This window comes from Brachypodium distachyon, chromosome 5 (genome assembly GCF_000005505.3).
Source record: "Brachypodium distachyon strain Bd21 chromosome 5, Brachypodium_distachyon_v3.0, whole genome shotgun sequence".
Taxonomy (NCBI): Eukaryota; Viridiplantae; Streptophyta; class Magnoliopsida; order Poales; family Poaceae; genus Brachypodium; species Brachypodium distachyon.
The window spans coordinates 10743927-10809935 of NC_016135.3; the positions used below are offsets into that span (position 1 = coordinate 10743927).

At 49.3% G+C, this 66009-nt stretch overlaps 4 protein-coding genes, 1 long non-coding RNA gene, 1 other non-coding gene and 1 pseudogene across 6 annotated transcripts in view; 3 read left to right on the top strand and 4 right to left on the bottom strand.

The window, feature by feature from the left end:
• The window catches only part of LOC100826411 (MADS-box transcription factor 51), a 16430-nt gene extending 14608 nt beyond the window's left edge, over window positions 1–1822 (top strand). Inside the window, exons 4-6 of the mRNA XM_014896206.2 lie at window positions 1–31; window positions 1146–1202; window positions 1284–1822. The exon at window positions 1–31 is cut by the window's left edge and continues 69 nt beyond it. Coding sequence (XP_014751692.1) covers window positions 1–31; window positions 1146–1202; window positions 1284–1427 — 232 coding nt within the window. The 3' untranslated portion in view covers window positions 1428–1822. The remainder of the gene's footprint in view (window positions 32–1145; window positions 1203–1283) is intronic.
• Window positions 1823–9839: 8017 nt separating this feature from the next.
• Window positions 9840–10679, bottom strand: LOC100827034 (annotated as a pseudogene).
• Window positions 10680–21166: 10487 nt separating this feature from the next.
• TRNAV-CAC lies at window positions 21167–21240 on the bottom strand. The gene has a single exon. It is a non-coding gene; the product is annotated as a tRNA-Val (tRNA).
• A 108-nt stretch (window positions 21241–21348) lies between these two features.
• LOC100836824 lies at window positions 21349–21882 on the bottom strand. The gene has a single exon (XM_003579567.4). It carries the CDS (start codon window positions 21771–21773, stop codon window positions 21564–21566), a length of 210 nt encoding a protein of 69 aa, XP_003579615.1. The 5' UTR covers window positions 21774–21882; the 3' UTR covers window positions 21349–21563.
• A 14878-nt stretch (window positions 21883–36760) lies between these two features.
• On the top strand, window positions 36761–48876 carry LOC104585557 (neurofilament heavy polypeptide-like). Its single transcript, XM_010242481.1, has 4 exons — window positions 36761–37412; window positions 37780–38006; window positions 38553–38873; window positions 48871–48876. The coding sequence occupies exons 1-4, from the start codon at window positions 36761–36763 to the stop codon at window positions 48874–48876; spliced, it is 1206 nt and encodes a 401-aa protein (XP_010240783.1).
• Window positions 48877–52460: 3584 nt separating this feature from the next.
• LOC112269534 lies at window positions 52461–53496 on the bottom strand. Its single transcript, XR_002961407.1, has 2 exons — window positions 53350–53496; window positions 52461–53266 (listed from the first exon to the last, which is right to left on the bottom strand). It is a non-coding gene; the product is annotated as an uncharacterized LOC112269534 (long non-coding RNA).
• Window positions 53497–54834: 1338 nt separating this feature from the next.
• Window positions 54835–59354, top strand: LOC112269419. The gene is made up of 3 exons (XM_024456136.1): window positions 54835–58155; window positions 58231–58346; window positions 58416–59354. Exons 1-3 carry the CDS (start codon window positions 57729–57731, stop codon window positions 59172–59174), a joined length of 1302 nt encoding a protein of 433 aa, XP_024311904.1. The 5' UTR covers window positions 54835–57728; the 3' UTR covers window positions 59175–59354.
• Window positions 59355–66009: the final 6655 nt, after the last annotated feature.

A 66009-nucleotide genomic window follows, 5' to 3' on the forward strand; every position in this document is an offset into this window, starting at 1 on the left:
AGATGCACTAAGGAGTACGAAGGCAAGAAAGGTATATTCCAGTGTGGCATAATTCTTACAGCAGTAAGACAAGAAAGAATGAAACATAGATAGATATATCTATGGAGCGTTATTCTTTTTTTATATGTAGATTATCTTTATATGATGGTAGCTTATTACTAAATAAAACAAATTTCCAAGTTGTATAGACATCCCAGGTCTTTTCTAGTAAAGTCTGAACCTTACTTGAATAGGCATTCATAACAAAGTCATGAAACTAAGTATTTTCTAAATACGTTCGGTATCAGCAAGCTAATATTTATTTACGTACCAAACATGTCAAGCTTTCTCAAAAATAAACCCAAAGTAATTCTTGACGTTTCTGATCAGTACCTTTTTTCAGTTGGACTCGTACTTATATTCCACAAGCAGCTATAATACTCCAGTACAATATGTAACGTTGACATATCTGCACCAAGCGAGATTCTACTAATTATTACAGTATCAAAATATAATGGTCACTTGTAAGATTAACACAACCTGTGCCTTAGGTTTGCTCTTATAAAAAAATCACTCTAAAAGTCTACAATAACTGTACTTTCATCAGCCGAAAAGCTCTTCACTGCACATTTTAAGATGTTGTTTCAGCAGTCCAAGTGATCTCACAACATGTTAAAAAAATTAATAATGGCCATAGAGAATTACAAAGAAATCCAAAATCGGTCAGATGGTTTTTAGAAATTTGACAGCAGCCAATCTCTGTCATTGGTCCAAGAAGAATTTCTTGTCATATGGTGATATTGAATGATTTGGGCCAAAGTAAGTTTCTGTCCTTATCCGATGGCATAGATAACGATGTGTTGTTAGGAAGAAAAGTCAATTGAGGCTCACCATCTGAATTTCTAGTTAGGTCTATTAAAAAAAAGCCCGTGAAAACCAACAATTAGTGAGTCAATTCATTTTTCTTCATTCAATGCAACATCAGCAACCAAATTAGTATAAATTTTAAACTGAAGCTTCGAATCCAAACCTGTTTTGAACATTAATTTAAAACTAGTAGATGAAGCATGCATCAATTTACAAAACAGATAGAACAACTAATTGTGTGCCTTGATTGCATCTTGCTACCAGTGCTCGCTTCTGACAGTCCTGATACAAGCCTGCAGGGTAAAGCACTGCTTGAGGAGAGGGACTTGATAAAGAGGATCTCCGAGAAGGAGAAGGCAAGTGAACTGATCCGTTCCAATTAATCATAACACTCAGTTTCACTACGAACTGATCACTGATGTCATGCATGTACACAGAAGCAGGAGGGAGGAATGTATGGAGCTGGATGCCAGCAGAGTGACGAGCAGGTGGATGTGACGCTCAGGCTTGGCTTCGGCATAGGCTATGACATTGGTTGCTCGCATGGGCACCAAAAGCCAATTAACCTCAACATGCCGTGAGAGAAGCTCTCGGTGACAAGCCCCGTCATGAGCTCAGTTGTTGCGGGTGACGCTGCATCTGAAGCATCTCCCCGTTAATTTTCTGTAGTAGATACTGTGCTGGATGAAACAGAGAAGGATATACGGATCTTCTCCAGACTTTACCATAGCCAATATTTAGTTGGCTGAAGTTAAATATGCAACTATCCAAAATTACAAAACACGTGCACAGCACTTCACTCAAATGTTTTTAGGGGTGGTTTAAAAACTTGTTCAGCCTATGTGGATTCTGTTGTGCTCATTGGAGTGACTTCACAAAGAGTGCAAGTTGAGCACCAAATTCATGTTCTTATCCATGACTATCATAAATAAAGACTCGACCAATCAGGGACTAGCCCCTGGTGGCATTTTCCCGATCCTGTGCTTCGAAAGCGGGTGGGCTGGCTCAGCTAACAATTCAAGCAAACACTCTGTCCCTATCCATGACTATCATGTATATTTTCTGAAACGATGAGATTTGTATTCTACTGCTGTTCTCTGTTAAACTCAAGTTAAATGAGAGATATGCAGAGTTCTGACAAACTCAAGTTCCTCTCTGCCATGAAGATATTTTCTTTAGCAACTTTGATAATAGGTTGATTGAAAACTAGCAACGGACGAAATGGATTTACAGAAGTTCAAAAAAAAAATTATGTGCCTAGGAAGAAATGTGACTACGACGTGGATTTATGTAAGAATCTATACAAATTCACGTCTATACAAATTCACGTCATTTATTTTGGGACGGAGGGAGTAGAAGAATTCAGATCATCTTAGGACTTCTTAGCACGTGACATCTCGATCAATCATGTTCTCTATTCCTATATTTCTAATTCCGGAGGTCCAAAGATGCCGTATACTCCCTCCGTTCCATAATTCTTCTCTCAAATTTGCTCAAAAGTGGATGTATCTATTACTAAAATATGTTTAGATACATGTAATATTTCGACATACATGTAATATTTTGACAAGAATTATGAAACAGAGGAAGTACATTGTTGTTCTCCGTTCAATTACAAAATCGTCCTTTCCCCCAAAAACCGCAAAACATGCAATTCAGGCGAGGGGGATCCATCAAATTTCGAAACCTGTTGTTTTTCATTGTCAAAATTTCCAAACCTATGTTTGAATCGGCATGTTGGGGAAATGTCCCAAATCCTTCTCTCCAATCCTTTTGTCCCTAACCGTGCAAGTTCTCAAAGAAATCAATGCTTCTTTCCAAAAATTGCTCTTTATCAGTATTCAGCAGCACCAAAAAAATTGAACCAAGATGGGAACCAAGAAGCCATTGCAAAGAAACTCGATGGTACCTGATCGACGGACGAAGGAGCTTCCGATGTGCATCGCCGGCACTCTTGTGTGCGCCTCGGGGGGCGCCGGCATTGCCACCGTCTGCCCTTGGAGCGAGAAAAGATTGGGTGGGGGGGCTGGACAAGAGCGGGGACGGGTTTACCCAGCCGCGTGTCCAAAAGCTTGGGCGGCAGGTGCCAGATGCCCAACAACAGCAACCGAGCCGTCGCGTCCCACGCGCCACGTGCGCACGGCCGTCACGTCCCACGAGGCGACCCTGGTGCGGACGATCCTTCCGGAGGGTGAAATCGGAATAAACATACGTGAGCATAGAGTTACGTGCAGCCCGCGTACACCGCTCTCCGAGGTTGAACCGGGATAAATTTTGAGGTGGAGGAGTTCACACAGCAAAAAATACTCCGTTCTTTTGACCGCACGTTTTCTAAGAAGGACCACTAATATGTACATCATATATTATAAATTTTATACTGTTACAAACGTTTCTAAATATGAATCAAATGATATAATTTTTGTTACACATAATTTTCATATATTAGTCTAACTGTTGGTCAAACCAAATTTTTGGAATGTGTGCGTGCACTTCTTTGTGAAAAAGAGGAAGTATTATTATGTAAAAAAATCCAAAAGTTTTGTTTTCTTCGCAGACATACAGGCTGCATCCTTCACGGCAGTGCCCGCTCCATTGATGGTGCCAAAGACCGAATAGTGTAGTGCATGTGTGGGACGGTGGAAGACCCAAGAAAAATAGTCATGGTGCGTAGGTGCCTGTCGATGGGAATAGGAATACGTGGAATTGGGAAATACGGAAAGCAGATAGACTGCGAATAGGGATAGGTGGAATTGGGAACATTGGGAAGCAGAGAGACTAGGAATAGGAATAGGTGGAGTCGAGGACGTTGGGAAGCAGAGAGGCGAGATCGATCCAGAACGAGTGAGACAGACACGTTGGGAGTGAAGACCAAATAGTTATCTAGACGGACTATACTACACGTATATTGGACTTTCGGATGGTATTTTAGGTGTGTCAGCCGCCGAACCTCATCATATTGGTGCATCCGCCCTGAAGGTTGCAGAACAATAAGAACTTATGTAAGCAAGCTATAAGGTTTTAAATATTATATTATTGTTTAGTTGGCGGGGAGAAAAAAAGAAGGAATAGAGCTGAGCTACTAGCTAATAGCCAGCAACAGCACGTGCTCCTAGAAACTACTCCCTCCATTCCAGAATACAATGTGTATAGATTTTTCTACTTTGTTCCACAATACACCTCATTTATTTTGGTACCCGCATCCGGCCAATAACTACTCACATCCATTTATTATTAACCCAATATGAGTGGTCAGGCACTACAAACGAGAGTTGCCTTAGTCCAAGTGCATAAATCTATATGTGGTGTATTTTGGAATAGAGAAAGTATGTGAGAATGCAACACGGGTCAAATACTAATAAAGTAGTACTACATGTTTATAACCAACTATTATACATGTTACCTCTTGCATTAGCTATAGACAATTTGGCAAGGGCTTATAGCTAACAACAATAGGCTCTTTCATTAAACGTGCTCTGAGGGTTTGGAGGATTTATAATTCACAGAGATAGAAAAGGTATAGAAATAGGATCCCTAATTTTTAAAAAAAAAATAGAAATAGGATGCCCCGACCATTCTAATCTTATGAAAAATAAAATCTTACAAATTCTGAAAAGAGCATCCGGTTGTATCATTTTGCAACATAGGAAACGTACATGAATTTACTTGCCGTTAGCACTTTCAATTACTAGCCTCAACTAGCCGTTAGCTTTGAACTAGTACGCAAATAGCCTGGTTTTCTTCACTTCTTTCCTATTCCAATTGATCTGAATCGCACCACTCTGTGCTCTTTTTTCTTCTCTTCAATCTGATTATTTTCTGGAGAAACTTTTCTGTATTTTAGTATGTATTACTTTCGGTTTTTTAAGATGTTCTAGTTTTCTGTATTTTAGTATGTATTACTTTCGGTTTTTTAAGATGTTCTAGTTTTGTGTTAAGTACACTAAATTCTTTAATATCAAATAGTATCTTGTAAAGATGTAGTACATATCATGACAGATTTTAGAACACATTTAAAATTGTAAATATTGGTAGATTCTTTAATGAACTTGATCAAACTTGGAGAAATTTGTGGTTTATATTAGAACAAAGCTAAAATATCTTTTTTTTAGATCCATAGGCTTTTCACCTTGTTCCATTTCATAATGAAACGAAACCACATAACTAGCAAACATGAGTTGTTCCAGCTTATTACAGATCTAATCCTAATGGTATCAAACTACAAAATTATGTAAAACGCACTAGAGAGCATTATAGACACTGAGGAACAACACAAAAAAAACAAGAGAGCGTTATACGGAGATTGTCACCTTGGCCTGCTGGAGCATCTGGAAGATCAGGAATGATGTCATATTTAACGGGGTGTCACCCTCGCTTTATAATTGCAGAAGAACTTTCAGAGAGGAGATGAATTTGGTTTTTCATAGAGCCAGAAGAAAGCGTTGTGAGAACATGCAGGCTTGGATCGCAGCTTTTCGTTGATTTTCTTCTTTTGTTTTTGTCTCTCTTTTCAGGCCGTTAACCGCCTTGGTTAGGGTGTTGTATATCTCTCTTTTTCTTTAATAAAATTTGCAATAGGTCGAATGACCTAAGGCTTTCCCTCAAAAAGGAACAATACCGCGAACTGAGCGTAGCTCAGGTGGGTTGGTTCCTTATGGTGGAACAAGGAACCAACCCGCCCAGATTCAAGTCTCCGACTTGACATGGGATTTATTTCAGGACCTAACCGGAGTTGTGTTTTCAGTGAGAGTGACGTACCAGTCAACTACGAGACGTCTGTGGTGATTTTATTAATCTCAAGATGATGTGCCGGACCAGTCTCTTAGAGGTGCTCGTAGTGGTAGGGTGTGCGTGCGTGCGTCATAGGGATGAGCATCTGCGTCTGCACTGTGTTTTCTAAAAAACAACAACAACACCAAAAAAACAGATCTACCGGGAAGTGCGGTGCGTGACTTTAGCTTTGCAGCTTGAGAAGTTCCGGCCCGGTCCCTGGTATAGCACGACACGGTGTTTCTTCAGAAACACTAGGGAGCCTTCCTCACCTTGGAATCGATCAGCACGAGGCAGCGGTCTAGGATCTGCATGTCTTTTTTTGGCAAAGAGGTTGCTAGCGCTTTAACACTTCTGCCAGAGCCCAGAGGAGCTGTAGATTCAGCCAATTAAGTATTTCTCGAGCATAAGATATCGTTCATGAATTTTCAGGTATTCCATAAGATAGACGAAGCAATCGTAATTAGTAACAGCATGCTTCTTGTTACACAACGAGTAAGTAAAAATTGATTCAATAGAGTTCATAAGAAGTTTCCGAAGAACTACAGATGTTTCTGTCCATATGACATTCATAATTATGTTGGAAATATGCGCTAGAGGTAATAATAAATTTGTTATTATCATATTTCCTTATTTTTGATAAATGTTTATTATCCATGCTATAATTGTATTGACAGAAAACTAAATACATGTGTGGATAAATAAGCAAATACCGTGTTCCTAATACGCCTCTACTAGATTAGCTCGTTGATAAAAAGATGGTTAAGATTTCCTAACCATAGACAACCTCACTTAACCTAAATTGTAAAAAATACAAGAAGTAGGAGGGGTTTAATCATGAATCCATTGGTTCTTCTCTTTAATTAAAACTTATTACTTATTACTTACCGCTTTTTTTATTTGGATATGGGGATTAGGGTAGGGGATTTAGTCTTTATTTCAAAAGCGGGTATAGCGGATCTTCTATCCATGTATACAGTATACAGAAATATGTCGAAAAAGGATTTGCATCTGAGATGTTTCTAGAGGTTAGTAGATCCTTTTATATGGTTGTGTTCTATTTCTAGGAGTAAAATAGGGATTAACCTGTGGAGAGATGGCTGAGTGGTTGATAGCTCCGGTCTTGAAAACCGGTATAGTTCTAGTAACTATCGAGGGTTCGAATCCCTCTCTCTCCTTTTGCTTATTGTACATGTGTTGTCATTTATTAACGAGGTCATATCATTACGAGAATGACGTGATGGACAGATCCAACCTAAGCATAGCTTTTGATCGTGTCACTTAAGTTTAAATTGCTAATGCTTTCATTATGTCACGTATCATTTTCTTAGACCATGAGATCATGCCACTTCCTAATACTGGAAGAATACTTTGTGGACATCAACCGTCATCTCGTAACTGGGTGATCATAAAGGTGTTCTTCAGGTATCTCGGAAGATGCTTGTTGGGTTGTATGGATCAAGACTGCGGTTTGTCACTCCATGTGACGGAGAGATATCTCTGGGCCCTCTCGGTAATATAACATCCTAATGAGCTTGCAAGCATTTGACTAATGTGTTTAGACACGGGGATATTATATTGTGGCACGAGTAAAGAGAACTTGCCAGTAACGAGATTGAACTAGGTATGTTGATACCGACGATCAAATCTCGGGCAAGTAATATATCGCGAGACAAAGGGAATTGGATACCAGATTAATTGAATCCTTGATATCGTGGTTCACCGATGAGATCTTCGTGGAATATGTGGAAACCATTATGGACATCCAGGTCCTGCTGTTGATTATTGATATGATTATGTCCACATGTTCTCGAACCCGTAGGGTCACACACTTAACGCTTAATGTCACTAGGATTTGATGAGATAATAGATGGTGATATCGAATATTGATTCGGAGTCTCGGATGGGATCCAGGACATCACGAGGAGCTTCGGAATGGTACGGAGATAAAGATTTATATATGGAAAAGCTGCTTCAGGGTTCCGGAAAAGTTCGGGGTATTTTCGGTATTGACCGAGAATATTCTAGAAGTTTTTGGAAGTTCTCAGAAGGTTCTAAAATGTTCCGAAATATTCCTGAGAATTTAATTGGGCCTCTATATGAATTAATTGGAGCAATCTAATTAATTATCCCCTAATGGGCCTTGACCCGTTAGGGGAGAGGAAACGTGGAGGACTCCACCATGTGGTGGAGAACCACGTGCGTGGGGAGGCCGGGCAGAAGGAGGAATCCTTCCGGGACTCCCCTAGCCGGCCCTAGCCTCTTCTTGGAGGAGGGACAAACCCTGACCACCACCCCTATATAAATAGAGGGGAGGGGCAGGGGGAGAGAACAAATCAAGCTCTCAGCTGGATCTCTCTTCCCTGAGCCCCTCTCCTTCTCTCCCGTGCGCAGCGAAGTCCTACCCGCGGAGCTCTCCACCATATCCTACACCACGCCGTCGTGCTGCCGGGATCTCGTCAACCTCTCCCCCTCATCTTGCTGGATCAAGAAGGAGGAGACAACATCAAGCCGTACGTGTGGATACCAAGGAGGGGCCGTACGTTCGGCATTGAGATCGATCTCATCGAAAGTACCACTACGCCAACAACGATCCCGTGATCGTAACGCTTTGTGGTCTACGAGGGTATGATGCTCATAATCCCTCTCGTTACTTACATCTAGTAGATATGATTTTGGGTTTCTTCCGCACTTCTCGTAGGAATTTTTTTGTTTTCCATGCAACGGACCCATCAAATTAGACAATCGAAGAACAAATATGCCACAGAAACATGGCATATTCCATCTGATTCACAGTCGTGTCCGGTATAGTACCATGGCACACGTGTAGTCCCAGGACACCTCATCGCACATGGTTGTTTTCACTGCCTCATGTCATGCATTTTGTTAACAATGTGCATTTTTTATCTGCTATGATAGGTAAACGGAAGTTATCACTAGCCCGTGGATGCGAGTTGTTGGAGAAACTTTTAGGAGGAAATTGCAATTCCACCGCATATTGAGGATGTTGTTGCGCAAAACACTACCTCTATGAATTGTTTGTAAATTTCACCATATATTGGTTTAATGAGTTGCAGTTAGGTCCTTATAGAGTGTTAGGTGAGTTAACCACGTTTCTCACCTATGGCCCTCGCATGTCAATGCCCACGTGGACCGGATCAGGTCTGGAGCCAACCGATTAAAGGAAAATCATGCCTGGTGCAACCAGAGCCACTCCTGTTTGTGGAACGGCGGCGACGAGGTGCTCCGGAATGAGATGGCTTGGTTCGACGCCGACGCCAACGCCAGCCGCGACTGGCCGCGGGGTTCGTGCTCCAGTGGCGGCTGGCGCTCGTGCTGCTCTCCCTGTTCTCGCTCGTGGTCGGAGCCATCGTGCTGCAGAAGATGTTCATGAAGGGGTTCTCGGGGGACCTGGAGGGCGCGCACGCCTGGGCGACACAGATCGCTGGGGAGGCCATGGCGGCGTCCAACTTGGAGGAGACAGATATCGAGGCGGCGCAGGCCAACGCGCACAAGTTCTTGTCGGCGATGCCGGACAGGTACAAGACGAAGGTCGAGGAACGCGGCGTGCAGCTCTCGAGCGGGTTGCCAGGGTGCTCGTGAAGCAGGCGGCCATCATGCTGCTGACGAGGCCACGAGCGCGCTGGCCGCCGAGTCAGAGAGATGCGTGCAAGAGGTGCTCAGCAGGGCGTCCAGCAGGAGGCGCTTGGCAGGCCGAGTTGGAGAGACGCGACCCGCACCTCGCCGCCGCCGGCACATGAACACGAGTGGCTTTGCCTGCCTCCACCGAATCGAGCGTGATTTTCCTTTAATCGTTGGCTCCAAACCTGACCCGGTCCACGTAGGCAGTGACATGTAGGGCCCATAGGTCAGAAACGTGGTTAACTCACCTAACATTTTATGAGAACCTATCTGCAACTCACTAGACCAATATGCGGTGAAATCTGCAAAAAAATCATAAAGGTGTTGTTTTACGCAACATCCCCAATATGTGGTAGAATGTGCAATCTTTTATATCTAAGTAAACCAACTACTTAATTTTTCTAAACATGCAAACATGTCACGTCATCACATAATTAATCCATTCACACTTATTTAGTGCAAAACTCATACTTTTGTACATGCATGCATGTTACATCCATCAAGCTATTCTCACTAAGTGAAAAATGTGCAATTTTATTATATTTTTCAATTTTGAATACTCTATGTTAATTAAAAATTTCGGCAACAACACGGGGGCATCATCTGGTTTCCTCAACTTTTAGTGCCTCATTTGGACGACCCGCAGTGAAAATCAGTGAGAAATGGGTTCGGTAGCAAATGCTCCACCAGCCAGCTCAAGAGCCATAAAAGTTTTTCTGATAAAACCAAATGAACGACACATACCCAGGTCACTCAAAATCAAAGGTAAAACGACTCAGAAACAAGTGACCCATCCATCTCTAGCTGCACCCGGACGCGTGCACGTCAAGCTCCAGCACGGCGTGCACCTTGGACTCGATTCTGGCCGTCTTCCAGAGCACGTGCCCGGCGGCGCGGCGGAGCATCCCGGTCCCGCCGACCACGGCGAGCTCCCTGACTTCCTCGGAGGTGTCGTCGCGGCCGGCCACCACGAGCGTGCTGCCGTTGTAGGGCCCCTCCGTGAGCACACGACCGTCATGGCGACCACGAACACGGGCCTCTCCAGCGAGCCCAGCATGTATGTCCCCTGCGCCCGGCCCACGGCCCGGGAGGACGAGGAGGAAACCAGGCTCGGCCCATCCGTCAGCACGTCGTCTATCGCCACCGTGTCGCCGAAGTGATTGCCGGGCGCCATGGACGGGTTCGCTGGGCCTGGGCCCTTCACGATCACCATGGACGTCTGTCCCGGCCCGCCCACGATGTCGTGCATGTAGAGGCGCAGGTGCACCGGGCGCCGCCGGGCTTACGCGGTCGGGAGGACGAGGAATATCACAGCCACGGCCACGAGGAGGAGGAGGAACTGCTGCTTTGCAGTTGCAGTGGAGCTTGCCATTTCTACCTTCTGTTTGTGGCTGGGCTCGTCTCTGATTGATGGAGTACGTGGATTGTGGAAGGAGTCGAACCATTTGCCGGACTAATTATTTTAAATTGAATCGTGGGTGTAGGCGATAAGTCCTTGTCCACAAAAGGGCACAAAATAATCTCGAAGGGCCGAAGGCTGAAATTTTATTAAGTAAGAAAAGGCATAGTACAAGAAAAAGAGTAGGCAAAAGGCCTACAAGGAGCAGAGGTATCTGCACCCACACGGCACCACTGAAGCAAAGCTAGCAACCTGGGCAGCTAAATAATCATTCAATTTCTCTAAAAAAACATTCAAGGCAGGTAAATGCAAGATAGGAATATCTTTTTGCTTTTTCAAACAAGCAATTAACACTGATAGTATCAACTGTATCGAGTTCACTGCACGCCGACATTTGAGATTGGGGAAGAACTAGGTAATTTTGGTTCATAACAGCCTTTTTGTTTCCTCTTGTCACAATGTATACAACGTATGGTGATGTTAGTTTATGAGTTATTCATGTTCAGTGGAGTTACGCGGAGGGTCAAAGCTAGGTGTCAAGGTTGACTCATCAGCTGTCCCTCAAGCCTGAACTCTTACAAATGAAATGATATGATTAGTAATATCGAGTTGCATCCTTGTGTTGCAGTGTTCTTATTTTAGCACCAATTCCGATTTGGCTGAATTTTACAACTGAGACGTTCTGAAAGGCTTTCCTAATAAGTATATAGACTGGGTTATGAGTTTTGTAACCAGTGGTAAGGTAGGTATCATTGTTAATGACACTTTAGGGCCGTTTTTTAGAACCAAGAAAGGCTTGAGGCAAGGAGACCATTTTTCCCCTATGTTATTCAATATAGTAGTGGATGCTTTAAATGATTTAGTTAAAAGGGATCAAGAACAAGGGCTCCGGGGTTGTAGACAATTTGATAGAAGGAGGAATTAATATGTTACAATATGCAGATGATACGATTTTTTTGTTTAATGGAACTTGGAGGGGTCTAGGAATCTTAAATTCTTGTTATGCATTTTTGAACACTTAACTGGCTTAAAGATTAATTGCCATAAAAGTAAAATCTTCTGTTTTGGAGAAGCAGCCGGTAGACAGTTAGATTATGCAGAGATTTTTACTTGTAAGGTTGGTGCCATTCCTTTTAAATACCTTGGAATGCCACTGCACTATAGAACGCTAGGCAGTGCAGATTGGAAACCAACCGAGGAGAAGATAGAAAATAAACTAGGCATCTGGAAAGGTAAATTTCATTCCATAGGAGGTAGATTGGTTTTAATTAATTCCTGCTTAACTAATGTCCCTTCTTACATGATGTTAATGTTTAGAATACCTAGAGGGGCGATTAAAAGAATAGATTTCTTTCGGACTAGACTATTATGGCAAGAAGATGAACATAATAAGAAGTATCACTTGGTGGGTTGGCCTGTCATTTGTCAACCTAAGGACCAAGGTGGTCTAGAAGTGGTAGATATTAATGTTAAAAATATTTGCTTATTATGTAAGTGGCTTTGGAAGCTTGAAAATAGTAAGGCCATCTAGCAGACTCTAATTAGGAATAAGTACCTTAAGGATATTTCTATACACTAAGTTAATGTTAAATCTGCTAAGTCTCAGTTTTGGGCTGGGATGATAAAGGTGAATGATTTATTTTACCATTTCTGTACTAAGCAAGTTGGTAATGGACAGAGAACATGTTTTTGGGAAGAAATATGGCTAGGTAATGTTGCCTTTAAATTCAAATTTGCTACACTATATAATCTCAGGGAAAGGAAGTTTATTTCAGTCTCTACTGTTTTTACTGAAGGCTGGGGGTGTTTTAAATTTAGGAGACACCTTACTGGAGATTTGCTTAGTATGTTTAAGGAGATGATCAGCTGATGTGAACAGGTAGTTATAAATGGAGAACCTGATAGATGTATTTGGACACTTGATAAGAAAGGTTTTTTTTCCAGTAAAGTCCCTGTGCACTGTCTTGATTACCAAGCAAATTAGGTTCCCTTTTAAGCATTTTTAGAAAGTTAGGCTTCCCTTAAAAATTAAGGTCTTTATGTGGCTGATTGTTAGAAGAAGTATACTTACTAGAGACGTTTTACTACGAGGGTGGAAGGGCCCAAAATCATGTGTCTTCTGCCCTGTAGATGAAACCATAGATCACATTTTTTTTACAGTGCTCTGTTGCTAAATTTTTATGGAGTGTAGTTGGTTGCGCTTTTGGTATTAGCAGAGTTCCTGTTACCATGGAGAATATTTGTGATTGGATGATTAATTTTCCTATACATATGAGAAAGATTATTGCTATTGGTGTCTCAACACTCTGCTGGACAATTTGGAAAACAAGAAATGAGGCTTGTTTCCAATGTAAATTCTCTAAAGATCATTCTAATCTTGTGTTTCTTATGTGCTATTGGATTAAGTACTTGGCGAATCTTCGGAACGCTAGGACCAAGGAGAAGCTGGAGTTGGGGGCTGATCTGTTGCAATTGGTGGCATCAGACGTGTTGAGCAAAAGACACGGCTGGGGGCTTTTCAACAGGCGGATAGCTGAGCATTAAGTTTCATTGCCTTTGTTTTGAGATTCTGCATTATCTTTCCGGTTGCAATGAGGACCTCCATAGTTTCTGGCTTGAGCTGGAAGCTATTCTACTTTCATGCATTTTTTCTTTTGTTGAAGCAAGACTTCTCAAACTCAGACCTTGTAGTGATTTCATTAATGAAATCCGGGGGGGCCTTCTTCTAAAAACAAACTGTGAAAGCAACAAAATATGCCCCACATTTACATTTTACCGCTGCTACGATTGCACTGTAAATCTTATTTAATTGTGACAGACTGTCAGCTATTCTACTTTCATGCATTTTTTCTTTTGTTGAAGCAAGACTTCTGAAACTCAGACCTTGCAGTGATTTCATTAATGAAATCCGGGGAGGCCTTCTTCTAAAAACAAACTGTGGAAGCGACAAAATATGCCCCACATTTACATTTTACTACTGCTACGATTGCACTGTAAATCTTATTTAATTGTGCCAGACTGTCATTTGTGTTACTCTCTCCGATCCATATTAATTGTCGAAATATTACATGTATTTAGACGCTTTTTAGGCATAGATACATCCATATATGGACAAATTTGAGACAATTAATATGGATCAGAGGGAGTATCTCATTTTACTTGATTTGTGACACACCATCCATCTCGAATATGGCGCATTGTTCCTCCGAACAAAAAGAAAGCACTTTGTCATATGTGACACACCTTCCATTTCGAATATGGCGCATTGTTCCTCAGACTGTCATTTGTGCTATCTCATTTTACTTGCTTTGTGACACACCTTTCACGTATCTACATCGACACGTCCAGAGGTGGTCGGTGCCTGCGGCGAGGTAACGTAGGGCTGCGGCTGAGGCATCATGGCGGCACGATGGTCGGCGCCTGTTGCGGGTGTCAGGGTAAAGTCGGGAGGCGGCTGGAGCATCATGGCGGTGGCGCGAGCGGGGCTTCGGGCGAACTCTAGGAGCGGGCGTGTGGGGGGGAGACGAACATAAGACAAACGGAGAAGAAAGGAAACTCCAGGAGGGAAAAAGTCAGGGCCGCAGCGAGATATACAGAACTTGGGGCTAGGTGGCTTTGGCAGAATGTGGGCTAGCTGGGCTCTTTATGCAGGCTTTAGGCTGCCCCATGTGAACGACGGAACAAAACGATCGATCGAGGGAAGCTGTGTGCACAGGAAAGGAGGTGACGTGGCTTCACCATACTCCAGGAAAATCAATTAGTGGGGATCCCTGTTTAGGTACAGAAGATGATTAGGTGCAATTATATCATTTAAGCTCTAATTTTTTATTCCCGTCTCTCTGACCAACATGCTAGATATCTGCAGAGTATTTGCTAATGTGCAAGATTTGTTCTTACTGATTATGTTATGTGCATATATTCCAAATGAGAGATACAATCGAAGCTGGGTACAATATCAAAAGCTGGAGAACATGATACGGTCAAGTATAAATATGGTTCAAGAACTGACGAGGAAAAAGACGAATGCTGGGTGAATGGCTCAATGGGAACACAAGTTGGGGCAAGGTTTGATGGACAAGATGCAGGCCACATGCATTTTCAGTCGGCCCCGTGGAAAAAGAAAAAGTAAAATGCATTGGAGATTCTAATTTTTTCGTAAAAATTCCAAATTAGTTCTAATTCTTTGAAACTGCACGTTGAGTCCCAATTGTTTCATAAGTGGCTCAACAGGTCCTAATATGATTTGGGCGCATGTCTGCTGCCGACGTGGCTAGTTAATTAGCCCAAATATCAGGTGACAAGGTGGATTCCCTTTTGCAAAAAAAAACTTGTCTCCTTCTCTTCTTCCCCTTCCTCCCCCTCCACTAGTCCCCTTCTCCCTCAAAGCTCACTTTCTTTCTCGAGTTCCCCCTTTCTCCCTGCCTCCGGCGAGCTTGCCTCACCCATCTCCTCTGTCCGGCCGCCACTGCAGTCATAGTGCCGGCGGGCCCTTCCGCCCGTCTTTCTCCTCGAGGCGCTCTATCCTCCTCCCTCATGGAGATGTCGTCGTCCGTGGCATCAGTGTCGCCGGATGCAGCGAGAGAAACGCCCAGGAGGTCGGCGGAGAGAAGAGAGGAAGGAAAGAGGCAGGGGGGTTTTGCAAAAAAAATAGTCCACCTTGGTCCCTGACATGTGGGCCCAAATAGCCACGTCGACAGGAGGCACGTGCCCGAACCACGATAGGACCTACGCTGAACCACTTATGAAACAGTTAGGACTCAAACGTGCAGTTTGAAAAAATTAGGACTAACTTGAAACCTTTACGAAAGAATGAGGACCTCTGATGCATTTTACTCAAAGAGAAATTAAACTACGGCTTGATGACACTTCGATGACAGAATTATGAACTTTGTAGCAGACAAATTAACATCGCTCAGAAGTTCGAGTCAAGAATTTGATCTTCGCATTGCTTTAGATCGTTTCTACACTAAAGGTTTCTACATCTCTAATGGTTCGTCGTCCCTGGATATTAAAGGCGGCACTACAATATTACAAACATTTCTTCATTACACAATGATATTGATATTATTGATAATTAAGTAAACCTTTTAATATACTCCATGTGAACTGCATGAAAATTGTGTACAAGTTCATAAGTTTTGTATTTCGGAAAATATGCTCATACTTGCTGATATAAAGAAATGTGTAAAAAAAATGTATATTCCACCCAAAAAGCACTATCTCCGTCACTACATATAAGATGTTTTAGCTTTGTCCTAGAAGTAGGACCAAGTTTATAGAGAAATCTACTAATATATGTAACTATAAAATAGGTTTATTTAAATACATCATGACATAGCCAGATTTGATGATTTGCCCCACTTTATTTCGCACTTGATGATTTGCCCCGTTATGTGTCACTTACATGTGGGGTATGGTGCCACCTGTAAGTGAGGTTTTTTACCGGTGTCAAAACAGTAGGAGAGGCTCCTACTGTATCAATAAATAAAAACGGAGGTTACAAAGTTATTTACATAATTACAAGATACACACCCCACGGGTGGATCCTCAGCAAATCAAAAAAGAGCAACCAAAATAGAAGATAATTTAGCTCGGAAGCGCTCCTATAAGGAGCGATGGTATAGCCGCTCTAATTCTATCTTAAGCTTTGCACGCCAAGAGACAAAAGATGGATTCAAATCATCAAACACCTTAGCGTTGCGTTCACTCCAAATGGCCCAGGCTGCTAAGGTAAAGACCTCTCCAAACAGCCCTGATGCCCAAGTAGCTCTGGCCGCGAGCAGACGATCAGAGATAGGGAGCTGCAGGTCCCAATGAATCCCAAGAGCACCCCAACAATGCTGGCTGAAAGAACACTCAAAGAATAGAGGATTCAACGATTTTTTCGGAGGTGATGGCCACAGCAAACAGTTCCAGCCAGCGGACCTGTTACATTTCATATTATACTTATTGTATATGTTAGTACATCTTTATATAAACTTGGTACTTCGGACAAAGGTAGAACATTTTATATTTAAGAAGAGAGGTGTTACTACATAGGTGGTATTGTATACTTACATAAGAACATCTTATATTAAGAAGAGATGTGTTACTACATAGGTGGTATTACATACTTACATATTACAATAGCATCTACATTTGCATAAAACATACTCTTTGCATTTTTTGTTATACTTCGAGTATGTGGGTGTAGCTACACTCCATAGTGAACATAAATGGGCTTCTTTTAATGATATAAATTTCATACCTTAACGTCTTTGTATTTTTGTTATATTCAAAATTATAATCCCTTTACAACTGTCATCACATAGCTCTAAACGAACCCAACCTTACAAAACACAATAAGTTTGTCAACACATGACTGATGCAACACTACCGAGAAAGGCTAGCAAAGCCTCTAAAACATAAATGTCTCCCCTCGTCTGCATCTTTGCCCAACAAAAAACACTAAACAAAAGGAAAATAAGTGTTGATAATACTATTCGAAGATAAGAAGCTTGGGAGACTCGAAGCGCAAAGGAAGGGGACAAGGAAAGCAACGGAAAATTTCCATTCAGCGGCGCACCAAAACCAACGAAAAAAGAAACCGCTTAGCGGCGCAATAAAGGAATACTCCATTTAAGCGGTGGCGCAACGGGCAAATACCTGACGGGTTCAATCCAACGGTTTCGAATTCCATTCCCAAAAAAAAGCTTCATTCAGCGGCGCCGCAACGGGCAAATACCCTCCAGTTCAATCCAACGGCGCCCACCGAAAAATTTCGAATTCCTTCCTCCCTCCGGTGCAAACCAACGGCGCCCGTGTTATAAAGAGGAGAACCTCTCACGGGGCGCTCCCTCTCCCCAGATCGCCAATGCTCAACTCTTGTCCTCTCCCTCCTGATGAACGCCATGGACGACGCCGAAGACCTCCTCCCTGAGGAAGGGGTCACCGTCCGGATCCATCTTGGGGACGCGCCAGGCATACTCAACTTCTTCAATCTCGACGACTATGAAACGGAGCAGTTTCAGGAGCTGGTCACGGAGGTCGAGTACCTGCGGGCTGTTGACGAGGACCTCCGCCGCCTGGCCGATCTCTTCCGCGGCGACGCCCCCGTGCCACCTGGGCGGGGCCTCCTCGACGCGCTGCGCACCCACTGCAACTCCGTCGTGATCGAGGCGCCCAAGGACTTCGAGGAGGAGACACGCGAGATCGGGCTGCAGGGACAGGAGCTCATGCGTGACGTCCGCGACGGCTTCGCGCCGGGGCTGGCGCCGGAGTACATCCGCAGGGCGGAGGCACTGCGGAAGCGGATTGCGACGGCCTCGAGCCCAACGGCGGGCGAGCACGGTGGCCTCGTGCACATCGGCTTGACGGCAGGGGAGGAAGGGAGGGGATAGTGGTGGCCTCGTGCGACAGTGGCCTCGAGCCCCACATCGAAGGCACAGAAGGAGGATGAAGGCGGACGAAGAAAACGACCCCTCCATTTTTTTTTAACTGAAGCAACCACTAACCAAACATGAAATTGGTTAGCCCTGCCCCTAAAATTTGGTTGGGCCAAACCCACCCTTCTCCGCTCACCAACCAAACACACTCTTAGAGTTCAGGCAAGAGTGATCGATCCAGTCCTTCGATCGGCGGCACCCTGGTATTGCTAGAACATTCGGTAGACTGGTATGAGCGGACCAGCATGCCAAACTATGTGTCTCTGTTGTTACTTGTGTGCTCGGGTCGGATCGGGAAACAAAAGTAAAGCATTCCATGGTTGTATTGATATGATTTTATCGAATAAAGTTTTTGGATTGAAAATATGAGATATTTCATAGTTGGGGAGTATATCCTAGTTTCACATCTAGAAGCTCGTAGATTCGCCAAATTAGAAATGGGCCGTCCCCCAGCCCCCAGGCCTCAACGTCTTGGGTGGCTCATTACTGCTTACCTCGGTAGAGCTATGCATGTTCATACTTTTTTTTTCCAGAAAAGCTGGGATTTCATTCACACAGATTACAGCATGTCTTTACACAGTAATTGCTCCAACCAGATCGGTGGCAAATCCAGCCTACTCAGACTCAACAGCATTACACCCAGCTTTTGCTAGTACGTGCGCACATACAGTGGCTGTTCTACGACACCACACAAACTGAACATTACCAGAACTCCTGGCTGTTCTACGACACCACACAAACTGAACATTACCAGAACTCCTAGCCAACGACTTAATCTCTTGAACAAAAGGCCTGTACATAGACCTATCCATCCTATGGCTCGTCAATTTCTTATGGCTGTGGCTATTTTTAAGTCGTCTGTTTTTTAAGAAATGAGCCTTAAATATCAATCGATGTTTCAGAGCAGTTGGATTAAGATACGAGGGACATTCCCACTCTCTCATCTCTCACTTGCTATCGTTTGATTAAGATCTGATGGTTAACATGTTGACTGATCTCTAATTAAAAAACAAGGGACTTAGCATTTAGCAATAGCAAAACCGATTTCTTAACTGCCTCCGCACAGTCAAGCTCAACCTGTATAGAACTTAAACCCTGCTGAATCGCCAGCTCCACAGCCAAATGCGCTGCAAATAATTCTGCCCAAAGTGGATCAGCAACTTGTTAAAGACCGGCACATCTTGCAGCCACGAAACCCCCGTCATCTCGCGTTAAAACAGTACCTGCACCTCCAGTGCCTGTACTCGCAAGGAGCGCACGATCTGCATTAGCTTTAAATCAGCCCCTGGGTGGACATGCCCATTTTTCATTTGGCTTTACAAGCTTATCTGATGTCCACTGCTGAAGGCTTCCCCATTCCTCAACAAGATGACACACCCTTCTTGCTAGCTAGTATATCATTTGATTCTTCATTGGTTCACAGCGAGAGACGTCATTTCTGACCTGCCATAGCTCATACAGCATTATGAGCAAAAAACAAAGTGTTTCTTCCTTTTGTGCAGCAATAGTATTTAACATTCATTCCTTGAAATCACAAGCTTTCCTTGAAAGAGAACGCATGTTCATACTTGACTAGAAGGGTACGTGGGTCTTACTGCGCAACTAAATTGATACCTTCTTTTACAACAAGGTTATTTTTCCACAATGTTTTTATATTTAAGCGGATGTTACGCATGCACAAAAGTTTCTCCATCACCTGCGTTCTCTTTCCTCCACACAAAGGCAGATCCCGTTTGTTTTTCCAGAGAGGGCACAATGTATAAATGGGCTTAGTGTGCACATATACATGGACCAATTGGGACATTTTTCTTGCAACATGGGCCCTATGCTACTGGGTAAAAAAAAATCAAGTAAGGTCAGGTGCCCTCATGGGCCATAACATGTGTTCACTCCTCACTCCCCACCTTGAGGCTTCTCACTGCTCAAAAAAAAAAAAAACCTTGAGGCTTCTCATCTCCTTCTCTTCACATCCGTTGTCGCCTCCTCTCTCCTTTTCTAAGGCAACTTTCTTGCTCGAAGATACTATAACATTTAATAAGCTGTAATTTTGACCTGACAAATTAGAATGACCAGTGACAACGAATGCAAAGCACATTCATATCTGAAGAGCAAAAGCAGAGCCATCAAGAGCTATGAATAATTCCCAACATGCTTAGGCAAGGTGACGAATCAGAGTAGACAAAAATGGAGAAGGAATGAGAGTACTATGCAAGCAGAATTAATCCCTCCATTACTCTCCAGTTTGATACGTTGGGAGGTTGGAGGAGCTTTCACCGCCTTAGAACGCAGCCTGTGTTTATCTTTCGTAGACTGAAGTTCAGTTTTGGTACTGCTGAACTGTGCTGCGCTGAACTTATTTTATAATCTGATGTGAAAAAATACACACGAAAGTAAAAAAAAACCCGTTAGCCAAACATCAAAATAGTGAAAAGCGGATGAAAAAATGGGATTATGATAATCCACCGCAATACCACCAGGAGCCTAAGAAGGATGACTTTAGATTTAGATTGAGACTATGGTTAGATTGTTTTTTATAATTTATAAAATTTAAAATCTCTGTTCGGAGATTTGTGAGATTTGTAAGGGGTGTATGTGTTCCTAGATCATCAAGTCGAGTCGAGGGATAGAAAAAGAACTGACTTAGTGAGGAGGCGCTAAATCGTTCGGCCTTGGGAGCTGAAGTTATCCCAAGTTCTAGACTTAAATCTGTCTTTAGACTAGTCATAGTGGGAGTAACAAAGATGATAACTAAAGTGCCAACTATGCATTTTTGATTATGTGTCATGTTATTAATGAGAAAAGAGAGAATTGGGGTAACTTGATATCTTACCATCACATCACACTTCCCAAAATACAATGAGTCTATAAAATTAATAAATGAAGCTTCTATGTTACCACAAATATGTTACTACCAACTATTTAAATACTAACATAGATTACTAACATATGCATGTTACTGACCAGCCTTATAAAAAAAACACCCTCTCAAAAAACATGTACTGCAATATTATTATTTGTCCTTCGCAATCACAGGATTTCTTGCAGTGTAAATTCAGTTGTTTAGTTTTAAAAAAGTAAAATCCAGATTTGTCTAAGCTCAGGTTCGAACTGGGGACCTTTAGTGTGTGAGACTAACGTGATAACCAACTACACCACCCTGACATCTCTTGACTGATCATAATTCTGTACAATTTTGTCTCTTCGTTAACTATCTCTGGGAAGTGGCACCAAAATTATTCCTTCAGGCTCCAATAGAACACACGCCAAACGGAAAGGAAACCAAGGAAACGATCGATTACTAATCAATAAAAGTTTCAATCCATTGATCCCACAAAGGCAATAAGCATCAAGAAAACCATACATAGCATGGCACGCGGCCGGATCTCTCGCTCTTTGTTCAACGAATCTAGTTGGGTGGAATAGTACTGAAGCTCGGATCGATGGGTGAGGACGGAAGTCACGGAAGGAACAAGCGGCTGGCTTAATCAGCCGGTGTAGACATGGACGCCGATGGCGATGAGGAAGATGGTGGCGAGCGCGAAGTAGAGGACGGCGTGGACGAGGATGGCGAGGCCGGTGGTGTGCATGCTGCCGAACTCCGCCACCCGCCCGCGCCCCGGCAGCGTGCACAGCAGCCCCGGCGTCAGCAGCACGAACAGCACCGTCGCCACGATCACAGGGCCCCAGTCCGCCATTTCCCCCCTCCCTCTCCTCTCCTCCAGAAACCCCCAAATTTGAACTGCTGCTTCTGGGGTTCTCTGGAACTCTCTCCTGGATGCCGGGTGTTGAAGTGCAGAAGGGGGAGGAGGAGTCACGCAATTAATGCGTAGGGCCGCTCCAGCTAGCAAAGCAGAGTTGGGGAAAGCGTGTGGGTGGCCTCCAGCTCAGGCCTACCGCGCCGCTTGAGAATCGTACGGTATGTGGGCTTGGGGCCCGCATGTCATTGGCGGGGTTTTGGGTGCTCTTGGTGCCTCGGCGGGGGCAAAGGGATCCGTTCCGTCCCGTTCAGAAAACGTTTGTGCGTTTGCTTTGCTTTGCGTGGCTTGGGCAAAGGCGCGGATGAAAGGAACCAAAAGGGGGCGTCACAGTGGGTCCCGCCTCCGAGAAAGAACGAACGGTCGTCGTGGAGACACGCTGCTTCAAAGAAACCGGGGGCCGTTGGATCAGCTGTGATGTCTCGCACTGCACTCGTCGTGGTGCGAGGTGGGGACTTCGAGACAACATCCACGTGACTTCGAGCAAGCAGCCCACAAGGCTGAACCGTTGAGGTACTTTCTCATGTCCTGAATGGTTGTTTTAGTTCAAATCTGATTAAATTGTTGTTGTTTGAGCTATAACAACAACAAAAATTCAGGATAATTCATGATCGGAGGGAGTATTTAAGATCTGAACACTGTGATGTGGTAGTTGCTGCAGTTGGCTTTTACTCTGGGAAACAATAGGCTATTTTTTATACACTTAAACCAGATGTGTGTATTATACTTTCTCCGTTTCATAATTCTTGTCTCAAATTTGATTAAAAATCGATGTATCTATTCCTAAAATGTGTCTAGATACATGTAATATTTCGACAAGAATTATGCAACGGAGAGAGTAAATGCTTCTACTGTTTAGCTCAACAAAAGATGGTGGCCTGTACATTCATAAAAACATGCTAGCGAGACTTGTCGAATCGATAGAGTGAAGAATGATAAACAAACATATATTCCGTCCGTCGGTTAATTTGGGACGTAGGAAGTAAGTGAGACTTGTTGGCAAATAAACTGAAGTAACTGAATAGTAATGATAAACTGAAGACGAAAAAATGATGATAATAAGTAGACTATAAGCTCAGCCATACATACTTGTTTTTTAAAATGACTATATTCATGATCATTTTATCTAGAGGGTTACATTCAGATGCAGCCAGATAGTAGAACCTTTGAAGCTAAACAAGATCTTATGAACCAGGTAAAGCAAAAAAAAATTTATAAAACAAAAGTGATTTATTAACTCCTTTATTAATTCAAAATGATTTCTCTCGGCAGACTACAATGGAACAGAAGCAGACATGGGAATCCTCGAAGCTCAGCAAGATATTAGAGACCAGGTAAGGCAATTTATGAAGACAAAAATATAGTATGGTTATAGCAAGTTAAAATTTATGAACTTCAGCAAACACACAAGAGTGGGCAAGGGACAAAATGAAGCTACGGTCAACACGAACTACACAGCAAAATAAACAGGCGCGATATCTCTACAGCGAAACGCTTCAAGCAACTATATACCAACAACAGCAATGGGGTCGAATCACGACGACCCCAATCCCTAGCGTCATTGGCGTCTACATAAGTGAAAGATCGAGTACGTCACGGGGGTGAATGTGACCAGTTTTAAGTTTTTTTCAAAAATGAAGACTGAAGACTGAAGACAGTCACAATACTTCAACAATAGAGATTATACTCAGCAAGTTTTAGAGTTGCAGCAAATGAAGAAAGACAAACAATTTAAGCAGTAGTAGTGAAGACAAGAATAGTAAAAACAATTGTACTTCAACAGAAAATATGAGATTGAGGAACGATATCACTAGAACACAAAGACACAGGGAATTGACGAGAACAGTAAGAACAATTTAAGCAGTAGTGAAGACAAGTTCAGATTGTTGGCACAATCCTACATCTCCGTTGAGGGGCTGAGTCACACAAAACTCATGGACATACAAGTCCACCAAATTCTCCTGAGTTAAGACCAAAGTCTCGCCCAGTTACTCGTGGTAGATCTTGAGGTGATCTCCGAACCTTCACAGACTGGTTGATGGCGAATCACAAGCTTCGATTATTCTTCAACACTGACTCCTAGCCATCTAGGTGATGCCAATCACCCAGAGTAACAAGCTTCAAGTGCTCGGCTAGCGAGGGGATCCCATTCTTCACGTTCAGTTCAGCTCTAAGGGTTTTCTCAGGTGTTCTTCAAAACAACTCTTTGGGGATCACCACCGAACCCGTTCGGGGTGGGTCGTCTTATATAGCCTTGGCCACGACCAATCTAGCCGTTGTGACCCGTTGGATAAAGTGATCCCCGAGACTCCAGCTCACACTTTATCTCTTTGTCTCACAACGGTTGGATTACGTGGTCAAAACGTAAAGCGACAAAGTTTTTCAAACACATTTGAAATCAAAGTGAAGACTTTACGCGTAAGTTTCTGTGAAGTCTGAAATGCTTCATTCTTCACTCCGACGAGAAAACACTCACATAGAAAATGGTTTTCGCCTACGCTGAACATGAAGAATAGGATTCACCTGAACCAGCTCCACACTTCAAAACCCCCTTAATAGTACGGCGTTCCTATACTCAAGTGAAGGAAAAAGCTACGGAAAGACCTATGAAGAAAGATACGCTTCACATTATTTACCGTTCTTCACTGAGTTTTTCATACTTCAAGCTAGTACCTGCACTTCAATTTTTAGGGGTCGTCGATGCTGGTTAAACCAACTCTTCTAAGGAACTAAAACCTAAAACACTCCATGTAACTCATTAGTTCCTCAACCATGTTGTCATCATTCATCAAAACCCATACAGGGGCAAAGTTTCCCTTTCAATCTCCCCCTTTTTGGTGTTTGATGACAACACTCGTTAAAGCTTCAAAGATGGGAAAAATAAGTGTGAAGGTCTTAGCTTCTGAGTTATATGAAGACTCCCCCTGAAGATATGCACTATTTAAGATCGCTTTTGAATGCAAGTGCAAAGAGCTTTAGGAGTGTGAGGAAATCTTCGTATTCTTCAGAAACATGGGTGTGCATTGTGTACAAGGTTAGAGCAACAATAATAAGAATTCATGCATGCTCATAAATTGAAATAAACAGATGCAGCACCAAACAAGTATTGAAGTAAACATGCATGCATGAGGAACGAAAATGCATGAAGATTAAATCTATTACAGGCATTGCAGAATCCTCATGCAAGAGGCAATATTAATTGTACTTCAAAAGTTTCAAACCACGGACGGATAGGACGTAAAGTTTTAAAATGACGAAGAACGAAGAACCAGATAAAAAGCAAACTCCCCCTGAGTCAAATAAACATGAAACCCTCCCCCTGACGCCTTCTCCCCCTTTGGCATCAAGACGCCAAAAAGGTTGAAGACTATTGGTTTGGAGTAGCTTCACTGTCTTCAGGCTTCAGGACATCTGGGTAGTGCTTGGCGAGGGAATCTTGAAGCATGACACTAGTCTTGTCTTCGCGGGATATCAGCTTCTTGATCAACATCTCTTGATTCTTCAGAAGAGCTGCCTGCTTTTCGAGCCAAACTTGCTGATCGTCAATCTTCTGGGAGAGCTTCACTACCAGATTCTTCAAAGAACCATCCGTGCCGAAGCTGGTCTCAAACTGAGAATCAGATGGATGAAGTGATTGCTTCAACTGCGGTTGCGACGGAACTGGCTGTGAAGACTCCTTTGACGGGCGATCAGACACTGAGGTATGAGGAAGCACAGACGGCTCTAGGTCTTGAGGCTTCAACGAAAAGTACTTGTGCTGATGTTCCAACTCAAAGCGTTTCTCAGACAACTACAAAATGATCTTCATGATCTGAGGTGCATAAGGCAGTGCACGCACTCAGTCGGCAGAGGCATGAGTTATCGTCTGAAGAATGTAATCTCCGAAATCCTTCTTCTCGCCCTTGAAGACTACAAGCAGCAGATTGCGGTGAAACCGGCAATTTCACTTGAGCTGCCTTACTTGGGAGAGAGAGTGAAACAGAGAATGTCATTGAGGATTTTCATTTCAGATTTCAACCCAGAAAGTCCTCCAAAGGCGCCTGAGAATCTTTCTTCATAAAGAATGGCGATGTCTTCATCTGAGGCAACCTGTTCTACATGAATCTTGGGCTGGCCATCAAACTCAGCAAGACCAAGAAACTCTTTGAAGTGCCGAGAGGTGCAACTATGCCTATCTCCATCAGTCATTCAGTAAATGTTATAGCCTTTGGAGTTGTCTTCAAACTTACAGACCTTCTGCCAAATGTAGCATAGAACTGAAGAATCAGTTCGTCGTTCCAACTCTGGCAGGTTTCAACAAACTTCAACAGATTCAAATCATTAAGCGCATTGGCTGCAGGCATGACACCACTCTGACGATTGTAAGCAAACCAATCATCATTAAGATACTTCATCTTTCCAAGTGTGTCCTGGGCAAAAGAATCTGCGCATAATAATCCTGCTGCTCAAAAGACCAGAATCTCGGGTGTTCAGCTAATCTGTCCTCGTTGTACTTCAGCCCATTGTTCAGCCTCACAAGGTGAAGCTCAGCATTCTTCAGGGCTTTGAAGTATAGTTTCTCACGGTCAGAGGAGATTGGCATTTTGGGCTTCAGAGACAGTAACTCTTGGTTGTCCTCAGACATAGCTTGAGATCTCACGAGCATCCGAGAGAGTCTCCTGTCCTCACGATCCTTTGCCACTCCAGATCGTTTCTTCTTTGGCGCAGTCTTCAACAGATCTTCCGGCAGACGGTCAATCTCCATCAGATCATTAGACTCTTGCGCGGCTTCCTTTTCCTTTTCTTCCTTCTCTTCTTCCTTCTTCTCTTCTTCCTCCTCATCACTTGAGGAGCTTGGGTTGGACGGTTCGGACGGTGCGACATTCTTCGTCACAACTTTCTTCACACGGACTTGCGGCGGGGGCATCTGCGTCAGTCTCTGCATCCTGACGTTGAGGTCACGGGTGGCTTCAGCTTCGAAGTCACAGGTTCTGCATTCTTCAGCAGAGGCATCCACAGACTCTATCTGAGGCAACGAGCTGCTGGTGGGGGGTTCTTCAGGACGAGCGAGCTCTTCCTTGTTCTGCCCAACACCTAATCTCCTTCTTCCTGTTGAGCGGTTTGCTCAGACAGTATTGTTGGTGACAAAGCAGCTTGTTCCTGTTCCTCAAGGAGTGAAGTAAGCTTGACATTGGATGTATCTAGCACAGGGGTGTCAATAGCTTTCTTCTTCCGAGGATCTACCACAGACGATGAAGTGTTAGGACTTCTTCCAGCAGGAACTTTGATTCTCAAACCAAACTCCTTGGCAGTCTTCTTCACTTCTGCAATCTCTGACGCCTTGCGAGTCATGGTGATTTTCTTCGGTACTACTGGCACTGGTAAATCCTGACTTTCTTCAGTGTCCGAGGGGGCTGCTGAGTCATTTCTGGCCTTGAGATCGATCTCGTGACGGATCTCACGAGTGGCATCTCTCGTTTTCTCTTATTCAGTCTTCTCTTTGTCAACCTCTTTATTTCCGCCTTGTTCTTTAGGAGATTTCTCGTTGGCGGCTTTCTTCCTAGCATCGCTCTTGGCTTTATCAGACTTCATCCTCTCGGCTGCTTGCTTCATTTGCTCAGCGAGCAGAGCCTTCTTCTTCTTCTTCTTCTCAAGCTCAGCCTGAGTCTTCAAAGCGATTTCCTTTTCTTTCTTCAGAGCGATGAGGTCAGCCCTTTTCTTCTCCTCAGCTTCCTTCTCAGCTTTCTTCTTCTGCAATTTAGCAACTTTCTTCTCTTCTTTTCTCTTTACGGCAGCTTCTGCCTTCTCTTTCTCGACACGTTCCTTCTCAGCACGTTCTTCTTCTTCTAACCTTCTGGCAACACAAATACTTCGGTTCTGCTACCATTCTTCAGCCTGAGCCTTGGCAACAATCAACCCTTCAACATGGCTCATGAGGTGATCTGGGAGCGATCCTTCCTCAAAGGCAGCAAGAAGAACGGGGTCGATATTGACGACTTGAGGAGGATAGGGAATCTCTCCAGAAGCCATGGCGGTAGCATCCGCAACATCTTTCGATGAAGAACCGGGTCCAACAGCTGAGGCTCTCTTGGCTTTCTCCAGATCCTTCTTGAACTGTTTCTCTGAATCTTCAGAGCCCTTCCTCTTCTCTGGCATCTTCGCCTTGCCCTTAGATTATTCACTAGGCTTGTTGCGAGGCACTTGAGGAGGCAATGAAGAACCTCTGAGCCTAGAAGCCTTCTTGGACTTGGGCTTCTTGGAGATGTCAACATAATTTATGTCTCTGATAATCTTCAGAGCTTTCTTGTTGAATTCCTCACGGTGAGGTCCTCCATCCTTGCGGACAATCTTGAAGTGTCCCAGCTTGGAAGCAGAAAAATACATGTTGGCATTCTCTGCTTCCTTGGTTCTTCTTCAGATCTCAGCTGCGAGCACATGTGAGTGCTTGCGAATTATGTGCTGGAGACGGTGCTTTCTCTTCATCTTGGTCTCCCCTTCAACGTCGTCTTCTGAGAAATAGAAAACGAAGATTTCTTCTGCAGTGGGAGGAGGCACATCCTTGAATCTCTTGGCCTTTTCCTTCTTCTCAACCTTAGGCTTCGTCACCACTTTCTTTCCACAACTAGGCAGTACTTCACCAGGTCGTGGGGAGTTGATAGCGTACTTCAATCTTACTCCGGGAGAGGGTGTCACTCTCAAAGGAACAGGTTTCTCGATTTCTTCATCTGAGTCTTCAATATTGACATGCGGAGACGCAGGCGGTGAGGGTTCAGGTGTTGAGTCAAACATATATTGAGCCTCTCTCTTTGAGTTATTGCTAGACCGGGTTGAATCATACATGGTGACACCTGTGAAATAGAGGGTACGAAGAACAGGCGAGAAGTACACAAATTCTCATAAACAAAACAACTTTGGCAAGAGTTTTTAGCTGAAGCAAATTGACTACGTTTGTGAAGAGTGACAACTCAATTCTTCAATGAAGACAGCTACACAGATTTAAACAGAAATTCTACGAGAGAGCTTCAACCTAGATCTGATTTAGCTAGAGCTTCGGAAATTTAGAGTAAATCATTCTACGCAAACATAGCAATCTACAGAACAGTTGAGGATTCATCTAATTTTAGGAATTAAATGAAGACTTGAGGTGTACCTAAGATGAGCGCGGTGAAGAATAGAGGAATCACCAAAACCCTAACCGCAAAGCCCTAACTTGGCGAAAGCAGTCAATCTACTGCAGCAAACGGAGATATCCAGATATGTTTGCTACGCGGAATCGATCTAAGAAGGGAAAAACGACGCTTGCCTGCAATTCCCGACTCGAATCGATGTAGATCAGCGACGGCGCTGAAGAAGATTGGGGCTGACAGAGATATCCAGAACAGTCGTCCGGGCAGGAGCAATGTCCCGGTGAGGAGGAGATGCGAGAGCTTCCGGGCGAGAGAGAGCGATAGAATTTGGGTGGAGGTGATTTTTCAGAGGGGGTAAGATGGCCTTATATAGGGAGGTGAAAAAGAAAGGATCTTACCGAGATCTTTTTATCCCAAAAATCCTGTTAGGGTTTCCCCGTACAGTTAATTTTTCCTTAGGAATAAGATTTTGCCGTTCGGAAAGATTCGTGAAAAGTACGGCTAAAACGGAGATTCCGTTAAAGTAATATTCTTCAGAACTTTGAAGACTGACAGTTTTACCAAAACAAAACTCATTTTTGAAGAATGAAAATTCTTACATCACCGACAAGGATTACGATGATACATAAATTACGATGAATAGACTTTGTGTACATACAAGAAATAGATAAGATAGATGGGTTCTAAGGTGTTCTTGGTTTCATTTCATCTGACAGTAAGAGGCAAGTGCAGTGAAGAACAACTGCACAGATGAATTTGAGGAAAAGAGCAAACAACAGGCTTCTAAACCTATCGAAGACAAACAAAAAACGAAGAACAAATAACACAAGCTGAGGAATGGAAATACTGAAGACAATGCAGATGAAGTAAACAAGAGTACAAGAGTATTCACAAGTATGCAAGTCTTCAAGAGATATTCCGGGAATCCAAGATGTTTAATTCACTCCTCAGCTCACAAAATCTGATTTTGTCAAGAGGTTTGGTGAAGATATCTGCGAGTTGTTTGTCTATCCTCATATGGTTTAGGCAAATTTCTCCTTTGGACACATGATCTTTGAGGAAATGGTGTCGAATATCAATGTGTTTCGTGTGAGAGTGTTGGACGGGATTGTTGGCAATCTTTATGGCGCTCTCATTGTCACACAGAAGAGGAACCAATCATGAAACGAAAAACCTTTTGATCTACTGGTTTACCAGTAGTGGTGAGGTCAAGATGACCATTTGTTGGCATTGGAGTTTCATTTTCCTTGGCAGACTCCATCCCAAATTTCTTCAGCATATCCCTGATGTACTTCGTTTGAGAGATGAAGATTCCATTCTTCATTTGCTTGATTTGAAGACCAAGGAAGAACTTCAATTCTCCCATCCTGGACATCTCAAACTTCTCCGTCATCATCTTTCCAAATTCTTCGCTGAAATCAGGGTTAGTGGAACCAAACACAATATCGTCCACATATATTTGACACACAAAGAGATTATCATTCATTTTCTTTGTAAAAAGTGTTGGATCAATTTTACCAATTTTGAAATCATTTTTGACTAAGAATTTTTTGAGGCATTCATACCAGGCTCGAGGTGCTTGCTTCAAGCCGTAGAGTGCCTTATCAAGTTTACAGACATGATTAGGATGTTCTGCATCTTCAAAACCAGGAGGTTGTTCAACATAAACAAGTTCTTCAATTTCACCATTTAAGAATGCACTTTTTACATCCATTTGATATAAAGTTATGTCATGATGATTACATTATGCAAGAAGAATTCTAATGGATTCAAGACGTGCAACATGGGCATAGGTTTCATCGAAATCCAAACCTTCAACCTGAGTGAAACCCTGTGCAAGAAGACGTGCTTTGTTCCTCACGACGATTTCGTCTTCATCTTGCTTATTTCTGAAGACTCACTTGGTGCCGATGACATTTTGCCTTGGCTTTTCCACAAGGGTCCAGACTTGATTTCTCTTGAAATTGTTCAGTTCTTCATGCATAGCCATTACCCAATCCGGATCCGATAATGCTTCATCCGTTGTCTTTGGCTCAACTGAAAACACAAAAGAGAAGTGCTCACAAAAATTTGAAACACGTGAGCGAGTTTGAGTACCTCTTCTGATGTCTCCAAGAATTTGATCGACAGGATGATCCTTTTGGATTCTTTTGCAGATCTTTGGATGATGTATTTCACCACCAGCAGTGCTAGGTTGTGCTTCATTTGAAGCAGCAGTTTCTTCAGCTGGGGTGGAAGTTCCGGTTTGGTTAGGCTCTTCAGCTTGTGAAGCGCCTTCTTCATTATTGATTTTGGATTCACTTTGCTTGACTTCTTCTGGACGAATATCACCAATGGCCATCTTTTGGATATTTCCTGAAATTTCTTCATATCTACAGACATTGGCAATTGCTATTCCTAGGAGCCGTTAGCTTCATCGAACTGCACATCCTATGCAATTTCAACAACTTTGGTGGTGTTGTTGAAGACTCGATAAGAATGTGCATTCGAGGGATAACCCTAGAGGAAACCTTCGTCACATTTAGAATCAAACTTAGCTCGTCTATTCTTCTTGTTGAGGATGTAACATTTGCTTCTGAAGACTCTGAAGTATGACACATCGGGCTTGCGTTTGGAGATGAGTTCGTATGGAGTTTTCTTCAAAAGTTGATGAAGATACAAGTGATTTAAAGCATGACAAGCGATGTTGATGGCTTCAGCCCAGAAACGGTCAGGAGTCTTGTACTCGTTCAGCATAGTCCGGGCAATTTCGATAAACGTACGGTTCTTCCTCTCTACCACCCCATTTTGTTGAGGAACATGAGGTGCAGAGAACTCATGCTTCACGCCGAACTCATCGAGGAATTCTTCCATCATCAGGTTCTTGAATTCCGTTCCATTGTCACTTCGCACGCCTTTGATGGTTACTTCAAATTCATTCTGGACTCTTCGTGCAAACTTCTTGAAGATCTCAACTACTGTACTCTTATCATCCAAAAAGAACACCCAAGTGAAACGTGAATAATTATCAACAATCAAATCCATATGAGTTACCTCCTATACTCATGTATGTTGTAGGACCAAACAGATCCATGTGAAGCAACTCGAGAGGTCTTGAAGTAGACATGACATTCTTCGTGGGATGAGACGCTCCGATTTGCTTCCCAGCTTGGCACGCACTGCATAAACGATCCTTCTCAAAGGAAATGTTTTTCAAGCCTCGGATGTGGTCACTCTTGACAAGTTTTTTTAGATTCTTCATGCTCACATGACCGAGGCTTCTATGCCAGAGCCATCTTAGTGAAGATTTTGCAACTAGACACGTAGGGGGTGAGTATGAGGAGTCTTCAAAATTTACAAGATAGAGATTACCCTTTCTTCGCCCTCTGAAGACAAAAGAGTTATCCTTTTCTGAAGTAACGTACACATATGGTCTTGTGAAGCAAACGATTAGTCCATGATCACATAGTTGAGTAACAGATAGAAGATTAGTGATTCAACAAGAAGTACTTCACTGATAGACATGTCATTTTCCTTAGAAATAGCAACTTTTCCGAGACCAATTACCTTTCCCTTACCATTGTCACCAAAAGTGATGTTCTCATGATGTTGAGGACCAAGTTCTAAAGAGCTAAAAAATTTCTTCTCACCGGATGCATATGCCTACGAAGAAAGTTAGGCTCATTTAGGCACCTATGTCTTCATGGGTTCCTGCATGTTAGTAGAACTTGAAGAACACAAGGCATCACAGAAAAATGCAATGATAGATTTTGGCACCCAAATTTGAGGTTTTGCATGTTCTCCACGCATTATGGTTCCAGTGAAATGAGCTCTCATTTTGTTATCCTCACCCATCCTCAGAATGTAAGATTTATTAACATGGAATATCGGGTAAGCACGTGAAGTATTGGGACGCTTTGAAGCATCCTTGCGAGGATTCAGATTCCCACGAATGGAGGAACCTCAGCATACTTCCCTCTTCCCTGGACAAATGTTGTAGGGGGATATTGCTCAGGGAGCCAAGCATCACTGTTGACATTGTACTTCCTCTCAAAACCGATACCATCCTTGCGTCGGCGAGGAATTTGAAGACCAAGAATTTGGTTCAAGGTTTCGGTCCCTTGGTGACACTTGAGGAAACCAGCCTCAATCTGCTTTTTCAACTTAGCATTTTCTTCAACCAGTGAGAGATCACTAGATGAATGGTTAGTGACAGCAATGCAAGATTCACCAGTAGAAGTAGTAATGCTAGAAGCAATATCAGGTGAATCAATTGAAGTAGGAAAATCAGTTTGAGTCACAGCATTTGAAATAGTGATTTGAGAAATGTTGTTTAATGAAGAATTGCATTTGAAATACTTTAGAGGAATCATCATTTTGAGGTAAGTTGACTAACTTAGCATTGAGATCAAGATTCACAGATTTGAGATCCTCATAAAAGTTCTTCAGATTATCATGCTCGAGTTTGATCGAAACATAGTTAAGACTAGTTTCAGCATGAACTTTCTTCAGATCCTTATGAGACTCTTCCATGGCCCAAAACTTAGACTTGAGTCTTTTGAGTTCATTAGCCATGTTGGTGCTCTTCTTAATCTCAGTGATAAGCAAGTCTTCTTGCTTCTCAACAATGAACTGAAGTTTTTCATATGTCATGGGTTCAGATTCTTTATTATCAGTTTCATCATTATCACTAGAATTCACTTCAACTTCACTATGAGATGATACCTTAGAAGATTTTGCCATGAAGCATGATGGTGAGTTGCGATCGTCTCCGGAGGCATCTTCAAATGATGAATCTGTAGAGTCAAACAGTGAAGTCTTCTCTTCAGACTCAGAATCAGATAATTCTTTAGACGATGAAGAATCTGAGTTTCATTCACCAACATGCGCTCTAGAGTAATACTTTCCCTTCTTCTTGTGAGCAGAGTACTTATTCCAATCCTTGTTCTTGTGACGGTCATGGCTCTTTTTGTGAGGATGTTTCTTGAATCCCTTCTTCTCCTTGTCTTCATCAGCTTTATCGGGACATTCAGCGATGAAGTGCCATTTTTTGCCACAGTTGAAACAAGCTCTTTTGGCCATATCAGATTTCTTCCGATGAGCAGATTTCCGATATTTGGAGGAGCTGGATTCACCTTGATGTTTTAGTTTGTTTCCAAACTTTATTCCAAACTTCTTATTGAACCTCTTCACAAATAGAGCAAGCTCATCACTGCAGTTGGATTCTTCATCAGACGAGGATGAGTCTTCAGATTCTTCACTGGAGCTGACAATCTTCTTGGATGATTTCTTGGCTTTAAGTGCAATGTTCTTCTTCGAACTTGATCCAGGACCATTGATCATCTTCTTTTCTTCCTGATTAAGCTCATAGGACACATTCTTCCAAGCACCCAGGTAGGGGTTAACTCCTTGAAGTCTGGCCGATGCTTGATCAATTCACAGATAGTGCTGTACTTCATGGGAAGAGTTTGAATAAACCTTCTGTTTTGCATCAAGTCAGTGATATTGTGATCATCAAGAGTATTTAGCTCATTCACAATGTTGCTCATGCGATTATGGAGTGAAGAAACAGTCTCATTGGGCTCTAGCACAAGTCTGTCAAACTGACTGATGAGGCGAGTAACTCTAAAATTTTTGACAGTGGTTCTCCCTTCATGGACTTTAGCGAGAAGATCCCAAATCTTCTTGGCATCAACAAGGTTACTGATCTTGTTAAACTCAGCATCTGTCGTCGCACGGGGTTCTGACACCTAAGATGCGCGGGCACCCCCTTTTAGGTTCGGCAGTGGGCTACGGGGATCGCTCAGGCGATCGCCGGCGAGGCCAATGCAAAGCGTAAGAGGACAACAAGCGCACATGCACACACTTTTTTACCCAGGTTCGAGCCACCTTGCAGTGTAAAACCCTACGTCCTGCTTGTCTGAGCTCGTATTACCGTAAGATCGAGTGTTTACAAGTTGCCAGGGAAGGGTCCCCGGGTGCTCTCCTTTCGGCTAAGTGCTCCTTACTATTCTGGGCTATCGCTAGTGCAGAACTAGGAGTTGATTGGAAAAAACGAACCGAAGACTGAACCCTTTGACCATTGGCGGGGGTCCTCCTTTTATAGCCAAGGGGGATACCACAGATGCCATGATGCATGGATTATAAGTGGCAAGCAAGGAGCTTGGGCAGCTCCTCCTCGGTGTGCTGGCGTGCATGCATGAGCGCCAACCCCGCGGCTAGGAGTCTAAGGCCTAAAAGCTAGCCCTGGGCAGCCACTGTTTGCCCGACTAGACGGATAACGCCCCTCCTGTCGGCTCATTAAATGCGCTGTGCGCCTCACTCCTTGTCCTGACGAAACTGCACACTAGGCGCTGCTGCTCTGCTCGCTCGGCCCTGCCCTCGCGGCAGGAACCTGTGCCCGGGAACGCCTCCTCCCGGCAAGCGCCTTCCAGGGAGGTGCCCAGGCAGGATTATTCCCCGAAGCCCCGCTAGCCCTGCCGGACTGGTAGCTTGCCGGGCAGCCTGCACGTTGCCGCCCAGGGTGAGATCCTTTCGGGAACCCAACGATGCGACCCATGCGTCGTGCAACGGTGGCACCCCGGGTGCCACTGTTTCGACAGTAGCCCCTGGGCGTGGGCCGGCAACAACTGTTCCCGGGCAAACCCTTCCCTGGTCGGTTGTCGGGCTATGCCCCAACCGACGCGTGGGTGCCGATTCGCCTCGGGCCCGCGTCTCTTCGTCTTCCAGTGACCCCGCCGTTACGGGCGGAGTAGTGGGTGCGAGATTTCCGTTGGAACCTCCCCCTTAAACAGGAAAGTTAAGGCCACTCTTCGCATTATCCCTTTGATTAGCAATTATCCCTGCGCACCCGTAGGGTGCGGAATTGGCCGTTACCAAACGGCGGAGTGTTATAAAGCTTTTACTGCTGCACTGAGTGGAAACATTTAGGCCCCAAGCCTTCTTCCTCCAGCTTTTCGCATCTTGTGCCTAAGTATTTTGCTAGCTTCCGCCCTCGGTCCCCATGGTGCCCCCCACCACCAGGAAAGGGAAGGAGGTGAAGCCCTCAAAGGGCAAGAGCGCAGCGGCCTTGGCAGCCGCCAGAGAGAAAGAGCTGAAGAAGCAAGAGATGCGGGCCACCCTTGCCTTCTTCCGCCCGGCTTCAACGGCGAGGCGGTGGGCAAGCTCCAGCACGCCGTCGCCTCGGACTTCAATGAGCACAGGAGGACCCTGATCTTCCCCGCCGGCACCAACGTCGGGTCCACCGACTTCTGGGTGTTCGCGCGCTTCATACTCACCGGGTTGGTGCCGCCATTCTCCCTGTTCCTCCATGCGCTCATGGAGTCATACCAGCTGCGGGTGGCGCAGCTTCACCCCATGTCCCTCTACCTCCTCGCCATCTTCTCCTTCCTCTGCGAGGGATTCGTCGGAGTGATGCCATCGGTGGCATTGTTCCAGCACTACTTCTACCCCCGTATCGATAACAAGAAAGCGATGTCATCGGGGGTGGTGTTCCGTGCCCGCGACCGGATGAAGTCAGAGTTCATCGTCTGGTCGGAGAAGAAGATCGAGAAGGAGTGGCGCTCGGACTGGTGCTGTGTCCGAGTGGATGAGCCCGAGGAGTTCATCTTCCCGCCCACTGAGTTGCCGGTGGAGGCCCCCGGCTGGCGGGACCGGTACCACCGCGACGTCGACCTCCTCCCCATTGTGGAGAAGATCAAGGCCCTTCGGGTAGCCGGGTTCTCTGATCTTGACGTGGCGCGGGTCTACATCACCCGGCGCACCGCGCCGCTTCAGCGGCGTTCCCTCCCCGCGTGGGCATACACGGGGGCCGGAGACAGGACGCGCCTCCGCGAGGAGGGCATGGATAAAGAGTCATTCCAGGTGTGGGTGAGGGGGATCTCCGGCGAGGATGTTCCCATCACGAAGTTGCCGCCGGGGGTTTTCGCCCTCCACGCCAGCGTCCCTGGCTTTAGCAGCATCATCGGCTCCTTCCCACCCTGCAACGAGTGGGGGCTGATAGACGATACCCCCACTCAGTCCCTGCGTTCCCCTCCGCCCGCACCCCGCGGGAAGCAGGTGCAGGAGGAGAGCGGGAGCGAGTCAGAGGCTAGCCAGCCCCACGACTCGTCCTCCTCCGACGAGGCGGGTCGGGTTGCCGCCGCCCGGGAGGTCATCCCTGTGGACGACGAGGAGGAGGATAGCGACGACGCGCCCCTGATTGTGCGCAGACCAAGGGCGCACGCAGCGGCCGCGGCCACCTCCACGGCGGTGCCCACTCTGGCAGCGACCGCCAGAGACCCGGCGGCGACCACCCCAGTAGCAGCCGCCGGAGCCGCGATGGCTGACACACCCGCAATGGCCGCCGACGCCGTGGCGGCTCCTTTGAAGGTTCCCGCAGAGCCCCGGGCCACGGCAACCCCACGGGCACCGATGGCCCCGCCCGCTTGGGGGGTCTTCCGGGGCTTCGCGCTCCGGCGCAACCCCCTGAAGGCCGATTCGTCGGCAAGCGCCGGCAAGAGGGGGAGGGACGACTCTCCACCTACCGCGCCGACCCAACCGACACAGGGGCCAGTGGCGCCGCCACAGCATCCGCCGGCGACCCAGCCCCGACGGAGATGGCGCCGGCAACAGGTACGTCACCGTCCCGCTTACTTACCTGCACTTCCATTTGCCAGTTAATCCTGCAACTGTACCTTCTCATTCCGCAGGCGACGCTCCGCCCGCAGCAAGCCTCTTGGAGACCTCTGCTGGGACGGAGGAGGAGGGGGAGGCTCCCCCCGCAAGCCTAGTGGCCCCGCAAGGTAATCATCCCGAGCCCCCGCGTCTGCCTCCGGGCAACTTGTTTAACTTCCTGCTTCTCATCCTTTTCGCTGTTGCAGGCCCAAGCGTGCCCACACCAGAAGCGGGTGCTACGGTGGTTGACCTCGACTCCGACGTCGTGGTTATGGGGACGGCGGAGGAGCCGGAGGCAGCCCCCATGCCAAGCCCTGCTGCACCAGCCGCAGCGGCAGCAGCAACTGCCGCCGCCACCGGGACGGCGTCCGGCAACGCGCCCGCGGCCGCAGACGCCGCCGGTGCGGATTCTTCTACCGCCCAGCAAGGGGCGGTCCCTGCCGGGGGCGCGACAACCTCACCAGCCCCGCAGTCCCCAGGCGCGGGTGAGGGGGAGGTTGCGGAGGAGGAGCAACAGGATGCTCCGCCGCAAGCGGACGACCCCCCGCCCAGCTATACGGTGGCGGCGGGGGCTTCGTTGTCGTCGGCCGCCACTTTCGACACCGACCTCGGCACCCTTGCCGGGGTGGCTTGGAATCCCATGACCTGGGATCCGAGCGTCTTCGACCGGGGGCACCAGTTCCTTGACTCTGTCAAGGACCAGCAGCTGGCCTTCGTCACCTCCTTCAACGAGGTGAGGGAGCACCACGCAATCGCCAAGAGCCAGCTGGGCGAGCTGCGGCTGGCCGTGGAGAAGGAGCGGTAGGAGCTTTCCCGGCTGCGGGAGGGGACGCGCCTTGCTAGGGAGGAGGCGCGTCTTGCCCGGGAAGCCTTGGAGGATGCCGACACAACGGTCGTCCCCAAAGAGGAACTCTACCGGCGATTGGAGGCTCGACGCGCCGAGCTCTAGGGAGCTCTAGACTCGCTGGTGGTGGCCCAGGCGGAAACCAAGAAGGAGCACGCTGAGGTGCTCGCTGCAGCCCAGGCTCGGATCGACGAGAAGAGCGATCTGATCGCCAACTATCTCGGCGAGATCCAAGACCTGCGCGTCAAGCTGGAGGTGCAGATCAAGGCCACCGAAAGTGCGGTGGGCGCGTCAGCCCGGCACGAGATCCAGCTCAACACCGCCAAGGACAAGGCGGCTCGGCTCGAGACCGAGCTAGCCACTATCCGGGAGGAGCTCGCCCAGGCCAGCAAGGACAACGCGACCCAGGCCGCGGAGCTCGCGTCGCTGGCGAGCCGCCTCCGCAAGGCCAAGAAGGCCACGCTCGACGCCCGGCTCCACCACGGCACGCTAATCGGACAACGGCAGCTGAAGACCGAGGTTGCCAACTGCGCTCGGGAGGTTGCCGGGGCGATCCTTCCGAGTGTGCACCTCCGGGACCCGGAGTTCCCCTTCGAGACGCTGCTGGACGCCTGGTCGGACAGCGAGGACGAACCCGCCCACACTCAGCGGTGAGTGGGTTTGTTGACGAGGTGGTCGAGCGGATGCAGCAGAAGCCGGACCCCGAGCCGTCCCCGGAGCCCCCGGCGGAGGACGCTGGCAACTAGCTGCCGCGGCCCCCTGCCGGCCCTTGCTGTTTCCTTCTTTACCTTCTTTTGTTTTCGTCCTGCAAGTATGGCGCTTTGCACCGTTTGAACAATTACAGTTTCATTAGTTCATGTAATCATTTGCTACTTTGTTAATCAATTTCTTTAGTTCTGCTTAATCCTTGTTTCTTGTTCCTAGGGTTGCCTCGCGGGGTGGGGACTCGCGCGCCTCACCCTTGACCGGATCAGGGACCCGAGACGGACCTGCAGTGCCGACCTGGGGTCAAGCAGCAGCGGCGAGCCACTCCGCTTGTGGGTAACGACTCCAAGCCATGCCCTCCTGGGACAGACCCGGAAGCCGCACGGGGAGCGCACTCCCCCCGCAAGCGTCCTTCTAACACCCCGGCCACATGCAGGTTTCAGGGTCACACTTAGCGAGGCAGTGTTCAGTTATGTTTAGTTCTCAGAGAGTCTATCATTCAGGTTCAAGCACTTAGCTTTTCGTTTGGTCTCGTGCTCGGTACGCTTGCCAGAAGTGTGCGCCTGGTACGTCGCCCTTGAGAGAGCCTGTTTGAGGGATGCGGCTGGAACGCCGCGGCAGGATCGCCGCTGGCGACAAGCGCCGACGACGATGCTACCACCGCGTCTCCGCAGCAACCTCGCCTTTGGAAGAGCCCTTGCTTTCAGAGGAACCTGTTCCGAGGGGTGCAGTAGGGACACCGTGACATCCTTGCCACCACTGGCAGACACAGGTGGCGAAGACATCACGGCGTCCCCGAAACAGCCCTCGCTCCTTGGGGAAAGTCTACCTGAGTGACGCAGCAGGGACGCAGTGGTGGGCCGGAGCGAACGGCGAACGCCGGCACCGGCGCCATCACAACGTCCTCGCGACGACCCTCGCCTTTGGAGGGGTGCGGCAGGGACACTACGGCAGTGCACCCGTCGGCGCTGAGCGCTGATGGCATGCACTACCATAGTGTCTCCACGGCAATCCTTGCTCCTTGCGGAGGTACCCTCTGGAGGGATGCGGCAGGGGCACTGCGGCCGTGCACCCGTCAGCGATGTGCGCTGATGGAATGCACCCGCACAGTGTCTCCGCGGCAACCCTCGCCCCGGAGCCGCTCGCTAGCGGAGATGTGGCAAGGACACGGTGGCAGTGCACCCGCCGGCGCTGGAAGCCTTCTTCGGTTTCCAGCCCGACAGCCCCCGGCCTGGTCACCTGCACTACCCGGAAGGGGCCCTCCCATTTCAGAGTCAACTTATTCCCGGCATTCGTTCCTTGTATCCGGCGCAGGACAAGGTCTCCGTTCTCGAGCCCCCGGGGACGGACTCCCCTGTCGTGATAACGACGGAGTCACTACTGGTACCGCGCGGCTCACACAGCAGCCCGGCATCGAAGCTCTTCGATGAAGTTCAGATCGTCAACCCTTTGCTCATGTTGGCTGGAGTTGCCGTACGTGCGTACTCGGGGAGATCCGTGTTTGAGCTCGAGGGGCAGCACCGCTTCTGCCCCGTAGACAAGGGCGAAAGGAGTTCCTGATTGACCACAGAACGGGCTGGAGTTCTTAGACCCAGTGCTTCCCGTGGCCTTTGAGCTTGTCAAAGGTTCTCGTCTTGAGCCCCCGCAGCACTTTCGCGTTGGCTCACTCTGCCTGCCCGTTACTCCTTGGGTGAGCAACGGACACGAAGTGTATCTTGGTGCGCATGCCCTCGCAGTAGGCCTGGAACACCGCTCTCATGAATTGAGTGCCGTTGTCGGTGATTATGCCGTTAGGCACACCAAACCGGCACACAATGTTCTTGAAGAACTTGATGGCCGCCTGGGCGGTCAGCTTCCACACTGGTTCCACTTCCACCCACTTGGAGAACTTGTCGATGGCCACGAGTAAGTACTCGTAGCCGCCAACTGTTCTCGGCAGCTTGCCGACGATGTCCAGCCCCTAGATCGCGAATGGCCACGAGGACGGGATGACCTGCAGGGCCTGCGCCGGCTGGTTGCTCTTCTTTGCGTGGAACTGGCACGCCTCACACGACTTCACCAGCTGCTCCGCATCGGCCAGTGCCGTGGGCTAGTAGAAACCGTGCCGGAACGCCTTGCCGGCCAGCGGCCGGGAGGCCACATGGTGGGAGCATGTGCCTCGATGTATCTCCTGCAACAGTGCACACCCTTCGTCTTGGGGCACACAGATGAGCTTGACTCCATTTGCACGCCTGCGATAGAGGTTTCCGTCCACCACGGCGTACATTTTGGCTTGCCGGACCACTCGTTTTGCGGCGACGTCGTCTTCCAGGAGGGCCGCTCCCTTCAGGTGATGGGAGATTTCCACCGCCCAGGGAGGGGTCTCCCTGCCAATGCATGCCGCTACGTTAGCGGCATGGACCTCGCTGTTGCGGAGTTTCCTTCAGTTGCCGGAGGGGCTTCCTTTGCAACTGGCTTGGGGGCGACTGAAGGCACCGCCTGCTTGTGGCAGAACACCCCCGCCGGAGGCTTCCGACGTTCTGCTGCCATCTTGGACAGCTCGTCAGCCACGAAGTTGTCCTTCCGCTTGACATGCTCGAATCGCAAACCCTTGAACTTGCGTTCTAGCTTGCGGACTTCCTCCATGTACGGTGCCATCTGCGGGCAGTCGTAGTCCTTGTTAACCTGGTTGATCACGAGCTGGGAGTCCCCGCGAACGACCAGGCGCTTGATATCCAGGGCGATTGCTGCCCACAACCCGGCGAGCAAACCCTCGTACTCCGCCGTGTTGATAGTGGAGTTCGGGAAATCGAACTGGATAGCAAACCTCAACTGATCCCCCGTCGGTGAATCGATGATGACCCCAGCGCCAGCTCCCTGGAGGCTGAACGCACCGTCGAAGTACAGGATCCAGTGGCCTAGCAGGCTGGTCTTCGTCTCCTCCTCTTCTACACCCCTCGATGTCCACTCCGCGACGAAGTCCGCCAGGGCCGCACTCTTGATGCTCTTGGAGTTGGTGAAGTGCAGATCGAACTCCAACAACTCCATCCTCCACTCGGCCACCCTCCCGGTGGCTTTACGGTTGGTGAGAGCTCGCTCAAGGCACAACCCTGACACCAGCGTGACGCAGTGCGCCTGGAAGTAGTGGCGCAGCTTGCGGGACATGAGCAGAAGCCCCGCAGCCTTGGTTCCCGGAACGTCTTCCTCCCTCTCGGCAACCAGCACCGAGCTGACCACCTGGTCAGTCGCTACTAGGTAGAGTAGCAGCGGCTCGCCCGGCTTGGGGGCGACGAGGACGGGCGGCGACTTCAGATACTGCTTGAGACCCTGGAACGCCGCCTCGGCCTCGAGGGTCCACTCTATCGGGCCCTTCTTCTTCATCACCTTGAAGAAAGGCAGGGCGCATTCGCCCAGCCTCGAGATGAAGCGGCCCAGCGCGGCAACGTAGCCGTTGAGGTGCTGGACATACTTCACCTTGCGGGGAGCCTTCATCTTCTCGATAGCTTCTATCTTCTGTGGGTTGGCTCGTATCCCCCTGTGCGAAACCAAGAAACCCAGAAGCTGGCCCGAGTCTACACCGAAGGTGCACTTCTCAGCGTTCAGCTTGAGTTTGATCCTGCAAAGGTTATCAAACGTTTCCCGCAGGTCATCAATCAGCGAGTCCCCGCGCTTCGACTTGATGATGATATCGTCCCATGTAGGCCTCCACGTTCCGGCCTAGCTGGGGTCCCAAACACTCGTGCAACGCGTGCTGGAATGTTGAGCCCGCGTTCTTCAACCCGAAAGGCATGCACATGCACGTGTAGCAGTAGCAGCCAACCGGGGTGATGAACGCTGTTTTCTCCTCGTCTTCGACCGCCATCTTAATTTGATGGTAGCCGGAAAAAGCATCTAAAACGCTCAGCAAGTCACAACCAGCAGTGGAATCAACTATTCGATCGATACGGGGTACAGGGAAAGGATCCTTGGGGCAAGCACGGTTAAGATCAGTAAAATCTACACACACGCGAAGCTTATTCCCCACCTTAGGCGCTACTACAGGGTTAGCTAACCAAGTGGGGTACATAACTTCTCTGATAGCCCCCGCAGCCTTGAGCTTGTCCACCTCCTGCTTGATGAAATCTTTGCGCTCCTGCGCTTGCCAGCGAATCTTCTGCTTGCCGGGGCGGGCATCCAGGCGCACCGCGAGTCGATGCTCAATCACCTCCCTAGGGACTCCGGGAAGGTCCGACGGCTCCCAAGCGAACACGTCGGCATTCTCCCGGAGAAAAGTGATGAGGGTGCTTTCCTATTCGGCAGTAAGGTTTGCACCGACGGTGACGGTGCGCTCCTTGTTGCTGGCTTGGAGCAGCAGCTTCTTCACCTTGGCGGTCTCCTCCCTGAGCTTGTGGCCCTTGCCGGGGCACGAGCTGGAGCCTACGCTTCCCCCAGCAAGCTCTTGCGGGCCGGCGCGGGCCTTCTTCGTTGCCGGGCCGTCACTCGGCGAGCCTTCGTCTCCGGCAACGTCCTCGTCACCAGCGGCGGCTGCGGCGGCGGCCCTGACGACCTCGCCAACGCACCAGGCCACCTCCTTGAGGTCGCACCTGATGGAGAGGACGCCGTACATGGACGGCATCTTCATCACGCCCTAGGCGCAATGTGTCGCCGCCATGAACTTGATCAGCGTCGGCCGAGCAAGGATCCCGTTTTAGGGCAACGAGGTGTGCGCCACGTCGAACACTATGTGCTCGGTCCTGAACGCTTCCAGTGACCCGAAGGTCACCCGCAGCGTGATGCGCCCAGGGGGCGCACGATCCTAGGGTTTACGCCCTGGAACAGGTCGGTGGGCTTCAGCTGCTCCACCAGTAACTGGAGTTTCTCCACCAACCTGGCGGACAGGAGGTTCAGCCCCGCTCCGTTGTCCACCAACACCTTGGTCACCGACATGTTGCTGATGATCGGTGAGACCACGAAGGGTATGACCCCCGAACCCAGCTGTCGCGCTGGGTGATCGTCGGTGTTGAAGGTGATCGACACGTGCGACCACCTCAGCGGCTGCTGCGGCTCCGCGTCCGGCAACAATGCGCATACGTTGCGGGTGAGGCGCTTCACCGTGGCATGAGATGGGAGAGCTTAAGCTGCCCCATGGATGCAGGCGACACCGCGGGGCTCCTGGAAGCCCGGCTCGTCACCGCCAGTACAGTCAGACTCGCGCTGCTCCTCACCACGAGCTCTGTCTCGTCCCCGGGGAGGGCGCTCCCTGCCGGTGCGGGCTTGGCCGCGTCCCCCCGGGCTTCCTCCTTGCCAGCGTACGCCGGCAGGCTTCGGCCCCGCCCTGGGGTCGTTCGGGCAATCTCGGGAGAGATGCCCGATGTCGCCACAATTGAAACAGGCGCCGGCTGCTCGGCGTTCTTCGTGGCGCGGTTCGCGCCGCTGCTTGATACCCTGCAGGATGCTGCAATCCTGCGCGTCGTGGGTGGAATTGGCATGGATGGGGCAGCGGGGCGCGTCGCTCTGCTTGCCGCTAGACCTGCCACCGAGCGAGGCCTTCTTTGCAGGCCTCACAGCAGCCCCCGACTCCGCAGCGAGGACCTGCTTCCCGCTGCGCTTGCGGGAACTCTTCTTCGGCGAACCCTCTCCCTGGCTCGCGGAAGCCTTAGCTGCAAGCTCGGGCGCTAAGCGCCCTTCCTCGGCCATGGCACACTTGTGCGCCAACGCGTACAGATCCTGTGTCGTCCGGATCCGATGCGTGCTCAGCTTCTCGCGCATCTTGTAGTCGCGGACGTTGATGGCGAAGGTGTTGACGATTGCGGCAGCCTCCGCCTCCGGTATGGAGTAGGAGAGACTGGAGAAGCGGTTGACGAATCTCCGCAGCGTCTCTCCCGGCTTCTGCACCACGGTGTGCAGCTCCGCCATGGTTCCCGGACGCTTCTAGCCGCCCTAGAACGCGCTCAAAAACTGCTCGCGCAAGTCCGCCCAAGTGGCGATGGACCCAGCAGCCAGGTTGAGCAGCCAGGTTCTCGCTGATCCTTTCAGGACCATCGAGAACCAGTTGGCTCTCACCTTTTCATCGGCGCCGATGGCATGCATCCCCAACATGTAGGTCAGGAGGAAATCTTTGGGATTCACGGTCCCATCGTACGTACCAAGCGCGGGCGCTCGGAACTTGCGGGGCCATGTCACCCGCTGCAACTCGCGCGTGAACGCAGTGCAGCCGTCCTCGGGGCCCATAGGAGCATCTTCCTGCTCCTGCGGGCGTTGGCGCTCTACCTCGTGCCGGCGTCGGCGCTCCAGGCGCGGGCGCAGATCCTCCTGCTGGCGGGCATTCAAAATGCCGCGCGCGTCACCTCGTGTGACGGTGGGCGACGAGTCCGAGGACCCCTCCGGGTCCCCGCCTCCCGAGCCTCCCTGCGGGGGAGGGTTTTCCCCCTGTCACGAGGCGCGGGGCGCGTCTTCGCGCCCCGGATTCTGCCCGCGGCCTGAGCCTGCCGGGCCGCCTTCGCCTTGTGGCTGTTGGGCGGCAAGCGCGAGGAACGCGTCCAGCTCCTCGCTCCATGCCTCGTGCGCCGGCGTGCCCTGCTGCGGTTCGTACCGCACCATGACCCGCGCGGCGATGAGGGCCTCCGCCGGGGTTCGTGCGGGAGGCAGCCGATTTCCCGAGCTGCTGCCTTTTGCTCTATCCCCGGACGCACCTGGGTGCACGGGGTGCGACCCCGTTGGCGTCGCTAACGACGCGGGATGCTCATGGCGCAGCGGACGCTGCGCGCCTTCGGCACGCGATTCAACTCGTTGGCAGGCGCGGGCGGCACCATGGCTGCTCGCACGACTAGCCCCGGCACTGGGGGCCATCGGCCCCGTCAGCCTGTTATCTGTCGACGGCCGAGGAGGTGTGGGTGGCAGCTCCGATTGTTGCGCTCGTGAGGGTTCAGGATTTTCCTGAACCTGCGACGCGGGCGGCGCGTCATGGGACCGCGTGTGTGCCGCTGGGACTTCACGCGGATCAATCCGAGGGTCACCAGCCTGCTTGGGAGGCATGGTTGTTGGCTCTGTCGTCGAGGAAGACGAGGCCGATGTTGTTGTAGACGCTGTCGGCGGCGGTCACCGGCGAGCTCTCCTCACGCGCCCCCTACCTAGCGCGCCAGATGTCGTCGCACGGGGCTCCGACACCGGGGATGCGCGGGCACCCCCTTTTAGGTTCGACAGTGGGCTACGGGGATTGCTCCGACGATCGTCGGCGAGACCAATGCAAAGCGTAAGAGGACAACAAACGCGCATGCACACGCTTTTTTACCCAGGTTCGGGCCACCTTGTGGTGTAAAACCCTACGTCATGCTTGTCTGAGCTCGTATTACCGTAAGATCGAGTGTTTACAAGTTGCCGGGCAAGGGTCACCGGGTGCTCTCTTTTCGGCTAAGTGCTCCTTACTATTCTGGGCTATCGCTAGTGCAGAACTAGGAGTTGGTTGGAAAAAACGAACCAAAGACTGAACCCTTTGACCATTGGCGGGGGTCCTCCTTTTATAGCCAAGGGGATACCACGGTGCATGGATTACAAGTGGCGAGCAAGGAGCTTGAGCAGCTCCTCCTCGGTGTGCTGGCATGCATGCATGAGCACCAACCCCGCGGCTAGGGGTCTAGGCCCTAAAAGCTAGCCTTGGACAGCCACTGTTTGCCCGACTAGAGGGATAACGCCCCTCCTGTCGGCTCATTAAATGCGTTGTGCGCCTCACTCCTTGTCCTGACGAAACTGCACACTGGGCGCATGCCGCGCGCCCACGTGGTGTTGCTGCTCTGCTCGCTCGGCCCTGCCCTCGCGGCGGGAACCTATGCCCGGGAACGCCTCCTCCCGGCAAGCGCCTTCCCGGGAGGTGCCCAGGCAGGATTATTCCCCGAAGCCCCGCTAGCCCTGCCGGACTGGTAGCTTGCCGGGCAGCCTGCACGTTGCCGCCCGGGGTGAGATCCTTCCGGGAACCCAGCGATGCGACTCACGCGTCGTGCAGCGGTGGCACCCCGGGTGCCACTGGTGCGACAGCATCAATGACAGTTGAGAAGATGATATCACAGGCTTTGACGTTCGCTTGATACTTCTTCAGAGAAATAGCATCATATCCAAAGATGGGCCCCTGAGGAACAACAAAACCGTTTGTGACTGCTTCCCAATCACAAGGGTCAGTAGATATGATGTGAGCCTTAATTCGATTTTTCCAAAAAGCATAATTGGTACTGCTAAAAACAGGTAACTTCCCTTCCTTAGACATACTTCTTCCTCAGGTGGTTAAACTAAAACAAGGAGACCTTGCTCTAATACCAAGTGAAAGATCGAGTACGTCACAGAGGGAGGGTGAATGTGACCAGTTTTAAGTTTTCTTCAAAAATGAAGACTGAAGACAGTCACAGTACTTCAACAATAGAGATTATACTGAGCAAGTTTTAGAGTTGCATCGGAATGAAGAAAGACAAACAATTTAAGCAGTAGTAGTGAAGACAAGAACAGTAAGAACAATTGTACTTCAACAAAAAATATGAGATTGAGGAACGATATTACCAGAACACGAAAACACAGGGAATTTGTTTTCCGAAGTTCAGATTGTTGGCACAATCCTACGTCTCCGTTGAGCGGGCTGAGTCACACAAGACTCGCGGACACACAAGTCCACCAATCCTCCTGAGCTAAGACCAAAGTCTCGCCCAGTTACTCGTGGTAGATCTTGAGGTGATCTCCAGACCTTCACAGACTGGTTGATGGTGAATCACAAGTTTCGATTGCTCTTCAACACTGACTCCTAGCTGTCTAGGTGATGCCAATCACCAAGAGTAACAAGCTTCAAGTGCTCGGTTAGAGAGGGGATCCCATTTTTCACGCTCAGTTCAGCTCTAAGGGTTTTCTCAGGTGTTCTTCACAACAACTCTCTGTGGATCACCACCGAACCCATTTGGGGTGGGTCGTCTTATATAGCCTTGGTCACGGCCAATCTAGCCGTTGTGACCCGTTGGATAAAGTCATCCCTGAGACTTCAGCTCACACATTATCTCTTTGTCTCACAACGGTTGGATTACGTGGTCAAAACATAAAGCGACAAAGTTTTTCAAACACATTTGAAATCAAAATGAAGACTTCACGCGTAAGTTTCTGTGAAGCCTGAAATGCTTCATTCTTCACTCCGACGAGAAAACACTCACACAGAAAATGGTTTTCGCCTAAGCTGAACATGAAAAATAGGATTCACCTGAACCAGCTCCATACTTCAAACCCCCCTTAATAGTCCTATACTCAAGTGAAGGAAAAAGCTACGGAAAGACCTATGAAGAAAGATACGCTTCACATTCTTTACCGTTTTTCACTGAGTTCTTCATACTTCAAGCTAGTACCTGTACTTCAATTTTTAGGGGTCGTCGATGCTGGTTAAACCAACTCTTCTGAATAACTAAAACCTGAAACACTCCGTGTAACTCATTAATTTCTCAACCATGTTGTCATCATTCATCAAAATCCATACAGGGGTAAGGTTTCCCTTTCAATAAGAGAGCGGAGGAAAGGGGAGGGGCAAAAATACAAACTGATCAACACGATGAAGAACCATCGGGCAAAACAAAATGGAGTTGCCACCTTGTCCGGTCGCACGCCTAGAAGCCTTTGCTTCTCTGTTTCCCTATTGAGCTTTGCCTCACTTTTCCCTCCCTTCTCTCTCTTTGGTGTAGAACAACCTGATATTTATTTTTATTTTGAAACAAAAAGATACAATGAAAGTATATTTCTTAATGAATCTAATGATCTTCATTTTGCATCTTAGAATTGATATTTTTCGTTATATTGTTGGTCAAACTTTCAAAAGTATTTTTTTAAGGAGGGCGGGGGAGCCCCACCATTTGTCATATTACTCTAAAGAGGCCAAGGGAGTCATAGTCTAGAAATTTTAAAAAGTTTGACAGTTAACAAAAATTATGTCTTACATGCTGGAACGCAAGGAGTAAATACAGAAAGCTGATCACACGAAAATTAAGGCCCAAGTAAACGCCCACGGCTGGTTCAAATCAATCAAACTCATGATATAGCCTTATCCGGCCGGCATCTCATCCTTTCTTTTATTTCAGCATCACAGCAGCTTTCCATGTCAGATTCCACATTAATTCCATCCTTTTTCTCTCCACATTCCCTTGGTGCTCATCTTTGCGACCAACACAAACACACCCTCCACCGTTAGCACTTCGAGAGGAGCAGCAGCCAGAAGGTAGCAAGCTAACGGGAGCATAGCGTAGGTAGAAAGAAGATGTTGGACTGGGCGCCCGTGGTGGTTGGGCTGGTGTTGTTCGTGCTGCTCTCGCCGGGGCTGTTGATTGAGCTGCCGGGGACGCACCGATGGGTCGACTTCGGCAGCCTCCGCGTCACCGGCAAGTCCGCCACCGTGCACACCCTCCTCTTCTTCACCCTCTTCGCCGTCATCACCCTCGGGTTCGACCTCCACATCCTCACCGGCGTATAGCTATAGCGGGCTGCATGCATGCCTTACCCAACGGATTAATTAACTCGTGTCAGTTAATTGATCAAGGTGGATATAGTCTATGATGTGCTACGTTGTTAGTATATAATAGTATCATTTTGATTACGGTTTTGCTATTGAGAAGTCGCATGTTTTTAGTTAGAAATCAGTTGACATGTTGATCTTAATTCAACGATACCAAGTGAGAGATGAAAGAATGAGAATGATCCTCAAATCTTAAGACCAATTTCTTAAAAATCAGGAGATTTAAAAATGGCCACACCTTTTGAATTATATCTCTTTTTTCTTTCTCTTTTGGGTTTTTCTTAACGTTTCGGTCTTTGGGGTCTTTGGCCTTTGGGTGTGCTGAAGCCTATTGCTCGGCGTGATGAGTACAGTTACCAGATTGGCGTGAACCACGTCCACACCATTTTTGAATCCAATAAAAGATAATATGAAATAAAATATGTTTTCAAAGCTGTCTGACCATATTCGCTCCGATTTAATCCTCACTTCACATATATGCAGCTTCAGCTTCTGGTGATCTTATGCCATTATTAGAATAAAAAAGTCAATAACAAGCTTGTTGACATTAAAAAGTAGACATTTCGTACGTAATCGGGACAAACTGCCAGGAAATGGTTTGCCGATCCTAGCCAAACATGAGACTGTGTGCTGCCTATGGATCAGAGACTGGTGGAATGTTGGATCGATAACTTTGGAAGCATATTGGTTGAGATATGGAACTGCAAAACAATGTTTTGCAGGTAACGCACCACATGATATGTTAACACTAATCCCGGAATTGTTTTTTTTCTTTAACAAGACAGTTTATTTATAGGAAAGTACTAATGCTTGTTTCTGAAAAACTAAACTAAATCAATATAGCGTAATGAGTTCCTTCCTGGTTTTTGGCAAAACAAATCGATATAGGTTCATGGCGTTCTTTTTTGTTTGATGTTCAGCAGTTCCCGTAGGCCGTACGTGCTCGTTCCCGTGGTTTTGGAGAAGAAAAGGAAGACAGACAGAATTGGACCGTGCAGCAGGCTGGCTACTGGGCGTTTTCGGGCCAATCAGCCAATGGGCCGAGATTCAGGCGCTGGCGGGCGAGCCGCGAATAGCCGACAGGACGAATGCCAAAATAACCTGGTCGCTAGAAAAAAAAATGACAATTGAGCAGGGGAAAACACCATCGCAATTAGGTTCAAATAACCTAGTCGTTAGGACAAAAAACATGGTAATTGATAGCAGCCGAAAAGAACATGACAATTAGGACCAAATAACCTGATCGCTAGGAAAAAAAACATGACAATTAAGTTGGGAAAACACCATGGCAATTAGGCTCAAATAAACTGGTCGATAGGAAAAAAAAAACAAGGCAATTGAGCAGGGGAAAACGCCATGGCAATTAGGTTCAAATAACCTGGTCGCTAGGACAAAAAAAACATGGCAATTGAGCGGATGAAAAGAACATGGCAACTAGAGCCAAGTAACCTTCGATAGTGAGAAAAAAAACATGGCAATTGAGCGGACGAAAAGAACATGACGACTAGGGCCAAATAACCTGGTCGTTAGGAAAAAAAAACATGACAATTGAGCCGGGAAAACACCATGGCAATTAGCTCAAATAACCTGGTCGATAGGAGAAAAAACATGGCAATTGAACAGGGGAAAACACCATGGCAATTAGACTCAAATACTCTGGTTGCCAGGACAAAAAACATGGCAATTGAGTGGACAAAAAGAACATGGCAACTAGAGCCAAATAACCTGGTTGATAGGGAGAAATAAACATGGCAATTGAGTAAGGAAAAACACCATGGCAATTAGGCTCAAATAACCTGGTCGCTAGGACAAAAAACATCGCAAATGAGAAGGGGAAAACACCATGTCAATTAGAATCAAATAACCTGGTCGCTAGGACAAAAAAACATGTCAATTGACAGGAGAAATGTCATGGCAACTAGGCTCAAATAACCTGGTTGCTATGGCAAAAAACATGGCAATTGCGTGGACGAAAAGAACATGGCAATTAGGGCCAAATAACCTGGTTGCTAGGGGCAAAAAACATGGCAATTGAGCGGGAGAAAACACCATGGCAACCAGGCTCAAATAACCTGGTCGCTAGGACAAAAAAAACATGGCAATTGAGCGGGAGAAACACGGTGACAACTAGGCTCAAATAACCTGGTCACGAGAGCGAAAAACATGGCAATTGAGCGAGGAAAAACAACATGACAGTTAGGATCAAATAGCCTGGTCGCTAGGGGCAAAAAAAATATGGCAATTGAGCGGCGAAAAACAACATGACAACTAGGCTCAAATAACCTGATCTCTAGGGGGGGGGGATGACAATTGAGCGGGGGGAAAACACCATGGCAACTAGACCCAAATAACCTCGAAGCTAGGATAAAACACATGGCAATTGAGCGGGAGAAAACACCATGGCAACTAGGCTTAAATAACCTGATCGCTATAGGACCCAAAAACATGACAACTAGATCAAATAACAATTTGACGAAGGAAACAACATGGGAACTAGAATCAAATAATCTGGTTGCTAGCCAGAAAATATGGCAATTAAGTAGGGTAAACACATGAAAATTAGAAATAAATAACCTGGTCGGCAGAGCCAAGAAATATGGCAATTCCTTGTGCACGTGACTTTCGAAAACAACTACTCTCTCCGTTTCATAATTCTTGTCAAAATATTACATGTATTTAGACACATTTTGAATATATATGCATCCAATTTTAGGCAATTGAGACAAAAATTATGAAACGGAGGAAGTATTCATCAATTAACCTGGTCGCTAGGCGCAGAAAATGTGGAAATTGATCGTAGAATTAACTTTTGGAAGACTACTATTTCGAGAATAAAATCACAATGAAGTATATAGATGGACGGTACAAAACAAAATCATCTTTCCAACTCCATTCATTCCTGCTACAGCTTGCAACGAAGGATACATAATCTGACGATGGCAGAAACAACCAATGGTACATGCAAGCTCCTATGGGTGCGACCAAACATCGAACACCTTAGCGTGCACTGAGAATAGGGAGCCCGTCTTCACCAGAAAGGCCCGCAGGCAGCAGGGAAGTCATGTCTCACCGGAACGCGGCGGCGTAGGGCGGGAAGGAGGAGGAGAGCATGTCGAGGGAGTGAGCCGCGGTGACATCCATGTGCGATGTTGCTGTCGTCTCCGTCGCCATGTCCAGGTCAAGCAGCCCCTCGCCATCGCGAACTCGGTTGGGTCAAGCAGCCCCTCGCCGTAGCCGTCTGCAGCGGCCAGGACCGCCTCCTCCTTCTCTCCACCTCGCCGATGCAGAAGAAACAACACCCGTGGTCACGGTTCGCGGCGGACCTGCTGCAGCATGCCAGCGCGCCGGAGCCACTGCTACTACTTCGATGTGCCGGCGGAGGCCGTCGAGGAGGCCATGAAAGGGAGATGCAGCAAGCACTGGACGTCACCGCCAGCAGCTACATCGACCTTGGGATGCCTGGCGGGGGTCCGGGTGGGACGGCTCCGGCGCCGTCGCTGCTCTGCATAGCATGCCCGTGCCGTCGACGACGTCGAGCGGCGCTGGCTCCTAAGCGCCTAAGGAGAGCAGGCGGCAGCAGGGAAGTGCAGGAAGGAGGAGGACGCCGCACGGCCGCACTCTGCTCGGGATTTGGGGCCGCATGTGCATCAATCAGGAGGAGAAACTTCGTCGGGGGGAAGAAGAAAATAAGACAGAGGCAGGGAAAGGGAATGGAGAGAAGTAGAAAGCGGGAGACAAGCGCCGTACCGCAAGACCAAGTGGGGCAGGTGCCCCACTTAGAATAGCCGTTTTTCCTTTCTTCTTCCTTCTCCAGCCGCTGTCGGCGACGTCGAGCCCCGCCTCCTCCGGCCCCGTCTCCGACCCAAACGGCCACCCCCATCGGCACCCCGACCCCGCTCCTCGTCGCGCCGCCCGCAGCTGCCCGTGGCTCGTGCCGCCCGTTGCTGCCCGCCACGACCCCGTCCTCGTCGCGCCGCCTGCCGCTTTGTCCGACGCTCGCTCCGCCACCCGTCGCGGCCCGCTGCTCCCTCCGCCGGCCGCCGCTTGCCCCGCCGCCCGATTTGCGGTTGTTGTGTGCGAATTAGGTAGGTGGTGGATTTGGGAATTTGAGTGAATTCCGTTGCCTCCAATATGGTTAATGTGTATGAATTTGGGTCAATTTTTTATCAATGTCTGTGAAATATGAGCACGAATGAAATGTGATTTGATGCACGCATGTATGTGATTTGATTTGATGCATCGGCGGGGATCAATTTTTGTCAATCCGACCAAAGAGTTCGTCACACATTTAGTCGGTTTAGACATTCAGTTATTTCAGACATTCTGTTGCCGCACATAAATTTACGGTTTCGCGTGGCGTCGGGCGGAACAGATCCCCTAAACTCGTATACGGCCTGAGTCTGCGGATACGTTCCGCCCGTATGAGTTCAGGGATCTGTTCCGTTCGGGTCAAATTGGTACCGCAAAATACGTTCGGTGAGCTACAACGGAATAAAATACAGGTACCTGTTAGAGATGCTCTAACAACAAAGAAAAAAATGTAATGTTTTCTTTTTTTTTTGCAATTGTGTGTAGCGGCATCGGCAGTGGCTAATTGTGTGAATGTGTTTCATTTGAATTAAATCTTAGAGTTGTAAATTGCCGGTTTGAGGAAATATTCTGTACCAACAGCTAGTGACAGTAGCTTTAGTTTTTTAAATTTGTTGTTGTTCTCGACAACAATTAGAGTAAGGGGTGCCAATGCTCGATGGCACAAGTGCGGGTATAAATGTAGGGCGTGTACGCCGGCCTTATAGCGAAGGTCGCCGTACACTTGGACACGTTAACACGTCGATATTTTTTGAATAGGTTCGGTCAACCCTGCGGGTGCGACTTAGTCCTATGTTAGGAAAGGCTTTGAGGGGGTTGTTAGCCGAGGGCTTGGGCCGAGCGGATCTTCTCAAGACACCTTTTGGCGAGAGGTTCGTCGGGGCAGACTCGTACTTGGACCGAACGTGTCTTTCCAAGTATCGAGGTTACGATACCCTCGGAACTCTAATCCAACCCCTTCTCCTTCGAGGGCCGAACGCGTCTTTCCCGGATCTAGAAATTAGAGCTCTTGGTAAGAGGCTCTAGCCCTCTCCCCTTGAGTTTATTCAAGTGAGAGTGAGTGATACATGCCCCCATGGGGGGGTATTTATAGCTTAGGTGTACATGACAAATGACCATGGCTACCCTTGAGGGAGAGAGAAAAGTGGGGGCAAAAGGGTAAAATTAGCTTTTTTGGTCCATAACTTTTGTGTACACCATGTGAGAAAAATAGGACTTGGTCCATGGTCCACCATGGACCAAGGGCTCTCTCCTCTCACTTTTCTTGCCCCCCACTCTAGCTCATTTGACCCCTTGACCATGGCATGAGAGGTTTGACTCGTTGACTAGTCTTCCTCTGCCACGTAGGATTGATCGCGCCACGTAGGTGTTTTTGACTCGTGCTTGCGGAATATTGACTTGGTCGTCGCCGCGTAGGATTTACGGCCCGGCCCATATAATGGTTTTATTTTACTACAACAGTAGCCCCCTTGAGCTGGAAGCATTGAGAATGCCTTCGGATCAACCTCCGGTGCGAGATCTTTGATCTTTTTCGTCGCTCTTGGGTTCATGACGGTGTCCCTTGACAGATACCCCGATGGGTTCCCTTGTCAGAAACGGAGGTACTTGGTGTTTTTCTTGCAAAAAATGGAAGTCTTGGAGGCGTTGTGGGAAGATTCCATGCCCATGATGATGTTCTCTGCGAGAAATCGAGCTTCGGGGGGTATTTTTAGCAAAACCGGGACCCCATGGGCCTCTCTGCGAGAAATCCGGTGTCCCAGAGGATTTTTTTTTGCAAAAATCAGGGGCCCTGCGGGCCTCCCTGAAATTTTCAAGGTCTTTGGCAATTTCCGCATGACTTTGCACTTTTTCGCAATTTTCTCGAGCCTCATCGGCCGCCTGGGCCAGCTGGGCCGCCTCGGGCTGACCTTGCGCGCGAGCTGGGCCGCCCTCGGGTGCGCCTCCTCTTTTTTTTTTCTGGCCGACTTCCTGGGCCACTACTGGACCGCGGCCCAGTTGGAGCCCGGTACTGGTTCGGTTTAAGTAAAGAAGATCCAATGGTTGTGGGTGGCCGGGCGCCCTAGATCGGACGGCTGGGGGCCTTCTTCTTCCTTCGTACAGGGAGGGTCCCCTTGGCCTTGCTTTTGCTGCCGGCGTTCGTCACTGGAGGTGACGCCGGCGCGGCGAGGACGCGTGGTCCGCGCACGGGATGCCCCCCTTTGGCCAGGCCGGCCTCCTTTACGGAAAGTGGTGCTCCTTCTTCCCATTTCTTTCTTCTTTCTTGGTCCGTTCTCTGGGTGGAAGGACGGCGAGGTGTCGCCCCGCCATTGGCCCGACCCGGACGCCAAGGAGCTCCGGTGGCCTATAAAATGGAACCCCCATCCACGTGGAGCTTACACCATGCTTGTTTGATTTGTCCGGCGTCGAAGACGAGTTCGGCGGCGGCCGACATTTCTTCGAGAGGTTGGTGTAGTAGGAAGCTCCGCAGGGGCACTAGTCACTTCATGCTCACGACGGAGGTTGCGTTGGTTGCCGCGGTGCTGCCGCGGAAGCTCTCCATCTCCGAGCCTTCGTGGGGACGTGGAGCGCGAGCGAGGCCACTCGAAGCTCGGTGTTGATCGTGCCTCCAAGTGTTCCCGGGTGATCCTCGTCGTCGGCCGCGCCTTCCTTGCTTGTGCGAAGGTAGGAGGAAGCTCGGTGGCGCTGTTCTTTGGCGTTTCTTGAATGGGCGACCCTTGTGGGCATTCTGTCGAGCGCTCCCGGGGCGTCGCTTCTGCGCACGGGAGCAGGCGTTTCTTCGCGCGGGTTGTCCTTGGCTTGGTGAGATGGCAGGACCCGATGTCGAGTGTCCAGTGGGCGAGCCAGCGAGGGGGTCTTCGGCGGCGCAGCTTGCAGCGAACCGACCGTCGCGGAAGAAGAAGGTTTCCTTCCGCCCTCGCGGTGGCCCTTCCTCGGTTCCGACAGTGCCCGTGGATGGCGGAGGTTGGGCGCACGACCACCTTCTTCCTTCGTCGATGAGCCCCGAGGATCTTGCCCAACTGGAGGAGGCGGGGTACTTCCCCAAGGGGGATGGTATCCTGCCTGACGGTGAGGAGGTGAGGCTCGACTAGAGGCGGCATCCGGGATGCATCGTGGCATTCTCGGTCTGGTTTCATGCCAGCCTGTGTGTGCCTGTTCACCCCTTCTTGGTGGAGTTCCTGGAGACATACGGCATCGAGTTGGCCCAGCTTCACCCATTGACGATCGTGAGGTTGAACGTTTTCAGGTGGCTGTGCGAGACGGTGCTTCACGAGGAGCCCTCGATGAAGCTTCTGTTGTTCTACTTCACCGTGGAGGTGAGGGATTTGCTCAGCCCGGACGGCTTCGCCTTGAGCACCTTTGGTTCGGTGAACCTGAGGCTTCACTCCGGTTTTGGGGACGACTTCCTGCTCATGCCAGGGAAGAGTGCGAAGAAGTTGTTCTTCAAGTGGGAGTCCCGGTGGTTTCTTCTTCGGGCTTCAAAGACCCGTCTTCGGCACACGGGTGATCTCCCCCAGCACTCTGGGGCCGGAGGTCTTAGGGAGGTGTCCCACCCCGGCGATCCTCGGTCGGCCGACCTCTGGAAGGTGGCCAAAATCAAGGAGGTGTCTGCCGACAGGAGCTTTCGTGACCTCATGGAGGAGATGGTGATGGCGGCACGCTTCATGATGAGGAATCATCCGCGGTCCGAGATTGGGATCCCTCGATCTTTCCGTCCCCCGCAGCTCGTCACTGCACGCGAGTGGCGCTCCTCTCCCCTTCGCGCCTCGATTGTTTTCCCTTGGGAAGGTACTTAGCAATTTTGGACTTGTCTTTTTTCAGCGACGTTTTCCGAGGAGAGGGCGGTGTTGTGGGCCACGCAGCTGATAGGTCCGTACGGCGGGCCAGAGCACCGCGACTGCGAGGCCAAGATCAGCGAGGGGGGATGTCACAACATCATCGCGAGGTGCTTCGGGAAGATGGTGCCTGTGCGATAGGATCCGAAGCTTGGTCGCCTTTTTCGAGTGGGTGATCGCTACTCCCGCTTGGCTACGCCATCGATGTTGGCGGTGGGGTCCAAGCTGCGGGATTCTTGTGGGAAGGCGAAGGCGGGAGCGGCGGTGCTGGGCCTGGCAGTGCCTGTCGCGCCGATCCCCAAGATACCTCGTCCGTCGAGTGGATGCAAGAGGAAAGCTCCCCCGACTCCTTCTCCTTCTCTTGACTACGCCCCGGCGGATTCAGCAGATTCTGTCGTGGGCGAGTCGAGGTCCCCTATGAGGGTGACCTTGGACCTGCACATGAAGGGGAAGATTGGACTCGAGCAAGTTCTTCCTCCTTTGAGTCACGAGGTTGAGGCTTTCACTCGTGAGACGGGGCTTCGACTTCAGAGCGACTCGGTGGTGGAGCTGTGGACCGGAGCCAGTGGCGCGGGCGTCCAGGTGTTCTTCATTGGTCGCGAGCGCCCCGAGGAGGATGCTCCTACCTCGGGTGAGTGCCCTTCTCTTTTGTTCACGTCATTCTTTTTAAGAATGATTTTGATGTGATCTCTTGGCTTGTTTTTAGGTGCGAGGGCTGCGGAGCCCGGGGCTCTTGAGGGCGAGCCCCCGACTCAGGCGAGGGACGGAGTGCTTCTGGCGTCCGAGGACGGAGCGAGAGACCCTTTCGTGACACTGAAGCTGGTGAGCATCCGTGACGTATCTCCCTTTGCCCTTTGGGTTACCTTTGTGCTAACTTCCTCTTCTTTGCAGGTGAGAGGCTTGGTCGAGGCCGTGGGTGCCCTTCCTGCCCTAAAGACTCAGGTGGGGGCGCTTTCCGCTGCCTTGGACGTGGAGATGTCCAAGTCTACCCTTGCCTTGAGTGAGTTGGCTTCGGAGAGGGTGCGGCGCGAGGCCATGGAGGCTGAGCTCTCCCGTGTTTTGGCAGACCTCCCGGCCGCGGAGACTAGGGCTCGACTTGCTGAGGAGCGCCAGAAGGACGAGATCACGAGGACCCGTCGAGCTGAGGAGGACTTGGTGGTGGCCAACCTTGATAGGGAGCACGCCCGCGAGGAGGCAGCTTCCCTCAAGGTGGAGTTAGCGGCAACGGGTGACGGCCCGATGCTTGCTCCTCGTGCTCGTCCTCCACCAGATCTTCGTCCCGAGGTGGTTTCGCTTTTGCTTGCCCAGGCCACCAAGATTCGGGAGACGATGACTTGCCTGAGGAGTGTTCCCCAGCCGGACCTTCCTTCGTGTCGCACGGTGGATGAGGCGAGCAGGGTGCTTACTTCCCAGGTGGAGCTCATTGAGCCTACCGTGAAGAAGTGCCTCCTGAGTACGGGTGCCCGACTTGTTTCGTCGGCGGTGGCGGCAGTCCTTGACGGTGGTGCCGGGATGAGTGGGCTTGAGGGTGAGATGTCTCACGGGGCGAAGAAGTTTCTGGCGGACCAGGGTGCTCCTCTTTGCGCTCAGGCTCGACGCTTCGTGCGTTACCTTGAGCCCGCTCTTCAGGAGGGTGACGGTGAGGTGTGAGCCTCTTCGCCCTTGGAGGTGGTGATGTACCTCAGCTGCTTACTTATGCGATGTTGCATATCCCCACTTGACTTAGCCTCATGTCTAGCATGCTTAGGCTCTTAGTCATAGAGGTCGTAAGGCAGCTTTTTTGTTGTGTTTCATGCTTTACTATGTAGTCAACATTATCGGAAATGTTAACCTAGCTTGACATGTATTTCTCATGTTTCACCATATAGTCGACATTATCGGAAATGTTAACTTGGCTCGACATGTGTTTCTTGGAGTACTATATTTCCTTCTTGTGAAGTACTATATTTCCTTAGTTTATACAGCTCGCGATCGTTCGCTATGATTGCACTTTTGTGCCATCAATTGCTGTCGCAGTTGGGATACGACTTGGCTTCGGTGCCTTAGGCCATGGTTACGAGACACAGGTCCTAGTACCCTTGTGAGGGTCGCTATCGATATGCCGGTAGTGATCGGGACACTTCGACCTGCCGTTCGGGAAATTTCATGCGGAATTTTCCCTCTTCGGACTTCAGGAAGCTATGCTTTCCCGCGATTATTATGGAGCCTTAGCCTGGTTACTATCATGCAGGCCCGTGCGCGACGTCTCGCATACGGGTAGCATGGTTCTCTGAGGTAAATATGCTCATGCATAACTCGCTTATTTACGGTTCTCCTTAAATGCGTTTTAAGGAGCTTCCGGCCCTCGGGGGACTTGGTTCTACTTGGCGGATGGCCTCGAGGCACGCTAGGATCCACCAAGGAACAAGTCACTAGTAGCGACCTATGTCCATGGACATTTTTAGAGGGCGCTTAGGCCAACGGAGGCCTTTTCGCATTCCTCGGCGAGCGGCACAGGGGCAGCGGCTCTTCTACGACGGTGAGTCGTGTGAGTGTCTCGTGTCGCTCTTAATTTTTCCTCAAGGACTTGTTTTTATTGATCCTTGCTTTCTTGTCTTAAGGTATGGCCCGATGGGCACTTACAAGCCTTATGTAGACGTGGCCTTATTGGCGCTTATGATCCCTTGAAGTTTCGTAGGGAAGAGGCCGGTTGGGCGCTGATGGTCTCCTTTGGGAGCTGCAAGGATTGCCCTCGAAGGTTCTTAGGTGTAGAAACGCCGAAGCTTGTCGCCGTTCCAGGCATGGACAAGATCTTACCCTTTCATGTTCTCAAGGTGGTATGCACAATTTCCCAATACGGCGGTGATGCGGTATGGTTCTTCCCATTTAGGGTCGAGTTTGCGCTGGAGCTTTGGGTCGACATTCTTTTTCAGCACGAGATCTCCTTGGGAGAAGGCTCGTTCCTGCACTCTTGTGTTGTAGAAGCGTGCGGCGTTTTGCTCGTAGACGGTGTGCCTCATGAGGGCTTTGTCACGAGCTTCTTCCACAAGATCGATGGCCGTTTTGCGGTGTTCTTCATTTTCGATGAAGGCCATTGGAGTGGCTTCTTGGAGCCTTTCGACCCGAGGTGAGCGGAACTCGACCTCGGCGGGAAGAACTGCTTCGGCTCCATACACCAAAGAGAATGGTGTTCGGCCCCTGGAACGGCTTACGGAGGTGTGTATGCCCCAAACCACGCTAGCGAGTTCATCTCTCCATGCTCCCCTTGCTTTGCTAACCGTGTTCCCTACCCTTCGGCGGAGTCCTTGGAGAATTAGTCCATTTGCCCTTTCGTAAGCGCCGTTGCTCTTTGGGTAAGCGACGGATGCGAAGTGCAGTTTGATCTCAAGGCATTCGGGGAATTTGATGAATTCCGCACAGTCGAATTGTTTGCCATTGTCCACGGTTAGCTCTCGCAGGACGCCATATTGGCATATGATATTCTCCGAGAAATTTTTTTGAATGGCCTGTGACATGATTTTGCCGAGTGGCGCTGCTTCTATCCATTTGGAGAAGTAATCAATCGTCACCATAAGGTACTTGCAGCCCCCGTTGCATGCGGGGAAAAGCCCGAGAAGGTCCATTCCCCAGCGTGCAAATGGCCATGTTATTGGGATATTCTTCAGGGAAGTCACGGACGCATGGATTGACTTAGCCATTTTCTGGCAAGCTTCGCATTTCCGCAATATGGTGATTGCGTCTTGCACCATGGTGGGCCAATAGAATCCCTGTCGTAAGGCTTTCGCCGCGGTGGCTCTTGACGCGAGATGGTGGCCGCATATTCCCGAATGGATTTTCAGGAGGAGCTCGGCCCCTCGGTCAGGAGTTATGCACTTAAGCAATGCGGCCGCCCCTTTCTTGTACAGGATGCCGTCGAGGAGGACGTACATCTTGGCTTTCGCGAGTAGAGTTTTGGCGCTTGGGCCTTCTGCTTCTTCGTCCACCTCGCCTTTCAAGGCGCGGATAATCGGTGTCATCCAAGAGGGTGGAGCGTTGATGACCATGCTGGTCTTTGAAGCTTCGTCAAGGGTGTCGGCTTCTTTCTTTATGGATGGGGTGCGAATCACTTCGAAGAATGCGCTAGGTGGCAGCGGTTCTTTGGAACCGGCCGTTCGGGCTAACCTGTCGGCCAGGTGATTTTCTCCTCGTGGAATGCGTCTCGCCTCCATGCCCAGGAAGTACCGTTCCATCTTGCGAACTTCTTAGATATATTTCTTCATCCTCTCATCAAGGCATTGATACGACTTGTCCATTTGGTTTATCACCAGTTGGGGGTCTCCTTGGATGAGAAGGCGTCGGACTCCCATGGCCTTGGCCAGCCGAAGCCTGAGAAGTAGCGCCTCGTACTCCGCCATATTGTTGGTGGCGTTGAAGTCCAGGTGGGCGGCATACTCCAAGATTTTCCCTTCGGGGCTGATGAGTATGACTCTGGCCCAGGCGCCGTCGAGGCGCTTGGAGCCATCGAACATCATTAGCCAATGTGGTTCGGGGGGCTCGGTTTTGGACGTGACTTCTTCGGGCGGGGTTAGTGGAGCATGCCGCTCGGCCACAAAGTCAGCCAGGACTTGGGATTTTATGGCCGTCCTCGCCATGAGTTCTAGCGAGAAAGGGGCCAATTCCGTTGCCCATTTGGCGATTCTTCCGGTGGCTTCCTTATTGCCGAAGACTTCCTTGAGTGGGAAGGTGGTTGGCACCATGATGGTGTGGCCCATGAAGTAATGACGGAGTTTTCGAGAGGCCATGAGGAGGGTGTAAGAGATTTTCTTGATCTGGGTGTATCGACCCTTTGCTCCTCCCAAGGCTTCTCTCACGTAATATACGGGGCGTTGTGACCCGTCTTCCTCCTTCACGAGTGCTGCGCTCACGGCGACCGGGCTTGCGGCAAGGTACAGGAGCAAGGGCTCCTCCTGTTTTGGGCGTGTGAGAAGCGGAAGGGTCGACAAATAGGTCTTGAGTTCTTCGAAGGCCCTTTGAGCTTCGTCGGTCCACTCAAAGTTGTTGAGGCTTCTCAAGGCTTTGAAAAAAGGAAGACCCTTCTCGGCTGACCGGGCGACGAATCATCCCAAGGCCGCCATTCTTCCCGCTAGGCGCTGCACATCTTTGACGGAGCGAGGAGGCTCCATTTCCATGATGACCCAGATTTTCTCCGGATTAGCCTCAATCCCTCGCTGAGAGACGAGGAAGCCCAGGAGTTTTCCTCCTCGAACTCCGAATGCGCACTTCTCCGGATTGAGCTTTACGCCGTACTTGCGGAGATTGTCGAAGGTTTCCTGCAGGTCCTTGGGATGAGTTCCTGCAATTTGACTTTTGATGACGGCGTCATCCACGTATAGTTCAGCGTTTCTCCCCAATTGTTCTTTGAGGATGAGGCTGACGAGGCGTTGGAAGGTCGCGCCGGCGTTCCTCAATCCAAAGGGCATTCTGCGATAGCAGAAGGTGCCGACGGGAGTGATGAAGCTGGTCTTTTTTTCGTCTTCCTTGGCCATGTGGACTTGGTGATATCCCGAATAGGCGTCCAAGAAGCTCAACCTCTCGCATCCCGCCGTAGAGTCGACCAGTTGGTCGATCCGAGGGAGCGGGTAGTCATCCTTGGGCATGCCTCGTTCAGGTCGGTGAAGTCGACACACATTCGCCACTTGCCGTTGGCCTTTTTCACCAAGACAGGATTGGCTAGCCACTCGGGATGCCAAACTTCTCGGATAAGCCCGGCGTCGGAGAGTTTAGCGATTTCTTGTTTGATGACTTCGCTTTGCCTGGTGGAGAGTTTTCGAAGCTTCTGCTTCACGGGAGCTTTGTCGGGTCTCACGGCGAGGCGATGTTCCATGACGTCATGCGGGACTCCTCCCATGTTGGAAGGTGACCAAGCGAAGAGGTCGGAAATCTTCCAGAGCAGGCCGACAAGTTCTTCCTCGAGTTTACTCGGGAGGTCGGCTCCAATCTTCACCGTGCGCGTGGCGTCATCTTGGGAGATGCGTACTTCCTTGAGTTCTCCCTCGGGGAGAGGCTGTGGGATGTAGAGCTCCTGAGAATTGGTTTCGGATGCTCCCGTGCTTGAAAGCAAGTTAATACTCTTGGATGATTCTCCCTTTTCAGCGCACTTGGTCTCGTGGCGGTAAAGTGTCTTCCTGTCGGAAGATTGCTCGCCGCGGACCGTTATCACGCCCTTCGGGCCTGGGATCTTCATGCACAAGAAATTGTGGTGGATGGCGGCGCAAAGACGGTTTAGCGTCGTCCTCCCAAGGATGGCATTGAAGGAGGCCTCCATATCCACCACGTCGAAGCGTACGAGTTTGGTTCGATGATTTGTGGCGTCCCCGAAGGTCGTGAGGAGCTCAATTTGTCCAAGCGGATGAATGGACTTCCCTGGTACGAAACCTGAGAGGGGATAAAGGGATGGCTGAAGCGAGCCGTTCTTGTATCCTCCCTGTGGCTCCATCAGCTTCTTTAATGTGCTCAGATATAGGATGTCGGCGGAGCTTCCGCCGTCCACAAGAATCTTCTTGAGCTCACAATTGGCGACGATCGCCGTCACAAAGAGGGTGTCGTCATGTGGGAAGCGTATCCCCTTGGCGTCTTCTTCGGTGAAGGCAATTGGCACGCTCTCCCACTTAGGTGGTGATGTCGGGGTGAAGGTTCCCATGACATTGACTTCGTGAGCGTACTCGTTGCGTTGTCGCTTTGATCCTCGTCCCGTTGCGGAGCCCCCGGGTATCACTCCTACGTGATGTGCTGGTTCCTGGAACGGGATGTTGTCTTCCTCGGGTGCTGGGTCAGCGATAAGGACGTTGCCGGGGCGCGGAGCCTCGGTTGTCCTCTCATACTTGCGCGGGGCTTGCATTCGCGCCTGGAACTCTTCGTGGGCTGCGATGAGCGTGTTGCACTCTTCGGTGCTATGGCTTGCCGAGTTATGGATGAGGCACCTTCCAGCTACTCTCTCAGTCGGACGAGGTGGCTTCTTGGCTTACCAAGTCTTTTGAGGTGGCGCTTGCCCTTCAACGGCGAAGATTTTCCGGGCTTGGTCACCGGCGCCCTTTTTCCCTCAACTCTTCTTCTTCTTGGAAGACGAAGCGGGTGCAGGCGGTTTGTCGGACGAGGGAGTTCCTTCGGGAGCGGCGTGTGCCGCGTCCTTCTTGGCGATGTCCCCATCTTCGCCCCGGGCGTATTCTTCCAAGATTCGATAAAGCTCTTCGGTCGTCTTTGGCGGGTTACGACTTAGGGCCCGATTCACTTCTCCTTGGAGAAGACCTTGCAGGCATGCGTCGATCACGGTGGTCAACGGCGGGTTGGCGATTTGGCTCCGCACCTTTGCAAAGCGATGAAAGAAGCTTCGGAGGGATTCCCCCGGCTTTTGTTTCATGGCGTATAGCTCGTGAGCCTGCACGGGCTCCTTAAAGTTTCCTTGAAAGTTGGCGATGAAGACCTCTTGGAGGCGTTCCCATGAGTGCACGGAGTTCCTCCGCAGGTTGTAAAACCAAGTTTGCGCCATTCCGGTGAGCGCGAGCGGAAAGAGATTGCACATCTCGACGGGACTTTCCCCGGCGGCCCGTATGGCGGTGGAGTAGACATCCAAGAATTGGAGAGGATTTGACTCCCCGTCGTACGGCCGTATCGTGGGCGGCTTGAACCTTGGCGGAAAAGGCGCGTCTTGGATCTACCGAGTGAGCGGGTTGCAAGTCGGCCGATTCTTTTGGTTCCTCCGATGGCGAGGTCCTCCCTCGTCGCTCTCATCGCTAGAGGGGTCGCTTGGAGAATGATCTCGTCGTTTTCTTGGAGGGTCGGAGCGTCGACGAGAATTCCTTTTGCCGTCGGCACGGGCTCCGGATTTTGCCACTTGCTCGTTTCCATGCACGCTAGAGTCTCGTTCCTCGCGAGGCGCAGCTTGAGGTGGTACCTGGTGGGCGCCTTGTTCGACCCCGGCGGGGGGAGCAAGGGGCGCTTGCGGGGGATTCGCAAAGCGAGGTTGATGTTGAGGGTGTGCGATTTGGAAAGCACCTTGCGGCGGAAGCCCCCAATAAGGATAATACCAAGGAGCTTCTTGGGCGATCGCGGCGAGTGCCAGTGGAGGTAATCCCGGATTGGAGGGGTCGTAGGCCAGGACTCCTTGGTTTTCTGGCGCGGATCCTCCCGATGCCACATGGTTTCCTCTTGTAGGTTCCGAGGGCAGGGTTACCACCGGTTGTAGGGAAGGTGGCGCGAAGCCCATCGAGCGAGGCATGCCGAGTTCCGTATCCCCTGCGGGGGCGGCAACCGTAGGCAGCTCGCCGATCCTTGCCACTACGTTGGTAAGTGTCGAGGGACCGCCTACGACGGTTTCGAGCACCTCGGTTCTTTTCAGGACGGCCGGTAGCGGAGGGACGACCGCGACTTCCGTCGTGGCGACCATGCTTGCGGCGGCGTCCGGATTGGTGATGCCTCCTTCTTCCTCGGGAGCCCCCGAGGCACTTGCTTTCTTCGTTTGCAACCGTGT

Excerpts from the sequence above, each read along its gene's own strand:
- LOC100836824 (XM_003579567.4), bottom strand. The coding sequence starts at position 21,773 with ATGGCGGACTGGGGCCCTGTGATCGTGGCGACGGTGCTGTTCGTGCTG.
- LOC104585557 (XM_010242481.1), top strand. The coding sequence starts at position 36,761 with ATGGATAAAGAGTCATTCCAGGTGTGGGTGAGGGGGATCTCCGGCGAG. Across the intron at positions 37,413-37,779 it reads CGATTCGTCGGCAAGCGCCG|GCCCAAGCGTGCCCACACCA; the intron begins GCAAGAGGGGGA and ends TCGCTGTTGCAG. Across the intron at positions 38,007-38,552 it reads CTACCGCCCAGCAAGGGGCG|GCGGAAACCAAGAAGGAGCA; the intron begins GTCCCTGCCGGG and ends GTGGTGGCCCAG.
- LOC112269419 (XM_024456136.1), top strand. The coding sequence starts at position 57,729 with ATGTTGGCGGTGGGGTCCAAGCTGCGGGATTCTTGTGGGAAGGCGAAG. Across the intron at positions 58,156-58,230 it reads GGAGGATGCTCCTACCTCGG|GTGCGAGGGCTGCGGAGCCC; the intron begins GTGAGTGCCCTT and ends GCTTGTTTTTAG. Across the intron at positions 58,347-58,415 it reads CTTTCGTGACACTGAAGCTG|GTGAGAGGCTTGGTCGAGGC; the intron begins GTGAGCATCCGT and ends TCTTCTTTGCAG.